The 72,089-nt window shown below is 40.3% G+C and overlaps 1 long non-coding RNA gene across 4 annotated transcripts; it reads right to left on the bottom strand.

Moving 5' to 3' along the window:
* Positions 1–32,681: 32,681 nt before the first annotated feature.
* LOC307189959 lies at positions 32,682–49,970 on the bottom strand. Of its 4 annotated transcripts, none has more exons than XR_013829329.1 (10): positions 49,603–49,970; positions 47,369–47,467; positions 46,085–46,259; positions 44,711–44,815; positions 42,525–42,688; positions 40,194–40,308; positions 39,437–39,596; positions 38,146–38,209; positions 37,749–37,857; positions 32,682–34,588 (listed from the first exon to the last, which is right to left on the bottom strand). It is a non-coding gene; the product is annotated as an uncharacterized lncRNA (long non-coding RNA). The 4 variants fall into 4 exon arrangements; XR_013829331.1 differs by lacking the exon at positions 44,711–44,815 and having other exon boundaries at positions 32,682–33,528; positions 34,449–34,588; XR_013829330.1 differs by lacking the exon at positions 44,711–44,815.
* Positions 49,971–72,089: the final 22,119 nt, after the last annotated feature.

Raw genomic sequence — 72,089 nt, 5'->3', positions numbered from 1 at the left:
AGGAATTTTCCTAAATCATTGAAACTGTAAATTTGGGACCTAGGTCTAAATCAGTTGCTCATTTATCTTGGCTAACTTCTTAAAATTCTGTTTAGGAACACGGGGAGGGGGAAGGATAAGCTGGGACGAAGTGAGAGAGTGGCATGGACATATATACACTACCAAATGTAAAATAGATAGCTAGTGGGAAGCAGCCACATAGTGCAGGGAGATTTGTGACCACCTAGAGGGGTGGGATAGGGAGGGTGGGAAGGAGACGCAAGAGGGAGGGGATATGAGGATATATATATATATATATACATAGAGCTGATTCACTTTGTTATACAGAAGAAACTAACACAACATTGTAAAGCAATTATACTCCAATAAAGATGTTAAAAAATATATATGAAAACTCTACTATAAAATAGATACAGTGATAATAAATCTGAGAGGTGGAATTATGGCTGTTTTTAAATCTATTTTTGGTTTATTTGATTACATGATTTGTCTATAAAGAATATGAATCCCTTGTGTAATAAAAGTTATTCAAAACCCAAAAAAAACAACAGAACAATTCTGTTTAGGAAGAGAGGATAGAATGAAGGTTTGAGCATAGAAATCATGTAGAAATCACTGAAGATACAGGGCCTGTAGTGCAGTTTCATTTGTAGTGGGTTTGGCTTACATTCTTATATTTAGTTTTATTTCTATACAACTATCAAAGGAGAAAGAAGTTGGATAATATTTGCATTTGCAACTAATCAAAGCAGAATTGCTTTTAGCTTTCACAAAAAGATCGTTCTGTGATCTCAGATTAACATTTTTATTCTTAAATGGAGCATAAATAACATTTATTGGCTAAGATTATTTGCAATAAACAAGACTGTTTACTGTTTACCACCTAGCAGATGACTATTTGTAAGTCTCACTGAGTATGCTAAAGGCTTATACTGAGCTCTCATTTTACAAGAGTGAATTTAAATTAACTTCAGTAACCAGAATTAATGAAACCGGGTAAATCATGCAAAGATATTCCACAGGGTATTCTGTTTTAATTACAGATAGAAAATGTGAGTCATTAGAGGTTTTAAAAAATGTTACATTCTGGGTTTCCCTGGTGGCGCAGTGGTTGCAAGTCCGCCTGCCGATGCAGGGGACACGGGTTCGTGCCCCGGTCCGGGAGAATCCCACGTGCCGTGGAGCGGCTGGGCCTGTGAGCCATGGACGCTGAGTTTGCGTGTCCGGACCTGTGCTCCGCAGCGAGAGAAGCCACAATAGTGAGAGGCCTGCGTACTGCAAAAAAAAAAAAAATGTTGCATTCTATTACTTTCTCATATTTTAAATCTAGGAATATAGATGAAAACTAAAAAATGTTAGCCGCTTTAGTTCAGTTTTAAATGTATATCAGCTCTGAATTTATATTGAGTGAATAGTAAAGAGTCTGAATGAAGATCATAATCTGGAGGCATTCAAGTACAAGTAATAAATTTTATTAGAAGTTAAGTATCTGTTAATTATCAGGCAGCTATATAACTTACTATAAAGCCACTACAATTCAAACATTGTAGCATTACTACATGAATGAACACATACACAAATTAAACAGAAAAGAATATCCACAAATAGTTCTAAGTATGTCTGGGAAGTTTGTGATAAAGTTAAGTTATCATCTTTAAAATTGATGTCTAGAAAACCGCACACCCATTTAAAACTAAAGTCTGTACCTCACACTACATACCAAAATAAATTACACCAGTTGCACATGTAAGAAGCTTGAAAGTTGCCACTTTATCCTAACAAGATGCATCTTTTACAAATATTTTCTTCCACTCTGTGGCTTGTCTTTTCATTATCTTGACAGTGATTTTCACAGAGCAGAAATTTCCTATTTTAATGAAGTCGAGCTTATCAATTCTTTCTTTCATGGATTGTGTCTTTGGTGTTATATTTTAAAAGTTATTGCCATACCCAAGGTCATCTAGGTTTTCTCCTATGTTATCTTCTGGGAGTTTTACAGTTTTGTGTTTTACATTTAGGTCTGTGGTTCATTCTGAGTTAATTTTTATGAAGGATATAAAGTCTGTGTTTGTTTGTTTGTTTTATGATGGACATCCAGTTGTTTCAGCACTATTTGATGAAAAGACTATATTTGCTCCATGTATTGCCTTTGTTCTTTTGCCAAAGATCAGTTGACTATATTTATGTGGGCCTATTTTGGGGCTCTTTATTCTGTTCCATTGATCTATTTGTTCTTTCACCAATACCACCCTGTCTTGATTACTGCACCTTCATAATAAGTCTTCAAGCTGGGTAGTGTCATTCCTTCAACTTTGTCCTTCTTCAATGAGATGACAGCTATTCTGGGTCTCTTGTCTCTTCATATGGACTTTAGAATCAGTTTGCCAATATCCATAAAATAACTTGCTGGGATTTTGATTGAGATTGCACTGAATTTCTACAGATTAAGTCAGAAAGAACTGACATTTTGATAATACCGAGTCTTCCTATTCATGAACATGCAATATCTCTCCATTTATTTAGTTATTCTTTGACTTCATTCATCATGGTTTTGTAGTTTTCCTCCTATAGAGGTTGTACTTATTTTATTAGATTTACACTGAAGTATTACCTTTTTGACAGTGCTTTTGTAAATAGTCTGGGTTTTTTTTAACCTATTACACTTGTTCATTATTGGTATATAGGAAAGCAATTGCCTTTTGTATATTAACCTTGGATCCTTCAACCTTGCTATAATCACTTATTAGTTACAGGAGTTTTGGGTCAACTCCTTAAGATTTTCTACATAGATGATCATGTCACCTGTGAACAAAGACAGCTTTATGTCTTCCTTCTCAATCTGTACACCTTTTATTTCCTTTTCTTGCCTTAATGCATTAGCAAGGACTTGCAGCACAATATTGAAAAGTTATAATAAAGGAGGACATCCTTGCCTTGTACTTAATCTTAATGGGAAAGCATTGAGTTTCTCTCCAGTAAGTTTGATGTTAGCTATTGTTTTTTTTGTAGATTGTATTTATCAAGTTAAGAAAGTGTCTCTCTATTCCTAGTTTACTGAGAGTTTTTCTCATGAGTGCACGCTGGATTTTGTCAAATGCTTCTTCCGCATGAATTTATATGTTTTTTTTTCCTTTTTTGTCTTGGATGGATTATATTAATTAATTTTCAAATGTTGAACCAGCCTTACATACCTGACACAAATCCCGTTTGGTCATGATATATAATTGTTTTTATACTTTTTTGGCTTCAATTTGCTAACATTTTGTGGAGAATCTCTGACACAATTTTTATCACATTTCTACTATAAAAGGTTTGGGATTCTAAAGAATTTAAGCTATTAATTAGTCTTATCAAATTGTGCTTTTTATTCAAAGATACACCATAGCAGAACCCTGAGGGAATGGATGGTGAATGGTAAGGCCTGAATTTACACTTCTTTTATTCTTTATACCCTGAACCCGTCTCTCAACAAGTGTTTATGGTTGATGTTTATTTTTTTGGAAACTAGACATAGCTCACTCCATTCATTCATTCAACAGATTCTACAGCAGAAGGGAGGCTTCTAAGGAGGTAGGGTGTATTAGTGGGGCTGCAGGTTATTACAGGGAATCCAAGCAAGGCATCATAATGGAGACGGTGATATTTGAGAAAAGACCTAAAAAAGTGAGTGGATGAGTACTGTAGATAGTAAACAGAACAGCAATTCAGGTAAAGGGAACAGCCAGTGAAAATGTCTGCCTACTATACTTGTTGAACATCAAGGACTAAAGAGTATAAGGTGTTTGGAAAAGAGTGAGCAAGGAGTAGAGGTGGAAGAGATGAGATCAAATATATAATGTAGAGGGTAATCATGTAGCAACTTTCCAGCATTTTAAGAACTTCAGCTTCAACTATGATGAAGGGGAAGACACTGAAGTCACATAATTCTTCTGACTTAGATTCTCAAAGGGTTCTCCGACCACTGTGTTAAGGATACAGTTCAGAGGGATAATAATTAAGATGATAGACAACGAAATCTTAATCCTGAGTGGTAATAGTGGAAAAATCGAGAAACTGTCAAATTCTGGTTCTATCTCAAAGATAGGGCTGACACATTTTGCTTCTGTATTGGATGTGAAAAGAGAGAGAAAGAAAAAAGTCAAAGATGAATCACATTTTGTAAGTGAGCACCAGGAAGAATGGAGCTGCCCTTTTCTGTTTTGGAAAGTCTACAGGAAAAGCATGAGTGACTATGTGTGTATTTGATTGCAAGGTATGTTAAGTTTGGGATGTCTATTAAATGACAAAACAGAGATATTCTGTTAGTAATGAGTCTTGTTAGATGGACCCAGTCCATAAATGACAACCATCAACCTACCTACTCTGCTCAATTTGAAGACCCATAAAGGACTTTGGGACATTAGTGTGAAGAGAGCTTCCTTTTGCGTTTGTGTGTATGTGTGTTATTTGCTTTGACACTGTGGTTAGGCTGAAGTAGCACTATTCTGGGCTTTCATCTTTGGCAACTTTTTTCTCACCAAGAAGCTTTTTTATTGGGTTGACGCCAAATGAGTATTTGCCTGATTCTTTTTTTTTTTTTTCTGTGGTACGCGGGCCTCTCACTGTTGTGACCTCTCCCGTTGCGGAGCACAGGCTCCGGATGCGCAGGCCCAGCGGCCATGGCTCACGGGCCATGGCTCATGGGCCCAGCCGCTCCGCGGCACGTGGGATCCTCCCGGACCAGGGCACGAACCCGTGTTCCCTGCATCGGCAGGCAGACTCTCAACCACTGTGCCACCAGGGAAGCCCTGCCTGATTCTTCGTGTCCTGATTCTTTAACTATTTTCCTAGTTTGGACAGCCACAAATTTGGTTAGTATTTGTTAATTTCACCCTTCAACTTGGACACACTTGAAGCGAAGTGAACTCCCACCGCACTGATGGTCGACTCCATCTGAGCATGCTTAGAAGAGCACAGAAGGTTGTCCACGGGGAGGGTACTATCAGACGCTGATTGACAGTATCTGTGTTGCAGACCAACTTAAGGGCAAACACATACGATTCTTAATGCTTTCCTGCTCCTGATAATAGGCAATGGCAGGCTCTGGATCACAATGTTTGAACCCAGCAGGAATAGTTTTGCACTATATGTGGCATGACTATGATAAGGGGTATATATCTTATCTAGCATGTATCTTCTTTTTATGCTACACAAATACAAGGCTGTCACTTTCTGAGATAATAAACTTTCTCTGGCTGTGACAGATGCCAAGTTAGAAACATTTCTGAATTAGGTGATTTGGGTTCCTTGACCAGGTTAAAAAACAAAACAAAACTGTTTTTCTTCTTGGTTTCACATTTAAACAATATGAGTTAGTCTAAACTATGTGACCAAACAATAGAACTACTAAAATAACAGGCCCTTATCATTATTATTTTGATATAATAAATAATAGAGGGATATTGTTTTACTAATAATTACCAGCATTTAGTAACAACAAGCCAAACATTAGCCTTTAGGAAATTTGTGAACTCCTTCATTTCTTAAAATAACTCTGTCAGATTGGTACCAGTATTTATCACCATTGATGAAGAAACTCAGTTTCAGACGAAGACACTGAGGCACAGAGAGGTTAAATGTAACTTGTCTATAATTGCCCTAGCTGCTATGCTAGTCTGCTTCATCAACCACTATCACCACTATCACATTTCTTTAATTGGACTTTAGATTCAGATAAACAATTTTTCCTGGTTGCAAGGAAATCATTTAACAAGGCCAGATTGCAATGCTTGAAATGCAAGTCTGAGCCCAAATCTGAGAACCCTAAACCATGTGATCACTAAAAATACTGAGTATCAATTCTGAGCCTTATGAGTTTGCATTTAAAATAACAGGTCCTATTAGGAATAAGTGTACAAATGGCATTCTAGGAGGGAATGTATCCAACAGGTGTTTTAAATTCCTTTAGTGGCAATGAAAAAGTATGAAGGCATTTCCTGCAACACTAAATGAGCTGATTTGCTTTTGGTGGGTAAACACTGAACTTTGTTTACAAAACTTAATCTGAAAGTATTTTCTAAGTATCCTGCTATTACTCTACCCAAAGTTAGCCTTGTTATCTCCTTTAACAAACAAGAACGGTAAGACACAGTCTTAGTTAGTATATTATGGATAAATCATTTGCAGTCTTGGGGAAACTTGTACCTTAACGAGTGTCTTCAATTTGCGGAAGACAGGATTTCACAATTGCCATTCTCTATGCATATTATTGCCATATAAACTAATTTCAGCAAAAGAAAGCTATAGTTAGGTAGATACTTTCATAAAGTGATGCAGTCACTCAGGAATACTTTATAACCTAAACCGACTGGACAGTCAGTAACCAATGAATTATCCTAATGCTGATTCATCTGAGAGGTCCTTTATTCCAATGACTTTCGCTGCTATCCTTCACTTTTCCTTTTGGGATTAAGAACTATGCATAAAGTCTTACTTACTCTAAGGTTCACCTTATACCTCTCCTGTCATGCAACTCGTCACTTTCCCCATGATATGGCACCAAATGCCAAAATGAAATCTGAGTGCTCTGCGGTCATGGCACAGGTATTTCTAAAGAGATGAACACCTGTTCAAAAATCATTAATCCGGGCTTCCCTGGTGGCTCAGTGGTTGAGAGTCCGCCTGCCGATGCAGGGGACACGGGTTCGTGCCCCGGTCCGGGAAGATCCCACATGCCGCGGAGTGGGTGGGCCCGTGAGCCACGGCCGCTGGGCCTGTGCGTCCGGAGCCTGTGCTCCGCAACGGGAGAGGCCGCAACAGTGAGAGGCCCGCGTACCGCAAAAAAAAAAAAAAAAAAAATCATTAATCCAAGAATAAATATATGGGGAAATGAACTGGGGACATGACTGGAATCAACTAAAACTGTGAGAGGCCAGCAGGGCAGATATGTGTCTCTATATGTGCCTTAAAGAATAATGTTCTCTATGAGAAAAAATGCTTTATTGCCCCAAACTTTAATCCAATTAATATCTGGGAATATATTTCAAGACCACTTGTATATATGTGTATGTACATAATATTAGCATTGTATATTATTTGTGTTATGTTCTCCCTTCTATTCATGGGAATATGTTGCCTTTAAAGTTTAACCTTTGTTGATTTTGTACATGGGTGAAGGTTCACACAGTAAGATAAGTTCAAGGATTTCTTTCTCCAATACCTTTGATATGAGTTCCTATTACTAATTTCTTTTTGATAGATTTTTCAGATGACAGTCCAAGATAGTTCTGCCAATGGAAATCACAGGACTACGAAATATGGAAAAGACTTTGGAACATTTACAGTGTGTGTTCATGGTCTGCATCAGAATTCTACAGAAGGCTTTTGGCTGAATTGGCAGTGAAATGAGAATGGAAAGTTAGTGTATCAGTTACTTTTCAGTGTGGTATTTTTTCTTTTCTACTACTCTACTATGAATTAGAAATTTCGTAAAAATCAGGAGAAGAGAAATGGTTAAGAAAAAAATAATCTGTCATGTTAAAGACATTCGGCATTAACCTAGACTCACAGAGAACATGAGAGCTGGGTAGTGAGAGCTAACCTTGTTCCAATTCCCTCACTGTACTGATGAAAAGCTTTGAGGCTCAAAGAAGGAAGTGACCCTGCCAGAAGCATACCATGAATCAGTGATGAAAGGGAGACTCCTTGGCTTCTGTAGAGCCATGCCTCTGTGCACAAGGTATTAAAGAAGCATTAATTAAATGTCCCTTTACCTAACAACGTGGAGCTTAATCATAGGGTTTGGGCTTCTTGTCTCTTCTTTTGCTTTCTCTCTCTTTTTTTTTTTTTTGCGGTACGCGGGCCTCCCACCGCTGCGGCCTCTCCCATTGCGGAGCACAGGCTCCAGACGTGCAGGCCCAGCGGCCATGGCTCACGGCCCAGCCGCTCCGCGGCACGTGGGATCCTCCCGGACCGGGGCACAAACCCGCGTCCCCTGCATTGGCAGGTGGACCCCCAATGACCGCGACACCAGGGAAGCCCTTGCTTTCTCTTTTACATCCTTGGGGGCCTTAGTTTTTAGTGGCTCTCTTGAACTGGATTTACAAGACATTTATTTTCACTAGCCCTTATTTTTTGGATTGTCGGCTGAATTTTTAAGAAGTTGGGGAAGGATACTGAACTGCCAAAAGTTAACAGATTATTGCAAAGATATAAAAATAATTATAATGCCAATTTCCCTGGGTATTCCCTGTGTACTTTAGGGGTAAAAATAGTATTTGTAAAGTGATTTCAAAATGTGCAAATATTACCTGTGGTACATAACCTACTGGTTAAGAGCACTAACTCTAAAATTAATTTGCCTGTATCTTTTTTCCCCAGCTCCACCACTTATTAGTGGTGGGACTTCAGGAGTGTTACTTCTTTGTGTTTCACTTCCTCTTTGAAAAACAAGGGGTTAATAACCTCACCCATTTTACAGAGCTGTGGCCTGGAGTTAATACATGTAGAGTGGTTAGGAATCCATGCCACTCTTCAGTCTTTTAAAATCAATCTTACTCTTGTTGTTACTACTATTATTATTTTGTTAGCTGTCCTTGAAAATGTTTGCCAGCAGTACTCACTTGCTTTTCTTTTTCTTGTATATTCTCTACATCCCACTTAAGCGTTCTACCAACCCCTAAGAGGCTTGTTCTACCAAACCCTAAGAGGCTCTTTTCAGATATTTTACACGTCTTTACTTGTTTGTCACAGCAAAAGTAAAAGGAGTGTGGCTCCCCTTGTTCGAGCAAACGAGAACTTTGGTTTTCTCCCATTCATACACACTTGTGAACAGATGTGAAAAAACGACTCCATGAGGCTTTCAGTCTGTAGCCAAACATCCAGGCTCTGTGTAACTCGACACTATTATGCACACATGTTGGTCACTTAAGACCCAAAAGAATCTCAACTAAGCCCATCATTATTTCAGGAATATGACGAATGCTTTTTGTGAAGTAGTTAAACATAACAGAAATACAAGAAAAGGCAGAGGTGTTTGGTATCACAACTTTTTGAGAAATGCTCAGAGCTCTAAGATGTAGCTTACAATTCCTCCATGAGCTAAAGCTTTCAAAGTTAACATAAATTTCACCATGAATACATTTTTTCAGCAATGGCAATAACGTGGTGACTATACTGCTCAATTCCTCACAGTGTTAGCATGAAATACATTAAAAGGGTAAGTTAAAATATCTGTCTGATTGCTTCTGACATAACCCCGAGATCTCTTTTATTTCTGTATTCCATCAATTATAATGTGGAACATTAAGACAAATTATTTCTAAACACTAACAAGGAATGTAGCAACAAGTGGCAGACAGTCAAGGGGAATTTTGCCATAGCATGGTGCTTATTTTGTTACAAGAAGGAATGCAAACCCAAAGGATGTAATTTAGAGGAAACTTTGTCCTGTCTATTCTCTAGGAACTAAAACAAGGAGACTGAGAGAAGATGATTCTGGGTAAATCAAACCATTTTCTCCTAATTACAGCTGAATAATAGGGAGCAAACTCCCATGGAAGGTTGTGATCTGCTGGAAGAAAGCTAGGAGGGTGCCCTGGTTAGGGTCTTTCATATACAGTTATTCAAGCTCAGACTTGATCTTCTGTCAGGGATGCTACAGTAAGCAGAGTTTTGCCGTAGCTGTGAGGCTCAGCAACATCACTTCCAACTCTAAAACCTACAATTTTAATTTAATCACCAACACCAGCCATCATTAAGAGCGACCTCAAATAACTCCAAATCTGTTCATCTACTCATATATTCTTTACACAATCAACAGACCTTGAGTGATTACTACATGCCAGACACAGTTCTAAGACACAGAATAAGGGATAAGAAAGGTAACAACCTCTGTCACTGTGGGGCTTCAGTTCTTCTGGAAGAAGTTCATCTAAATACAAAGAGACACCAAAGATAATATTTGTTTTTATTATTTTTCTGTGAAAGAAGTAAGGTAATCTGATAAATTGGGACTAAGTTAGGCTAGCAGGACAATCAAGGAAAAAATATCTTTAAGAGATGAATGCCAAAGAATAGAAAGGAATCACTTATGGAAAAATTTTCTGGAAATAATATTTCCAAAACATGGGAACAGCAAATACAACGGCCCTGAGGCAAGATGAAGCTTAACTACAATCAAGGAACAAAAAGAAACTAAAAGGTTAGGTCAGGAAATTAACACAGAAATTTGCACCAGTTGGTGCCTAACTTTAAGTGTACGTGGATATATTCTTGAGGTGAGTTAGACATATATATCATCCAAAAAACAAAAAAAAGTTGACTCCAAAATTACCCTGGAAATTCTGAGTGAGACTCTTTACAAAGGCACAACCATATTAAAGATCACAGCCATCATTCTCCAAACTCCTCTCTGGCCATCACTTGCAGGCATTTAATGGGGGTGTTTAATATCCTCTCTAAAATATTGGGCAGGAAGAACAAACATCCTAGCATGTCTGCACCGTCTACCTAGTGTCTCACAACTGAAAATTGGCTGGAGCTCACCCTGCTGATGGCTTTGCTGGGTTTTTTTACCTTTTATTGAATCCCATCTCTTTTAAGAACTGGGATATATTTTTTGAGGGAAATAAAATTCAACGGACAGATATCATACTGTACTTGACTTTTCTGTTCTTTGCTACATTTATTTGTTGAGACAAACGTCTGTTCTTAGCCTTTTAATAACGTCTCTCTTAAAATATAACTGACACACAGTAAACTGCACATACTTAAAGAACACAACTTAAGTTCTGAAATATGCATATACCCATAGAACTGCCAACACAATCAAGAAAAGGAACATATCCATTACTTGCAAGTGTTTTTATGCCTCATTCATAAAGCCCCTTCTTTTCCCCTCACATTCAACCCCTCCACATACCCAGGTGACCACTGATATGCTTTCTATAGTTATAGATGTGTTTGCATCTTTCTAGAAATTTATATAAATGGATTCACACAGTGAGGACTCTTTTGTCTGGCTTCTTTCACTCAACGTAATTATTTTGAGAGTAATTCATATTTCTGTGGGTATCAATAGTTTATTACTTCGTTTTGCTTAGTAGTGTTTCACTGTATGAGTATACCACAGTATGTTTATTCATTCGCCTGTTGATGGGTGCTCGAGGTTGTTACAATTCTGTCTATTAAAAATAAACATGCTATGATGATCCATGTACAAGTCTTTGTATGAACATATGCTTTCATTCTTCTTGCATAAATATCTAGGTGCAGAAAGGCTGGATCATACGGTCGGTGTATGTTCAACTTATAAAGAAACAGCCAAACTGTTTTCTGAAGTGACTGTACCATTTTCCTTCCCACTAGCAGTGTAAAAGACTTCCAGTTCCTACACTGCCTCACCAATACTTGGTGTGGTTGGACTTTTCTAATTTTAGCCATTCAATAGTTGTGTAGTGGTATCTCCTGCGGCTTTAATTATCATTTACCTAATAATGGATTACCTTGAGGAACTTCATGTGCTTATTTGCATCCATACACCTCCTTGGCAGGATCTCTTTTAAAATATTTTTACCCATGTTGTTAATTTTTTAAAATTTTCTAATTACTGAGTTTTGAGAGTTCTATATGTGTTATAGACACAAGTCTTTTCAGGTATATAACTTGTAAATATTTTCTTCCAACCTGTGGCTTTTCTTTTATTAATAATGGCTTCCAATGATGAAACCCAATTTATCACTTTTTTTCTTTTATGGATCTTGTTTTTGATGTCATCTCTAGGAAATCTTTGCTTAAGCCAAGGTCAAAAAATTTTGTCCAAGTTTTAGAGATTTATGTTTTGATCTATATTTAGTTAATTCTTTATATGGTGTGAAGTAGGGATCAAAGTTCATACTTTTGCATATGGCTATCTAGGCACAATATCCGTGTACTACATGCTTCCAGCACCATTTGTCAAGAAGACTATCCTTTCTCCTCTAAATTGGCTTTGCACCTCTGTTGAAAAGTCAGTTGTCCTTGTATGTGTCGATATGTTTCTGGGATCCCCATTCTATTTGATTGACCTATTATATGTGACTCTTGGTTTTAATACATTCTTTCACTGATTTCTTTTCACTTGCTCTTGTAAGTAGTCCCAGTAATATAGCCTTACCATTTTACTGGACATACCTAGGTATACCTGAAATGCATTTGATAAATCGATGGAACTTGCACTCAAACTAGGGTTACTTTCCAAAAACACTTAAAATGTTGAGGTGTAAAAACTATGTATTCTACAGCCTTCCTGCCTCAACCAAGTGTATGTTAACACATCCCCACAAGCTATTTTGCATGTGTATGAGGCTGTAGATTCTGGGGAGTATGAGAGTGGTATGTGCAGTATATCCTAAAAGATCAGCATAGGAGGCAAAGGAAATAGATAGGGATAGTCAAAAGCCAAATGTTACTCATGCATTTTTAATATTTAGATTGAGATAAACAAGCAAATTATTATAAAATAAAATACAAAATTTAGAGAATATTTCAAAATGCTTTTTTTGCCAGATGCAACAAGATACTAGGAATAAATAGAGGAATTTTCTGGAACCAGCTTGTCTTTTCTTTTTGATCACCATAGAGTGATGGAGTTGTATTTTATTCAGTGTTTGTACATGTGGCTGTGAATAAGATGGAACTTGTCTCAAAAAGAGAAATGAGCAAAGAATGTATGTTGTCAACTTGTCTAAAACATTTTTCATGTTCTGACTCATTTTTCTTTGTATTGGCATTTCAAGGGATTTTGTTTTTTTTTTTTTTTTTTTTTTGCGTTATGTGGGCCTCTCACTGTCGTGGCCTCTCTCGTTGCGGAGCACAGGCTCCGGACATGCTGGCTCAGCGGCCATGGCTTATGGGCCTAGCCGCTCTGCGGCATGTGGGATCTTCCTGGACCAGGGCACGAACCCGTGTCCCCTGCATCGGCAGGTGGACTCTCAACCACTGCGCCACCAGGGAAGCCCGGGATTTTGTTTTTTAATTTGACTATTAAAAAACCTTGATAACTTCAGTGAAATCCCATGAAAATAATATAAACAACTATAATGGAAAGTGAAAAGATGATAATAGCAATCAGCACTGTGATATTTCTTGTCAGTGTTCTTTATTATTTAGAAGAGTAACAAATCCCATATTAATTTGACTTTTTAAAAAATTAATTAATTTATTTATGGCTGCGTTGGGTCTTCGTTGCTGTGTGCAGGCTTCTCACTGCCGTGGCCTCCTGCCGCGGAACACGGGCTCCAGGCACGCGGGCTTCAGTAGCTGTGGCCCGAAAGCCCTAGAGCTCAGGCTCAGCAGCTGTGGCGCACGGGCCCAGCAACTCCGCGGCATGTGGGATCCCCCCGGACCAGGGCACGAATCCGTGTCCCCTGCACTAGCAGGCGGATTCCCAACCACTGCGCCACCAGGGAAGCCCCGCAATGGTTTTGGGAGACTGCATAGTTGCTCTGTGAAAGGCACCACTGCTGAGATTCAGAGAAGAGCATCTTGGGTGTCAGTCCTGCCCTTGCATGCCCAGAGGGAGGGGTGTGCGCCTCGTTCTCCTGCTAGAATTTCCCTTGCTGCAGGGTTTGCTGTTTGTTGTCAAAATGATGTCCTAGTGACTTGTCTTCTGCGTGGTTATATAATCCCAGCGCACTTCTTTATGATCTGTAGACTTTTATGGGGTTGTGGCCAGGCCAGGTTTTAAATGTCTGGAAATGTCCTATGGAACAACATTGCAGTGGCAGTGAAGCTTGACGGGAGAATTGTATTACTGTTACCCTAGTTTTGGCTTAAGGGTGATGAGAAGATGAAATTTTTGATGGGTCAGTTTTAGTTGTGTATGTGTATGTTATTTATTTTTAAAAATTCTAACGTCTATTATTCACAGCTTAGATATGTTGACTTTCTGCTTATTCATCAGTCCCTTTACTGATGTATTTTCCTCCGAAAAACTACATTTTCTTCCAGACTGTTTTTGTCTGATGGTGAAAAGTAAATTTTTCATTTGCAGTATAAAGTTGATCTGAGAAAAAATGTTTACCTTGGATCTTCACTTGGCTTCTGTGAAAGAAACTTCATAAAATAATATGGGCAATTCCCATTACTAATCCTAACCATGTACAACAGAGGTCTGTACAGTAGACCATAGCATAAATAAGTTGCTGTAATTTTACTTAGTCATTGCCTGTTTTAGACTAAGGAGCAGTGAGAGACATTTATAAATAATGATACCTCAGATCACTTTTGTTAAACGTCCTCTAATATTTGGATATTTGGTATCTGGCTTGTGTTATCTTTTGTACAATCTTGTCTTCTTTCTTTGCACTTTAGTGTAACAACTCTGTGGTTTCCTATCTTCTTCTTGAGACACTCAGGTCCACCTGAATTTCCTGTGACTGTGACAGTAGAGAGTGCTTCCTCCTCAGAAATCAAAGAGGTCGATGATTCCTCAGAAAGTGTTCAGGAAGAGCCAGAGAAAATCAGTTTGAAACAAGAAGCATTGCCGGCACAAAGGTATCACTTTAAAGCTATAGAGAAGATTATTTTTCAAATGGAAGCCTGATTGAAAACCTGCACAGCTTGTGTGAGGGTTCTGTTTTCTCCTTCCATCTGCATTGTATCCCGTCGAATGGTTCCTTAAGCTTAGACCAAGGTGAATGGTGGACATTTGAACTCTAAGAAATAAAAATCAAAACATGTCGGTAATAATATATTTTCCTTTCCTTAGAACCTTAGTATATTAGATTTAGGGAGAACCTTAGTGATCATAAGGTAAAGAAATTGAGTTCTGAATGAATATAGTCAGCTGATTCAGTGCTCTTGTTTTACAGATGAGAAAATTGACAGTTCTAGTTGAACTCTCTTTTTATAAGAGGAAAATAGGGCCTCATTTTAAATAAAAGTTGAAAAAAGTTTTGATATTGATATTCTCCTTTCCGAAAATAAAAAATATCAAGAAGCTACATTACATTACCAAATAAACCTGACCTCTAATGTCATTCCATACTTTTGTTTGTATGGACAGAAAAGAAAAATTGATTTTCATAAGAAATTTTTGCACCTCAAAAATAATATATTTATTTTATTTCAACTTTAAAGCAGAGCTGAACATTTCTAGTAAATAAGGGAACACCATTTGGGGGGACCTTGTCTTTGTGCTACAAAGTCCATGTTTAATATTTTAAAATTATTCAATATGATTTTCTTTTCGTATGAAGCATGAAACGTGACAGGTTTCAGAACTAATTACCCCATTATTGTAGGATTATGGAAATTACTATTTGATTTTCAAAAGAGAAATTTTTTTTTTTAATTAAAATTAATGATAATATAGAGAAATTTTAAGAAAAGAACTTAGAAAATTATGAAATGTTAGAGTAGGAGAAATCTATAGTTCGAGTTACCCCCTTTCGTTTTGTAAATGAGCATCTCCAATTTGTAGTACGTAAGTGGTTTATTGGTAAGTAGCAGAGTACGACAAGACCCCAGAGCATCTAACCCCCATTCCTTGTCACTTTAGATGTGTTGTATTCATTTCCTTCACAAGGAGACCAGGAGATTGTATTTCTAAAACCAGTGATAGACACTGGGGAAGACCAAGAAGTTTAAACACTGGGACCACAGAATAGCAGATTCAGAATGCACTGAGAACCCTTGCAGCTATTCTCTGTTTTGACAATACACTACAATGATGGTATCAAAGTGTTTAAGTATATAAGCCCACAACAATCAAGAGATTTCAACATAGTTTTGAAAGACGGAGACAAGTGGAAGAGAGTGAAACTGAAGCAGTAGAACAGAGGAAAAGCATCACCTAGAATATGCACAGGGACCACCTGCAACTGAGGAGGATTCTGACTCCACCTGCAGAAATATTTCCATGCTCAGATGTGCATGTAGGAGAGAGGGTGGAGTTAGTTAAAAGTGTGACTGAAATAGGGGAGCTCATTGAAGGGTTGTGTTTAGAGGAGTGGACTCCCAGCCGCGCCCTCACGCTCCTGAAATGAGATGATTTCATTTTGAAAACAATGAAACTGGGGAGAACTAGGGCAGTTAATGTGAGTTTTTACACCCTAGAAAAGAGTGTTGGCGGGGGGATCCTATTACAGTTACTCCCCGCTTCTTCCTGCATAAGAAACCAATCAATTGTTGACTTCAGGGAGCTTTCTGCGCTCATTCTTAAATAGAAAATAACTGTCATTTGCCTGATACTTGAGTAAAAGCTTACAACATGAGAGAGGGGGAAAAAGAGTGAAAACATATCCTAGTAGGACTAGAGACAATTTAGGGTACAAAATAATTTAAGAAAAAAACCCTAATTAGTATCCTGAGAGAGGTTTAAAAAGAGCTAGCAACTATAAAATAAGACTAGGGTGTTAATTAAAAAGAGAATGGTCAGAAAGCAAGAGAGGTCTCCTGGAAATGAAAATATGGTTGCTGAAATAAATTCAGTAGGAATTTAAAAATTTCTCAGTATATAAAAAAGAAAGACACAATGGAAAATGTGATAGAAATATGTTAGAGAGGCTGCATCTGGGAGATCCAACATGTTACTATTAGAAACTCCAGACGCAGACAAAAAATGGAGGGAAGCTGTCAAAGGGCAAGAAAATTCCCCACAGCTGAAAGTAGACATCAGGCCTCAGATTTAAAATAGTTACTCAAGTTTTGAGCAAGATGAACAAAAACAGACTCATACCTAGGCACCCTTCATTGTGAAGTTTTAAAATACTGAAAAAATAAAATAAAATAGAATAAAATACTGAGAGGATACATCTATTCCAGAGAGAAAAATACTGTTCACCTAAAAAAAAAAAAGTTAAAATCTGACTTTATCATAGTTGGCATCAGCACCATGGATGCTGGAAGGCATTAGAAAGATACCTCCAACGTTTTTCCAGCACATAATTTTCACCCTAGGGTTTTGTATCCAGCGAAACTATCAGTCATAAGCGGAGGCTGAATAAGATATTTTGTACAGAAAGAAATTTGAAAAATTTACCTCCTGTGCTACATCTTAAGCTATTTATAGAAATAATCGAGCAAAATGAGGCAATAAACCAAGAAGGAAGGTAATAGGGGATTCAGTGCAGAGAGCAGCTAGTCTATATTGGAGAGGCTTCTATTGACTGTGTGATTGAGAGCTTAAAAACACCTTGAGGCATATTGTACTTACTATGTATTAGGCACTGTTGGAAGGGAGGAGGGAGAGGAAGAGAAGGAAATTGAACTCCAGAGGACAAAAGGCTATACTGACATAAACATGAAGCAAACTAAACTATGGTTGATTTTTAACCTACCAATGGTGAGCAAGAGAAAAATCCACTTAAACTTAACACTACAGATGTCCCCCTTTCAGTGACACACAGGGGTAATGACCACCTATCTAATTTGTTGTCCAAACCAGAAATCTTCTAACAATACTGGTCTCCTAATAAAGATAAGCACGAAGGTAACATACACTGGGTGTCTCCCATGTGCCTGTGCATGCATCTATATCTCACTGAACCCCCATAACAGCCCCAAAGAGAGGGACTCTGAGTGTCCCCATGCTGCTGGTGGAGAAATAGACACAGGAAGATTCAATAGTCTATCTACCCAAGATCACACAGAGGGTGGAAGAGCCCGTTTTTAAACCATCTGCCTCCAATTCCAGGTGCCAGGAGCCAGACTCAGCCTACAGGTCTCTTCTGTTGGCCTGGAGGTGAAACCATGTGTAATGATTAGTCAAATCCTGTCTTCACTCATCAAGGTAGCTTGAACACTTGCACATCCTCCAAGTAACATGTAGCATAAGCAATAAGATGTTTGCCCCGGTATTGTCCAGGAACTTGGAATCAGCTGTGTCTAGTTAGGCTGAGCTGGTTAAGACTGGAGAGAACCACCTTCTGCCATCAGAGGGCCGAAAACTCCAGCCTGAGAATGTGCTGAGCCCTGTAGCCTAGTTACGCCAGCTCAGAATAATGATGAGCACACCTTTTTCCAATCACCTTTCCTCATGCTCCCCATGCCTCATACTGCGCTGCTTCTTTATTCTTTATCCCATAGGTACCCCAACCCCCTTTGGGGAGGCGGATTTGAGACCTATTCTCACGTCACTTCCTCGCTTGGCTGCCTTGTGAATAAACCTCCTCTTTGGAGGTTTTGGCTTGCTGCGCCTCAGACAAAATGGTTGGGAGCAGTGGTACAGGTCCCTTGCCTGTGAGGGAAGCTGGTTACTAGTAGTCATGTTGCGGATGTTTTCTCCCACTGGAGAGCCAACGTCCTGCTCTTCCAGAAAGAAGGGGGAAAGGCAGGAGCTGGACCCTTGCTCTCAGCGTCACCGTCACCTAGGAGCTTGTTACAAGCACAGAATCCAGGCCCCACCCAGAACTACTGAATACCAGCCTGCATTTAACAAGATCCACAGGAGAGGCATACCCATATTAAAGTTGGAGAGGCACCAAGCTGGAGTCCAAGTAGCTCATCCCTAGGGTCATCCTCTTCTCCGTAGCTAATTAAAATGAAGCAAAGATTCATCCCGAGCCTACTCTGTCTCAGTCACTTGGACATCACATGAGCTCATTTAATCCTCCCCAGAACCTGCAAATGGGACTGAGGGTCAGAGTGGTCAAGCACCCAAGGTTCCATAAAAGAACATGACCAAGGCTCACTGAAGCCCAGACCTCCAAAGAAGAAGGCCCCTGAGCACAGCATGGCACCACAGCAGCCCAAACCGTGGGCCTGGAGGGTTCCCACGCAGAGTTTACACCATTTGACAGATGCCCACAGCAGCCACAAGGCAATATGAGAAGTAAGTTCTTAGTGTGGAATCTCTGAGTTTTGAGATTTAAAGAAAAAAATCTTTTCTTGGGCTGGCTAAAACAGTTCTACCAAGGAGTAGAGAGAGGGCATCTCAAGGCCCCTTCTGGACTTAGAATTTAATGCCTATTTTTGAGAACCTCTCCATGCATTTGCTCAGTCCTACATCAAGATGAAGTTCTCTGTGCCCTAGAAGCTTAGGTTCTAAAAAGGCCACAGATGCTTCATTTGCAAATATTTTCTCCCATTCTGAGGATTGTCTTTTGGCCTTGTTTATGGTTTCCTTTGCTGTGCAAAAGCTTTGAAGTTTCATTAGGTCCCATTTGTTTATTCTTATTTCCATTTCTCTAGGAGGTGGGTCAAAAAGGATCTTGCTGTGATTTATATCATAGAGTGTTCTGCTTATGTTTTCCTCTAAGAGTTTGATAGTGTCTGGCCTTACATTTAGGTCTTTAATCCATTTTGAGTTTATTTTTGTGTATGGTGTTAGGGAGTGTTCTAATTTCATACTTTTACATGTAACTGTCCAGTTTTCCCAGACCCAGCAATCCCACTACTTGGCATATATCCTGAGAAAACCATAATTCAAAAAGAATCATGTACCAAAATGTTCATTGCAGCTCTATTTACAATAGCCAGGACATGGAAGCAACCTAAGTGTCCATCATCGGATGAATGGATAAAAAAGATGTGGCACATATATACAATGGAATATTACTCAGCCATAAAAAGAAACGAAATTGAGATATTTGTAGTGAGGTGAATGCACCTAGAATCTGTCATACAGAGTGAAGTAAGTCAGAAAGAGAAAGACAAATACCGTATGCTAACATGTATATATGGAATTTAAGAAAAAAAAGTGTCATGAAGAACCTATGGGCAAGACAGGAATAAAGACACAGACCTAATAGAGAATGGACTTGAGGATATGGGGAAGGGGAAGGGTAAGCTGTGACAAAGCGAGAGAGAGGCATGGACATATATACACTACTAAATGTAAGGTAGATAGCTAGTAGGAAGCAGCTGCATAGCACAGGGAGATCAGCTCCGTGCTTTGTGACCACCTAGAGGGGTGTGATAGGGAGGGTGGGAGGGAGGGAGACGCAAGAGGGAAAAGATATGGGAACATATGTATATGTATAACTGATTCACTTTGTTATAAAGCAGAAACTAACACACCATTGTAAAGCAATTATACTCTAATAAAGATGTAACAAAAAAGATCATATAAAGATTTTCTTCCATGATAAGACTTTTATATTGTATTTTTCTTAAAATGGAGTGTGGTACATTTACCCTCATCAGATGATTGTTTACTCACCTTGCTTTATTAAGAATACTGCTAGAGGCTTCTATGCCCCTAGTAATAAAAATGCATTTTCAGGCCCATTCAAACCAATGAAGATCCACGTTTTCAGAGCACAAGATAATGAAAATTCACTCCATCAGCGTCTTTTACTCTTTTAATCTGTTAACACACCCTAAGTGTCTCAGATGAAAGGTACTGTAGCGGGAATTGCCATCGCTAACAGCATTCCATACAGGTAACTCTTGATTGTTCTAATTTCTCAAAAATTTGGACACTTTTACTGCCTCTATAACATCTCTAGGGTGTGTGAAAGAATAAAAGAGGCCTGTACAATTTATTTTTCAAAATATACACAGAAATATTTTGCACATACAAACAGGGAAACCTTACAAATAATGTATGGGGAGCAATGTAATGTCGATAACAGAACTACTCATTTCAAAAGACAACACTGTCACCAAGTGTCCCCTCACCAAAACTGACAGGGAATTTTTAGGGGCCGCCAAACCAGAGGTGGAGATTTATAGGAACCTGGGATGTTTGAAAAATGGTTTTGGACGACCTCCTTGAGGAAGGCACCAAGCGTCATCCCAAATTGCAAAAATTGGCTCCAGGTTGACTCCTTGTGTCCTCACTCTTTGCAATGTGACATTCCAACTTATCCTATCAAGAGGGAGAGTTGATTTCCCCACCCTTGAAGTTAGGTGACTTGCCATGGCCAATAGATGGCAGCAGAAACGATGGTGTGCCAGTTCAGAGCTAGGTCCCACGATGCTTCTACTCTCCCTCTTGGAGCCCTGCTACCTCCATGAGCACAAGCCCCAGTTACTAGCTGGGGCATAAGAGGCAAGTGGCCCAGTCAGGCCCCTGGCCCGGCTACAGCCAGCCCCCAGCTGACCCCACAGGTGTAGCAGCAATTCCAGCCATGATAAGCAGGGTTTTGAGGAAGAATTAAGAGCATAAGCGTATGCTATAATTTATAAACCACTCTGTCAACCTATGACATTATTTTTCAAAAGCATTTTTGTTATTTTGAATCCCTGGGTGGACATATTGAAAACAGCACTCCAGTGATTGTTGGAGAGCAAAGGATGCAACCTGAAATTGAGAGTAAAATATATTAGTTTATCCAGATTCACATATTTGTATAAATTACTAGAAAGTCATCTGAAGAAAAACAGACATGAACGAAAAAAACAGTCCAAAGAACACGGGTGAAAAAACATGTCAATTTAACACTAACTAGTACATCAAAGATGTAATAGAAAGTATATGTTTGGTTTTCTGTATAATGTTGTATAATTTTCATCACAAAAGCATTATTTGATTTGTACATACTTGGAAGAAAGCAAATGATTAAGATTATCTGCTGGTGTGAAAACTGGCCCCTATACACAGAGGGCAACGAGAGACTGAAGAAAGAGGCAGCCCACTCTAGACTAGTTAGTGGCAGTTTTAACAAGCAAGGGAACCTGCTTACAAGGTTTGCCTTGGTCAGCTGAAAGACGAATAGATCTCAGCACCCACCCCCCAGAATCTTGAGTTTACACAGAGACCTTAACAGGGTTCAGTCACATATACTGTCCACATGGTCTCAATAACACATTACTCTCTCAAGGCTGCGTTCTTGAAAATGGTTTCCACTGTGGGAATGGTGGGCAGAATGCACATTCCAAGGTCAGGGGAGGGGGTGAGGAGTCTGATTGCCCGGATCCAGCTCTCAGGTCAACTGGTGGTCACGCCCTCTCAATGGCCTCCTCTGACATTTCAGCAAGGAAGGATGCCAGAAAAGATAGCCTAGGGCAGAAACCACTCAACTTGTTATCATGAATGCCAGAGCAACCCAAGCAAGTGGATATACAAGCCTACACAGGGACTGGAAGCAGGAAGCATTTGGGGACTACACCTGGGCTGGTACTGACCTCCCTCCCCAAAGGGACAAGGAGAGCAGAAACCTGGATGGAATCAAGAGAGAACAAAGAAAGGCAAGGCTGGATATGGAGCAACGTGTGGATCCAGGAGCATGTGTCTCAGAACTGCCGGGGCTCTGCAGACCAGCTGCATCCCCATTCTCCTTGATCCTCACTGGTATAATTAACTCAGGGTGGGCTCATTCCGGCTGCCAAGTCACTTCCACCTGTCCATGGAGTCGACAGTTACTTGCTCACCGTGAACCAACCTCCCTGGACCTAACAGCTACTGCAGGAGGCGGTAGTGGAGAGCAAGGTGACGACAACGACCAGATGCGAAGGAGGAAGAGATGCTCAGCGGACCGACTGGGTGGATTGATGGTGTGGGGTTAAGTCTGCAGAGCTAAAGGGGCCAGATATAGAAAAGGAAAGGGGAATTATGAGGATATAGTCAAGCCCCATCGTATGGATATTTCATCCATATGTTGTATACAAATTCCATTAAATTTGCTCTGAATGAAAAAGAGAACAAAATTATCATTTAAACCATGTCAGTGACTTTATTTACCATCTCATTTGATGAGCTCATAGCCCAGGGTTAGAGGGAAATGGGAGCTGTGAGTCTGTCATCTCTCAGGCCTCAGAGGCCCCTCACAGCCAAACCACCTCACCTTTTGCACTTTTCAAGCAACATTATTCCTAAGTGCGAGTCACCCTCTTCATCGGATTCTCCAAGAAACAGCAATCTCTCCCAATGAGAGAGGAAAAATGGGCTAATTCGGCTTTTTTTTTTTTTTTTTGTGGTACGCGGGCCTCTCACTGTTGTGGCCCCTCCTGCTACGGAGCACAGGCTCCGGACGCGCAGGCTTAGCAGCCATGGCTCACAGGCCCAGCCGCTCCGCGGCATGTGGGATCTTCCCGGACCGGGGCACGAACCCGTGTCCCCTGCATCGGCAGGCGGACTCTCAACCACTGCACCACCAGGGAAGCCCCTACTTCGGCTTTTTGAGAAACAATATGTAGTTCTCCAAAATGGTACCTGCCTGGGGGATTTTTCAAGAAATTTAACCATCAGTAGTGATTTGTTTGTCTTCACATAATGTATGACCCAGATGTGCTGAGAAATAAGAAAATGATGAACGAATCAAGGGCAGCTGATCCAAGGAGGCAAGGGGCAACTTCCACAGCCTACGTGTAAAGCTAGAGAAAGGGAACGTCCAGCTGGTGGGAGCTGAAGACAGCGGCCAGTCCTCCTTGGGCTCGGGATGCCATCCTCTCTTCCTACATCTTCACACTCTCCTTCTCTGTTGGCTCCTCCCAGCCAGAGTTAAAGAGCCACAAGGAAATGCCCTCCTCCATTCTATTCTCCTGTCCTTCTATCCACCCCTCCCTTCTTTCCCTTTGCCATCAATTTCTTGACTTGCCCCCCCATTGCTCCCCTCCCATCTACACTGCGATCTGGTTTCTGCCCCACTACTCTCATGAAACTGATCTCCTTGAAGCCCCCGATGATTTCTCCATTGACAAGTCCAGGGGACTACTTCTCAATCCTTATCTATGTGACCGCCAAGCCGAGTTATATCTTATAACTTGTTATAAGATATAACTTATATAAGATATGTTATATCTTATATCTTGTAAGTTACATCTTATAAACAAATGCCTCTGTCTTGAAAATCTCCTCCCTTGGTTTCTGCGCCACCCAACCCTCCTGACAGTTTTCTGTCTCTCAGCACCCTCCCAGTCTCTTGCTGAGCTGATCTTCCTTGGGGTATTTCTCAGGGCTCTGTATTAGGCTCTCTGCTCTTCATCCTCTAGGCCATCTCCCTGAAGGACCTCATCCTCTCCCCTAGTTTCCATTACCAGCTAAGTCTGTCTCCATCTAAGACCACTCTCTGCACCTTTCAATCTATATACGACTTCCTGTTAAACGTCTCTATTTAAATGTCTCATAAGGCACCTCAAATCCAACACGTCCGTATTACTGAATGTCCACTCAGAAAAACAGCCCGTGACAGGCAGTTCAATACGACAAATTTCATATGGTGATGAAAAAGCTAAAAGGCCAAATGGGATGGTGAGACATCCCAGAGAGTCACAGCAGAGGAAACCACACCCACCCCACTGCTGGGCTGGGGGGCAAAGAAGGAAGTGGTGTTGCCACAGCTGCCAGGCAGGAGCTGGAAGCACAGAGGGAGTGGCTTCCTGGTGGGGCAGAGACTCAGAGCAAAGTGGCCACCAGTCCTGCTGCAGCTGCCCGAACAGAGAGCAGAGGGCGAGGGAAAAATACGTTGGCTTCTCCCATCCCCCTGCCCTCCAACCTCCGGCCAATGCTTTCCATTGGCTGAACCTACCTGGAAAAGAGTTGGCGAGGAAGTCTGGGCGATGGGGTTTGCAGGATCAGCCCTGTGACACGGAGCAGAGCAGTGGAAAGGCAGGGAGCCAGTCTGAGGCAAACAGGCAAATGGCACTGCAGTACCCACTTCTCCCTACCTCTCCTGTCCCACTGAGTGGAACCATCTTCATACACGACCTTTCTCTTCCCTCATCTCCCACATCTACCCATCCATCCTCTAAGTAGCTCATCCATTCCTCTCTCTTCCTCACAGCCACCGCCATCACCCACTATCGTTACTGCAGCAAGCACCGCTCTGCCTTCTCCTGTCTCCAGACTCCCTCTTCTAATCAGTCACTACACTCCAGCCAGAAGGTTTTTCTCAAATGCGTATCTTACGTCACTCTGCCGCTTCAAGTCCTACAATGGCTGGCCTGTTGTACTTAGGATCCAGTCCACATTCCATGGCAGGACTTCATCGCGTCTCCAGTCTCCGCTCCCCTGACAAACTCCTCCACCCTCCACATTCCCACATCCTGAGCCTCAGGCCTCTGAATTTCCTGGGGCGGCTCTCAAGTCAAGGCCTTCACACATGCTATTCTCTGTCTTCACAGAGCCCTCCCCTATCCTCCACCTCTTCTGACTTAACCCCTCTCGTGTTGGCCTCAAAGGCAGTGCTTCTAGGAAGACTTCCCTGGTCCTCCTCACGTGTGTTCCCTTGCACCCACCACTTTCCCCGGTGGTAGGGTTATCAGATTTAACAAATAAACCATGCCAAGTTTAACCAGGTGTCCTGTATTTTATCTGCAACTCTACCTGATAGGCCCTTGTCCCAGAGTATGACAATTGCATGTTGACATTTTAATTTCCCTACTAGGCTCCAAATTGCTTAAGGATAATGATTTTGTCAATATGATTCCCCATTTTGCTAAATAAATAGGTAAGGTTGGATGAATGGATCAGTGACTTGCGGATGGGAGTTTTTACTTGAAATCATATAGAACTAGACTTCAGCCCTAAACAGGAGAGATGCTTAAGAAGCTAAAAGGAGGCTAATGACAATTACTCACCCAAGTGGAGCCTCCTAGGTTAGGTCTGGGCCAGGCTCTCAGGGTGTAAGAGAAGAATTTGGAAGTGGGAACTGTACACTAAAGGGAAATGACAAGAAGGTACAACTGGAAATGATTATTTAAAGCTTTGAGCCTGCACAAAGCTAACAGACTAACTTCAGTTGGTTTGGGGACTGCTCTGACTCAGTTCTGAGTCCTTCACACAGCTGGAAAGTTTATGCTCCTGCTGCTGGGGTTAAAACAGTGGAAAAGGCCAGAAGGGTGATGCCAAGGATCATCGTACTCTTTTTACCTTGCGATGGTTTCCTAACAGAAAGCTTAAATCTTGCTATTTTCAGACCCAGTACCCAAGGGCAAGTATGTAACAAATATGAAAAAAGTGAGAAAGGTGGAAGAAAGGCAAATTAGAGCATACCATCTAAAGAGGCAGCCTCTACTGGCTGCAGACAAACCTCCACGCTGAAATGCAGGCCCAAATTTTCTCCCCCTTCAAGGAAAGACAGGAATCAAGATGTTAGTGCTTCATCTCATGATTTTTTTTTAACGTGCCCATTAAGTTAATAAGTATTAAGTGGTTCAAACAAAACACAACTGTAAGTTTATTACTCTGTGCGGGCTTCCAACACTCCACTGTGGAATCAACATGTGTCTCCAGGCTGAGATTCCCCTCAACTTGCAAACCTTAGGCAGATGCTGATTCAAATCCCAGAAGCCTCTAGTTGAAAATCAATGTCTGAGATGCTCTGCGGAATCTAGGGAAGTATTTGCTAATTTGCTCTGCGGCGAAATCTTCTATCAATTATCAATCAGGCATGAATGTAGATAATTTTCCCATGCTATCAATATAGTCATCTATATGTTTAGTCAACGTTTATTGAATATCGCATAGGGAAGGTTTGGTGGTCAGTAAATAGTGGAAAGAAGGCCCAGAAGAACGGGGTACACTCAGGCTTGAAATCCAGCACCAGCAGGTACAAGCCATACCAGTTATTTATATACTTATCTACTACTTCCATCCTAGTTGGTTAACAGTCTTTGCCCCAGCCCTAGCCCTGTGGGCCTCAGACCCCAGCAGTGGGCCACTCATCTGTGGCCACCTACGGTGAGCTGGTGCTTTCCTGTAGTCATCCTCCTTTGGCCACTTGTAATTTTGCCCTCTCTAGGGTACCATACTAGTTGTTCAATATTTTGAGCATCACACACCAACTCTCCTAAGAGAAAGTAAAGGGATAAATGTCCCCCCAAATGCTCACTTGCCTTTTGTCTTTCCCTAACCTCTTTTCTTGATTAACTCCTGCTCGACCATTCGGATCTCAACTCAAATGTCACTTCCCACTTCTCTGTCTGGACTGTGTCCCCTTGACAGTCTCACAGCTCTGTTCTTTACTTCATATCTTGTATCCATTTGCTTATTTGTTTGTCTGCCTCCCTGATTAAGCTGTAAGCTCCATAAGGGCAACAGAAAGCAGAACTTATCTGGCAAACTGCACAGGCTTCCATAGGGTTTAGGTGGGATTGGCCACCTACCCAGCTCCAAGCATGTATTGTATTCCAGCAATACAGGTAGCAGGTAGCAGGTTTGAGCTGCATTCCAGCCAGGTAGCAGGTCCCTTCCTCTGGGTCCTACTCATTGGCACAGGAATGAGAACCTGACCTAAGGCAGCCCAAGCAGAGTGAGGCTGGACACTCTGGTGGGGAAAGCAGAGCTACGGACCTGTTCTGAAGACGCAATGTCACCAATGTGGTTATCATGAAGCATGACATGAAGGAGGACAAAGGCACAGAGTCCTAGGAAGGTGGCTCCAAAGAATACACACCATGGGCCTCTGGAGTAAACCAGACCTGGGCTGGCCCTTGTCTTTGCACTTTTCAGTTACATCAACCAATATATATATATATATATATATATATATATATATATATATATATATTTGCTTTAGCCAGTTTGGACCAAGTTTTCTATCTATTGTGACCAACAAAATCCTAACTGATATGTCTTGCCCCTGTATCCACAAGAAACATGCTCATGGAAGACACCATATCTTGAACAATATGCCATTGGGAGAACTGGGGATGGCTTAATGGGGGAGGCGACTGGGTAACATCAGCTGGAGCCTTAATTTGAATGTAGTTCTTTAAAAAATGTTAGACTGACCTAGATTTAAATGCATCAGAAATTCAGGAGCATTTTCCCTGGTGTGTTTTACAGCAGAATAGGTGCTACCTGAGGTTATTCACCTGCTCACCTGTCATTTCCTAAGAACTCCTAAAGATTTCTGCTTCAACCCCTGGACTTTCAACCTAAAGAAACTATGGTTTTAAACTGGGGGAAGGGAACAGGAAAGAATGATTCAGCCTCTGGCTGCTTTTTACTGTGCTGGATAAGATCATTATTTTTTTCCCCCAGAATGACCTGTAACTTCCTACATTTCTTACGTTTCAACTTCAAGTTTCATTTCTCGGGATGCCTATGGCTTTTCACCTGGCTAGATGGAAGCCAAGATTTTACTTTTCTCTTGGGGGCTATTCTGCTAGGCTAGAATCATTAGAAGCAACTTTAACTTTAGGTTGTTATATATATATCACATCTTTCAAAGCATAATCAGGCTCTGTAGTTCATGATCTGGTTATTAGATTAAAGGTCTGTGTGGCCAAAGGGCTGTACTTCTAAAACTATTGAGAAATAAACAAAGTTGACTAGACAGGGAAGGAAAAGTCTACAAGTTGGTCGCTATATACGGATCAGGGGATTCTTATCCTCCTTCCCTGGTTCACCATAAAGCATGCTTGCCCATACTGTTCACATTCTCAAAATATGTTTGTTACTCTCAGGGCTCCTGGAATATATATCCTCTAACGGTTGCCTTTTAACTTCTTAATGAACTGTTCTGCACACCTCTGCTGCTTATATTTTAGGATTTTTTTTTTCCTTTGGGAGAGAGAAGAATGGCTTGTAAAAATACTAGTGGAAAATAAGCATTAAGAATCACTTCACCTTCTCCATCAAATAAATCCACCTGAATTACCGTTTCTATGAACCAGATATGTAATTCAAATGTTTGATGAAGAACAGAATACTTTGAGTCTCAAAATATCTCTCCATAAATTACTTATTAACTACAAAGGGACAAATAACTTGACAGTGGAGAAACTTCGTGGGCACCACCTTAACCAAGATACTAATGAGACAGATGACCATTAGGTGGCTCCTGTAAGGATGCACAGAAAGACACACCGTCACCTCTGTGGAACCCCATCAAAAGCACATAACATGAAACAACCATGAGGAAACAGAGGACAAACCCAGACCGAGGATCATTCTACACAACAACCAGCCTATACTCTTCACAAACTCTCAATAATATGAAGAACAAAGAGGCTGAAGAGTTATTTCATATTTAGACCAAAGTGACACGAGAACTAAGTGCAACGCATGATTGTAGACAGGTTCCTGGGCTGAAAAAATTAGCCATTAAGGATGTTACTGGAATAAGTGGCAAAATTTGAATATGGACAGTAGATCAGTCAACAGTATCATTGTTAAATTTGTCTTAGACCACTGTGCTGTGGTTTGGTAAGAAAATGTTGTTTCACTTAGGAAGTAATCACTATTTACAGGGAAAAGGGCACAAGGTCTCCTTACCCTTAAGGGGTTCAGGAGAAAAAAACATGTGTATATGGAGAGACAGTGAATGCCAAAGCAAATAAAGCTAAATATTAATAATTGGTGAATCTAGGTAAAGCATATACAAGAGTTCTTTGTACTAATCTTACAGCTTTTAAGTTTGAAATTATATCTATAACTATATATCTACATCTATATAGATATATAAAATCAACACACACCATTCAAAATAAGTGCATTAGCCTAAAATCCAGCCTATTCTTCAGGTATTGTTAGGCAATCTGAAGAGAGACAAAGGCTAGGATACCAACAGGGATTGGGTCAGTATATTCATTCATTAGGACCCTGAGTACATTTCTACTAACTTAAATTATGCTTTCATTTGAATAAACATTTTGGACTGCCTTAAACTTAGTGCCAATTACTTATACATTTAAACACTCAAAGTATGAATTCCATACTTTTCCCCAAGTGAGGCCCAAGGCGGTCAATATTCTCGTATGCTAACAAGTAAGCAAGGCCAATTTCTGTAATGTAACTATAGGACTTTTTTCTAATATGCCCAGTTCCCTATTTTCTTAGAAAATCCAATTTGCTCTGGGATTTCAAATACCACAGTTTCTTGTTTTTGTCACAACAAATGAACTATTTTATTCTTAAGCTTCTTAAAAAGAAATTCAAGAAATCTTTGCTCACTGCTAGCTTTCCCAGCTCTCTCCCAATATCTCCTTGATCAAGCTTTTCCACCCACTCTGGAATAATCCAGGGGTAATTAGAACTTACCTTCTTTAGCCCAAAAGGAGCCAATTTATCACAACCTATCATGGATTCTGATTCTAAATTACCAAGAGCCCAATTACTAACAGAGGCAGGGAATCTTCTTTGTAATTAAAGCGACTGACTTCTTTGCAGACTCAGTAGCATTTCACTTTTTAATTATGTTCAGTCTGATCAAATGTGAGAAAATTCTTCCTCATTTTATTTTCCTTCCAAAGAACACGATACAACAAACGTTAATCCCAGAGTGATACAAGGCCAGACCTGCAAGGGCCTTCGGCAGGGCTGGACATCTATCAGTGGGTCTTGTCCATTTTATGGGGTCTTAGTGGCTCCTTAAGCTCTAAAGGGAAAAAAGGGACTAATTATTTGTTACATCACATAGTTCACCTAAGGGCTTGCCAAACCTTCCAGCATCTGCTAAGTTGTGACAAGACAGCATTAGATATTTAGATAAACAAAGACTACCGCGGAACAGAACAATTTTGTTTCTTGTGCAGGCAAAGAACAGAGCTGCAGTGTTGGGGATGAAGCAGTGTGTGGAGGTAAACATAAGCAACGTGGGAACAAATCTGTTTTTTCTCACTTAGGTGGTATTAACATGATTATGTGTTGTCAAATTTTGAAAGAGAAAAATAGTCAAAATCAGCTTGAGAGAAGGACACTCTGGAGGATATAAAGGAACATGAGGTCACCAAGCTTTACACAGATTTCCCAAGGGCTGAAAGACAACTGTCTGTCCACCTTGCTTTTAACCTTAAAGACTGGCCAGTCGTGGCTGCCGCAGCCTGTTGACCCGGGGCCTGCATCCTTATCTCCCCTTCCCCTCTCTCCACGTGGTCAGCAGACTGGCGTCCGTTCACTCACTTGAGACGTTCAAAGGTCAAGGTTTTCGCTCAATGAGTATCTTCCAGCAATCTGTGCTCCAGACAACAGTGACTACCCTTTGTCCTGGTATGAACACAGTTGCTCACCGTTTTCCAAACACTTTCACACATAAGCAAAGAGTCTGGGAGCCCTCCAAGATTTTAAAGTTTAGTAAAAAATGAAATTACATAGTAAGCTTTTGAAAAGTTAAAACATCCACATATGTGAGATTGTACCTCTGCCTTTACTGCAGGCTGTTTGTGAAATTCAGGAAGCCCTGCCTTTCCATTCATTAAACAGATAGTCGTTGAGCTCCTCCTAAGGGCAAGGCAGGATGCAAGGTGATGGAGGTGGAGAAACAGGGCTTGTTCCTTGCTCTGATGGGGAAGGCACGTAAGCAGACACCCTCAGCACAGGAAAACACAGAATGGAGGTGCTGTGATGGGATAAACGGGTCACGCTTGTAAGAACAAAGGAAAAGCGCATCCTTCCAATGAAGGAGACACAAACAAGGTCAGGAGGTTGGCAGGTGTCTTGAAGAAACGTCAGTCTTGCTGAGTGGGGGCAGGAACTCCAGGCTTACCAGACATAGCATGGGAATATATGCATGCCACATTCCAAGAACCAGAAACACAAGAAAGAAGAAGCCAGACCAGACACCACAAAGCTGTGACCATTGGGCTAAGAAGCCTGGGCTTTTTTATGAACCAAGGAGGAGCATGAAGGGGAAGTGATCGTCCAGCTGGCTGTGCTGGTAGGGGAAGGTGGGGGCAGATGAGGCTGCTGAAATGATCCACTGAGGGCTGACAGAGCTGGCTGTGGCAACGGGAATGGAAATAAGTGGAGATTCAAGAGATTTGGGGCCGGTACAAACCACAGGGACTTGTAACCATCCTATGAATGGATGAGGAAGGAGGCAAAATAGACTCTGAGCACTATTATATGTGAACACTTGGATGGCGTCTATGGACTGGCCGGCTTTTGCTGTTTAAACATTTACCGTGAGGGCTTCCCTGGTGGCGCAGTGGTTGAGAGTCCGCCTGCCGATGCAGGGGACACGGGTTCGTGCCCCGGTCCGGGAAGATCCCACATGCTGCAGAGCGGCTGGGCCCGTGAGCCATGGCCGCTAAGCCTGCGCGTCCGGAGCCTGTGCTCCGCAACGGGAGAGGCCACAACAGTGAGAGGCCCGCGTACCGCAAAAAAAAAAAAACCCAAAAAACAAAAAAAAATTTACTGTGTTTAAACAGTCACATCCTGCATTGAGCCCTCGTTTTAAGCTCTTCAAACATCCCTGAGATAAGTGGGGGAGTTATTTCAATCCTCCTTTTTACAGATGAGAGAACCAAGACTGGCAAGGCTTAGCCCTAAGCAGGAAACCCAACTAACTCAACTAATTGGTGCAGAGCTGGGACGAAAGATCAGTATAGTCCTCATTGCACAATCCAACGAAACACGAAGATAGCTCAAAACTGTCCTAGCGGCATGTTTCCAGCCTAAGTGGGACAAAGTTCATACAACTTTATATCGTGAGCTGTGTTGTAAGGTGGTTTGTTGATAACGGCCATTCCAAAAGCCAACAGAAAGCTACCAGTATGCTGAATCATTAAAAACATGGATGTGGGCTTCCCTGGTGGCGCAGGGGTTGAGAGTCCGCCTGCCGATGCAGGGGACACGGGTTCGTGCCCCGGTCCGGGAAGATCCCACATGCCACGGAGCGGCTGGGCCCATGAGCCATGGCCGCTGAGCCTGCGCGTCCGGAGCCTGTGCTCCACAAGGGGAGAGGCCACAGCAGTGAGAGGCCCGTGTACCGCAAAAAAAAAAAAAAAAAAAAAACATGGATGTACAGGACTCAAGTCTTACACCTTTTTGAACAAAATACCCTTCACAGATGCTATTTTTAGACTCAAGTTTTCCCAAAATAAAGTTTTTAAAAGAACAATCTGTCTAAAAAGCATGAAAAGAAATTCACTGACAAAGGTTTAGATGTTTTAGGACTTTAATGTCCTTCACACGGTCAACATAAAACACTGACAGTGGATGAGCAATAGAGGAAAAGACTCTTCAGCAAAGATCTTCCCGAACTCACAGCATCACTGGTCAAACACCATAAAGAGAACAGTCACGTGAACAAACGGTAAGGGAAGTTAACACAGATTTTTAGTTTAACAGCATAACTGAAAAACAAAACCAACCAACCAATCAATCAACCGTTCTTCTACCCACTGAAAGGAAAGTAGTGGTGAATCAGGGAGCTTCCAAATCTTGTGAAGCAGCTTAAAAAGGGAAAAGGGAGGGGGAAGGGGAGGCACACAATAGTTGAGAACGTAACACTCTAATGCACAAGGTCAGGGATCCTAACAAATTCTCAAAGTCTCAACATATACCAACAAGAACCGTATTATTAGAAATATAAAGGCACAGAGATATAAATGCATACAGATATAAAGTATTTGGTGTTAAAAACAGACCTTGCTAGATAAACATATAATATGTCACTTTTATCGCTTTATGAGAATAACCGTATAAAGAAAGAATTCAGAAGACCCCACTGCTGTCATCTTGCAAAGGATCAAAATTCAGCACCTAGAGGACCCCACCCACCCTCCATGCTGTGTGTCTGTGTGTCTCTAAAAATAATAACCTGCAATTTGCATATAATTAAACCCATAGGCAGCTTTGAATATGAGATCTAGGCAGAAAAAGTAGCAGCAAAGACTACAGTAGCTGGAATTTGGTAGAAAAGCAAGAGAAGACTTTTTAAAAGCTTCCAGTTCAAGTCAGAATTAAGGTTAAGTTTCAACAGCTTGGGATAGCTGTGGATGTTTTGCTGTTCTCTGAAAAAAGAAGAAAATCTATCATAAGCATGTTCATTCGAGAAAAATACTGTGTTTCTTTAGTTTTTTTAGCCATGCCCAAGTGACTTTCAATTTTGTACATTGTTCAAGGGCAGAGTGTATATTGGTTAGGATGTGCTCATAGCTGGTGCATCTCCAAAAAATGCTTCATGAAGGCTGCCAGCTTCTGGACATCTTCGATGGTGACAGCATTATACAGAGAGGCCCAAATGACTCCCACGGACCCAGAAGAACCACCAATGCAGCCGTTAAGAACAGAAGCATCTGGTTGAGCATCAAGGTGACCCTCCTCCCCGTCACCAGTTCCTGCGAGAGTCACGGCACCTGAGGCCATCGTGTCCACCCTCCCACCTGAAAGCCCCCGCAGGTGGCCAGGAGCATCACACATCTCAGTCATTAGAAAATTCCTTTCCAACGCAGTGAAGGACCGTCACGCTCACATGGAACCTAGGTTAGCTCAACCCTTCGATGAGCCTGCTGTGCAGGGGGCAGGGAGCAGGCAGCTATTCTCATGCGTGAGAACGTACATCTTTCATGGAGCTGACAGAATTAACTACTCTCTCTGACGTTCGGGGGAGCAACAGTGTCTGTTCTTACACTGAACAGGCTGTGCCAGCTGCACCAGAGCTGGGATGGCACCCTTTGTGCTGTCAGAGCAGATTTTCAAAGGAAATTTTGACCAAAGCTCCTAGAAGGTGTGGCCCCACCATGCTCTCAGCCGTGGAATCGTGCTAAGGGGTCTGTAAGCAGCAGCAGGAGAACTCCCATAACAAATGGTCTTTCCCAACTAGTTACAATAACTGCTACTCCAGGATGGGCAGGCTCCTAGATGTGTTTCCTTCAGTGTCTGAAAACTAAACCAATTCTCTGACAAGCTTCTGGATGGGACAAGTACTCACCACCTATGCCCTTTCTGGGAGATGATATTGAGTTCAAGAGCTTTGTCGAGAAATCTTTTTTCTAAAGCATTATCTCCTTTGGTGTTGCCAATGCGGAATGGAATATTCATCCTGCTTCTATTGGGGGCTCCACTGGACATCTGAAAAACATGTCTTTTGTTCCAGCTATTTTTCTGCAATGTGCAACTGCCATTAACAAAGCAACACAAAAGTTTTAAAAACCATTTTCTAGACGCAAACAAGAGATTAAAAAAAAGATCTGTGCCAGGACATTTATAATTTACTTAGGGAGACTACTCTTGCATATAGAACAGTGAGTTAACATTCTCTTATATGACTCATACTTAATTTCCAAAAGTCTCAGTTTCCTCATCTGAATATTGGGAATAATAATAATATCTCCATTTCATACTAGTCATGACAGTTCAGTGGTACAACATATATGAAACTTCCAACCCATGGCAGCCACACAGCAATGTGAATGAGGCCTTTTCTCTACAAGGCTGCAGAGAAAAAAAATAAGTTGGTCCAAATAGTGGCTGTAAGATTTAAAAATAATGAGCAGCAGCTTTCAAAGCACTTAAAACACTGTACTGTCCCAAGCTGTGTGACCTTGAACAGGTTACTAAATCTCTCTGTTGTGCCTCTCTGATATGAGGACTAAATGGCCACAAATTCTCTGCAGCCCTCCCAGCAAGAGGTGGGTTGTAGTGCTCCACACCTTTTGAATCTGGGCTGGCCTTGTGGACTTGCTTTGACCAAGAGACTGCAACAAGAGTGACGCTGTGCAACTTCCAAGCTGAGGCCTCAAGGGGTATGCAGCTTCTATACCTGCCCTCTTAAAACATCACTGCCATGTAAGCAAGCCCGAGCTAGCCTGCTGGAAATAACAGGCCCAGCCCACAGCCAGCACCAGCTGCCAGACAGATGAGGGGGGCCATTTAGACTCTAGGTGGATCACCAGATGACTTTGGTTGAATAAGTGATCTCAGATGAGACCAGCAGAAAAAACCACCCCACTGAGCCCAGCCTGACCTGCTGACTGAAAAGAATCCTGAGCAAAAGAAATGGCTGTGGTTTTAAGTCACTGTCTTGAAGTGTTCTATGATGCAAAAGTAGATAACTGATAAAATTCAGAACAGCATCTGGAACACATTCAATGCTATGTAAATATCTACTGAAGTCAATAAATTTGTCTTTTTATTCTCAGCACCTTGCACAGGGCTCATACAGACTCTCAAAAATGAATGGGTCAAGTTTCATCTAGGATACGTTAGTATTGGACTTCAGTTTCTGATTTGGAAAGTAAGCCAAAATTATCTTCCACTGACAACCAAAGGAGACAAACAGAAGAAGAGCTGACATGCTATTCTGGATTACAAGGAAAATATGTAATAACTCTCTCCATTTTCTCAAGCACATCTTGTTTTATTCTTCCACTTCTACAGGGTGGGATTCATTAAAAGTAAACAACAAAGAAAAGCAGTGTGAGGAAGTCCCCATTAAAAGCTATGCTCGTCCCTCAGGGCACACACATAATTCCTGGTAAAGTTGATAGGAGTCAAGTGCACATTGACAGACAGACGAGACACAAGCAGGGAAACCAAGTATCTGGTAATAGGCTTTGAGCCTGAATTCTGGGACCCCCTTTGCACAGGTAGTAGGTATCCTGGTTGACATTTACATTAAAAATTTAGTGTCTACCCTCTTTGATATTCTGCTGCCTCAGGTTCCCCAGGCGGCAGTCCAATTATAGAGCTGGAGCAGCAAAACGGACACGTGATTTAAGGGGAAAAATATTAAAAAGGGGAAGAATTAGAAACCTGGATTTACAAAGAATCTGTATTTACAGTCGTCCCCCCCACATTTATCCATACTACTGTGAACTTAGGTGGTACCATGACAGCAACAATGTCGTAACAAGTAGAAACTGAAGATTAAATTTGCATGGTGCCCGAGAGTGTCCCTGGTGTGGGGCTGAGGGAAGGAAGAAAAAGATGAAGGGGAATTGGCTGCTCCCAACCTAGCAAGACGGCTGTGGAGGGAATTCAAATTCCACAGGACAAGCGCTGTGGAAGCACAGAACTGAGCAAGTAACTCTGACGGAGAGAAGGTTGAAGGTTTCAGAGGAAGGGAGGTGGGAGGGGTCAGGACAGGGGAGACGAAGGAAGGGCATCTGGCAGAGAACTGTCTCTGCCAAGGCATGGGGGACCCCAGCAAGTTCTCTGCAGTATCTGGGGTGCTGGGTGCCTGGCTGGGGGCAGGACTGCAGACTGCGGAGGGTCTGTGTATGCTGTGATGCAACTATCTAATTTCTGTTTAAATGAATTATCAATGCTTCAATCAGTCAATTAGACAAAAAGTCAGGTCAGACTTTAAAATTGTCTAATTTAAAATGCAATTCTCAAGTAAACATGGACCAGTTGCTGGACTTTTCCACCAATCTGTCTTTCCCCCTGCCAGTGGCTTTATATGTTGATAGTTCATATGTTAACATTACATTTTATTAATGTTAACATATATGTTTAAAATGTTTCATCTATCCTTCTGCACTAACTTTTTCAGGCGAACACTGAACTGACTTCTAGATATTTACTAATTTTTGTGACTACTGCGTATGGGATCTTTCCTTCTTTTTTATTGTTATTTCTGGAGAATGGGAAAGTAACTGACTTTTACATATCTAGACATAACCGATCACAATTCTGAACATGATCATTTCTAGTTTTTCCACTGATTCCTGCATTTTGAAAAAACAGTCATTATCATCTGTGATTTTTATTGTCTCCTTACTAAAGGCTCTGGAACCAGTCCCCCGACTCTCCCCATGTTCTTATCCTGCCTGATCCCACTTCCCTGCTGCACATGACCCTAACCTGTCTGCGCTGCTGTAAAACACTGTCTGTTCACAGGGTTGTGAAGATAATAAAATGTATTAATATCTGTAAAGCGCCAAGGGCTCTGCATATTTTATTTTATTTTGGGGTTGTCACTAGACACATCACATACTTCCCTCTCTTTCCTAAGGCCTGGATCCCCATGAAAGTGAGAAAAGGTGACCTCAGATATGGATTTGATCACTTCAACAGCTTTATCATATTAAAATTAATATCATTAATATCTAATGCATATTAAACACTATGTGTCAGGAACATCCTAGATGTGTTCCATAAGAACCACAAATAATATTAACAGCTACCATTAAGGAAATAATTAACTGTTAAGGCTATTTTAATTTTAGCACATCGGAAAACATAAGGGGTATAAGTTCTAGTAGCATTAAAAAAAAGAAAAAGTTACCAATTCTAATAGTAGCTTTTTTTCGACCACTTCCCAAAATTATAGTTCTCTTTTTCTGTCTAGCAGCTTTAGATGGTTCCTTCACCGATGGAGAAGTTATCCACCGGTACTGAGAGAGAAATAATAAATATGCCATTTAAGTCACAGGTAATCTATGAGGGTTTGATCTTCATTGGAAATTAAGATACTTTAAGTTAATAAAGGTTTTCAATCTGCATTTCTGGGAACCTAAATTAAAGCATCACACAACATTTTCAAAAACAGAAAAGCCATTTCATGTGACTAAAAACTTAGTTTTAAGATGGCAGAAAGTACCTTGATAATATTCTTTTAAGAAAGAAAAAAAACAAGCCATTAAAGAGAAATTCTTCCGAAAGAACTAAAACATGTTATATACCTCTGACTTGGCACTCCTTCCATCTGGAGGACTTTTTTGATAACTGCTTTTATCACAGAATGATCTAGATAAAATAAATTGAAGTTAGAGTAATTATTTCCCAATGAGTGGCTATTTCCATTTAAAACCAAAAGCCAACTAATTACTGCTTTTCCCATAAAATTAAATATGAAATCTATATTATGTAATTATACACTTATTTCCCCCTTTGTGTATTCTAATTTCTTCCTCAGAAACCTAAGATGCCACCTTGCAGACTGCCCCAGTGGCTACTATTTTGGCAGCAGCAAAGGTCAACTTTAAACATTTTGCATCTAAAGAGGCTTTGGACACCTTTGGATAGAAAGTATAGTCTGAGCACTGTCCAGACACTTAGATACCTAAAGGGCATCCAAGATAACAAACCAAAGTCCTGATATTCCCTCAAAAGCTGCTCCCCATCAGCCCCCTTCTTCTAAGTGATACCACCCAGTTGCACACATAATCATCAACGATTTGTCTCCTTGTTACTATTTCCTTCATACCCCACATCTAATCTATCTGCAAGTCTTGTTAGCTACACCCTCAAAACACAACCTGAATTAAACTGCTTTTCACTTGGTCCAAACTTCCAACCTAAGCTAGTCCATAAACATCTCTTTATTTGGACCACTGTGAGAGTCTCCTAACTGGTCTCCCTGCTTCTCTTCTTTATCCCCCCAAGTCTATTCTCTATACCAGGTCACCTTATTGAGATACTATTTGGATCATGCCTTTTTCCACTTCAAAACCTTCTACTCGTTTAGAATAATCCACATCTTTACTCCAGCCTTCAAGACTTTACAAAAGCAGACCCCTGGCTAGCTCCTTGACCTCATGTCATACCACACTCTTCTTCACTCAGTACTCTGGCCATGTTGGCCTCCTTGCTTTCCCTTAAATACTCCACCCACCTACATGACTGCATATGCATTGCCGCCTTGTCCTGGAATGTGCTTACTCCAGTTCTTCCATGGCTTGCTCCTCTCTTCATTCAGGTCTCCATTCAAATGCCACTTCTCCAGTGAAGCTGTGCCCTAACAAACTTATCCAATGGAGTCCTACCTGCCACCCCCCACTCTCCTTACATTAAGGTATTTTTCCACTTCCTACTGTCTAAAATTATATTACTTATCTCTTTACTCATTTCTATCTGAACTACTTCATTAGAATGTAAGCTCCATGAGGGCAAGACTTTTGTCTGTCTGGTTCACTGCTTTATCCCTAGTGCCTAAACCCGTATCTGGCACACAGAAGGTATTAAAAAAATTACTTGTGGGCTTCCCTGGTGGTGCAGTGGTTGGGAGTCCGCCTGCCGATGCAGGGGACGTGGGTTCGTGCCCCGGTCCGGGAAGATCCCACATGCCGCGGAGCGGCTGGGCCCGTGAGCCATGGCCGCTGAGCCTGTGCGTCTGGATGACTGTGCTCTGCAACTGGAGAGGCCACAACAGTGAAAGGCCCGCGTACCGCAAAAAAAAAAAAAAAAAAAAAAAAAAAAAAATTACTTGTGAAACTGACAAATGAATAAAGTATTCCTTGCAAAAATTCAGAGGTTGCACAAGAAGGAAATAATGCTCTTGGTGGAAGCAGGCTTAGTATCTAGGTTCACCTCTATTCAGAGTAGAGATAAGAACAATTTACAAGTATAACTCACTTTAATTAGTACATTATCTGCTAAAAACATAAGGGAGTGCAACATTAGAAAAGTACAGTTGATGCTTGACAACATGGGTTTGACCCTCGCGGGTCCACTGACACATGGATATTTTTTAGTAAATATGTACTATAGTCCTACACGATCCACCGTTGGTTGAATCCACAGATGTGGAACCACTGACGATAAACTTATACCCAGATTTTCAACTGCGTAGGGGTCTGCACCCCTAACCCCCAAGTTGTTCAAGGGACAATTGGGACAATTGTATACGATGAGGAAAGTTAAACACATTAAGTTTTAAAAATTGTCAATATGTGAACAAATTCTTTTTGTTTTGCTATGTGTTTATCAATTAAAAAAAGTGACCGCATACCAACAAGTGGATTTTTTCTTATATCCAGAATGAGCAGAGCTCTATTTGGTTTCAAGGGTCTTTAGTAAAGCCTTCGCTCCTTCATTGGTGAGGCCACACTGCTGCAGATCAAGTGCTGTTGATAAAAGACAAAAGGTCACTTGCTAACTCTATACAGATTTAACATAGAGACAACTCTCATTTTCTCACGTGTGGAAGAGTCCTGCACAAGACAAGTCATGGCAGGTTTGTAATTTTGGGTATGGAAAAAAACAGAAACATATATGCACACACATAATGCATAATCCAATTTAAAAACCTCTTCTTGGATGTGCAATGATAACCCTGCCTTTAGTACCAATAAATCATCCAACATATTTTACAATTACAGAACTGAAGAATTACTGTATATAACCTATGAGCAAAAAACATCACAAAATGAATCTCAGTTCATAATTAGCAACGGCGGCAGTGGCAGTGTAAACCTTACAAGCAAAAACTGGTGGAGCTCAGAAATGCACTGCATTCTTTTGATCGTGATCTTGAGCTCCAAATCACACATGAAACTAGTTAAAAGGGGAAAACAAAAATAGAAGAAATGTAATAACTGTTAGTTTTAGAACAAAAAAGACAAGTCTAAGAGGATACAAATAATAATAAATTCGAAGAATGTGTGAATAGAGAATACATACTAAAAACCTATCATGAAAGTATGATGGTCAAGAACTCTCTCCGTAAAAGGTCAGACAAAAATCAGAACAAATGATCATGAATTCTAGTCGTTCTGGGGCTGAGCAACACTCATTTAAACAAAAGGGATCATCACAAATGTTAAAAAATGTTAAAAAATATTACATGAAAGGAAACTACCATGAGTTTTTTTTTTTAAGTGTTGTGTGGACCATTACATTAAAATAACTGGAGTCTTTCAACACCCCACGACACACGGAAATAGAAAGTCAGACATATGGATCTGACAGGATATGATACAACCCTTACAAACTCTCACTACAGAAGAATGGACACAGGGTATAATTAACCAACTAGCCAAATTAATACAAACAGCCAGTAAACCTCACCAGTAAATCAAGGGAATACAAAATAAAACAACATGTGGTTATTCTCCTATCAGATTAAGCCAAGACTCTGTAATAAAAGCCTTTAAAAAGTCTATACCCGGGCTTCCCTGGTGGCGCAGTGGTTGAGAATCCGCCTGCCGATGCAGGGGACGCGGGTTCGTGCCCCGATCCGGGAAGATCCCACATACCGTGGAGCGGCTGGGCCCGTGGGCCATGGCCGCTGAGCCTGCGCGTCCGGAGCCTGTGCTTCGCAACGGGAGAGGCCACAGCGGTGAGAGGCCCACATACCAAAAAAAAAAAAAAGTCTATACCCTTTTGATCCAACAACTCTCTTTCTAAGAATTTAACCAAAAGAAATAGAGATATAGGTAAGGATATATATCAGAGTACTATTTGTAACTGAAAAACTGGACATAGCTTATATACAAGAATGGATAAGCTATGTGTACGGTGGCATATTCATATAATGGAACACTGAACAGTCACAAAAAATGATGCAGTAGATGCAAATTTACTGACTTGCTAAGATGCTCATACTAAATTAACTGAAAAAAGTTACAAAATTTGGAGTAATCCTACTTGCATAAAAAAGGGAGAGGTACTCATTTTTGTAGTTTTACAGTTTTTAAAAGTGCTACAAGCCAGTGTTTGTGAGAGGCAGGCTTCACATCCACTGTTGGGGTGGACTACAAATTGGCATAGCATTTCTGGGTGGTAATTTGGCAATGTGTATGAAAAGTCTTAAAAATATGTCACACTTAGTCATTCCACTTCTAGTACCTTATTCTACAGAAGTAATCCCGATGGACACAGAGATGTATATACAATGTATTCACATTGTTTCTGACAGGGAAAAATAAACTGTCTAAATCTAATTGCAAAGAATTGATTAAACTATGGGACATCAATACGATGGAATACTACATGATACATCATTAAGTGAAAAAAGCAGGAATATGAAATAGCAAGTATACTACAATTCTATTTTTGTAATCCCTAAGTGTACAAATATATTTATAGAAAAAAAAAGACTGAAAGTATATACACCAAAATGAACAGTGATTATGTCTGGGTATTAAGATTATAGGTAATTGTTCTCTTGTTACTCTGTATTTTCTGTAAAGAATATATGCAACTCTTAGAGAAAGTTTAAAAGCAACATAAAAGCTATCAGGAAAATGAGGCTTAAAAAAATTCCTATCACAACAGTATCATGCCAAAAGCTAAGCATATATCATATTAAAAATTCAATATTTTCAATTTTAGAATTTACCTCTAAGCCATAAATCCTCACTAAGAGATTCTGCCAAAGCACTGGCACCCAGGTCACCAATGAGTGTGTTGCAGTTCAGAGTGATGCGCCTCAAACCAGCCATAGAGTCAAGGTCTCCTGGAAAGAAGACTCTCAGCCCAGGTTTCTTCGTGCCTTCTGATAGTCTGATATTTCAAAGATTTAATGGGATGAAATTAAGATGCTTGAATAAGGAAACAGGGTGTGCCTACTGAGTATGGCTTATTATGTCAGAGATTTACACACACACATATCAAGCATATATGCCAGGAGCATCAACCTGAGAAATTAAACAGTCAGTTCTGGTTTTTCGAGTCCAGTGACCCAGATTCTAGTCGGTCAGTGATTAGATTCTAGCCACTGGATGTCCTGTTTTTGAACACTTATGTAAAGTTGGACAACTCAATTACAGTCTATGAATTATTTTCATTATGTTCTAAGTCAGGGAATTGGTTCTAAATTCTATCTTTGCTGATTTCACCATTCTGTCCTCCAATGGCCTCCAAACACCTGACTGCGCAAACCATAAGAAAACTTTTTAATATGCATCTTATTTATTAACAAATCATATACACAAAGTTCCATACATATAATTTATGTACATTATAAACTACACAGATTTTTAAAAAATAATACAAAGGTAAAAACGTTCTAATATTTTCTTTTCCTAACTCCTAAGGCATTATTTTATTTTACTTATTTTTTAAAAAAATTATTTATTTATTTATTTGTTTGTTTGTTTGTTTGGCTGTGCCGGGTCTTTAGTTGCTGCATGCCAGACCTTTTAGTTGTGGCATGTGGGCTCTTAGTTACGGCATGCATGTGGCATCTAGTTCCTTGAGCAGGGATCGAACCCAAGCCCCCTGCATTGGGAGTGCATAGTCTTAACTGCTGGACCGCCAGGGAAGTCCCAAGCATTATTTTAAAAACTATATTTACAAAATGGATACACATGATACCTAGGGTATGCACACAAGCTTTAGAGGCCTGGACTATGCAGAGCCAGTTTGATGTGCCTTGGGAAGATAATGGTTTGACATCTAAGCACAAGTACTGTCTTAAAGACATTCAATTCTTTATATTCATAAAGTAAATTTTGGTAACAGGGAACACTGACTGTAAATGAAAAAAGTCTTATTACATTCTTGAAAAAATAAAAGACTCAAAGTGCCTTTGACACTCTAAAAGGAAAATCATTAGTGTCATTTTTCTATTAACAATAACTTATAAAAGCTCCAAGCAGAATCAACAGCAATCACTTACACAGTGCTTAGTATGTGCCAAGCACTATTTATACAAATGAGTTCATTTAAACCTCATAATGAGGCATAGAGGTTAAGTGATTTGCCCATGGTCACTAGCTATGAAATGGGAGAAAGGGAATTTGAACCTAGGCCATTTGGCTTCGGCACCCAAGTTCTTGACTGTTTTCTACCTCAGGGGTCAATAGACTTGCCCTGTATAGGTTCAAAGAATTTTTCAATTTTTAAAATCTAAATTTAAACATTTCCAGATTTGTGGGCTTTACAGTTTCTGTTGCAACTACTCTACCCCACCGGCGTAGGGTGAAAGTAGCCATAACTACCATGTAAACAATGGGTGTGACTATGTTCCAAAAAAACTTTCTTTACAAAACCAGGTGACGGGCTAGATCTGGCCCACCAGCCATAGTTTACCTATCTCTGATCTGCACCAGCGAACTATTAAAAAGGCTTCATGTCAAATTATTAAATAACGTTAGGCTGAAATATAGTAATTATAACCACTGTAAAGTTGTTAAGGCATTATTTTAAAAACTATATTTACAAGTTGCTGATGTACTGATTTTTATTAGTTTAAAAACTATAGCAGCTAATAAACACTTGATTCATTTAAGTCTTGAAGACTATAATGGCATAGTTTCTTCACAGTATTACAATAAATGTTTTCAGTAACTAAAAATACATAAAAGTATTATTATGTATTATATATTAAATCTCTTATTTCTAAAATTAAGTGGACTGTCTTTACTAAATGGTAGAATCCAAAACTGAAAACTGGTCATATTCTTTTAGCAAAATGAAAGCTGCACTCACATGTATCAAAAGACAAAAATTAACTGCCATCTATATCAATATATTAATGTGCTTCAATCACATGTTTTCATGAAAGTTTAAACATAAAATCACCTTTAAGATCTAGGCCATGTGATCTGCTCCTTGCCATGTCAGATTACACCCCGTGAAGTTTACTTAACTTAAGTGTGATAGAATTCTTTATACCTTGACAAATAACTAAAGGGAAAAAAAAAAAACCACACACACAATAAGATGAAGAGCCTATACATCTGTCAATCTTAACTTATTTGCTTTTCTTCAATTGGAGGTTTATAGCCACATTCTTAAAATCATTAATTACAATCTTCCCAAACAGGTAATTGACGAACAGATGCATTCTAAAACTTGTCAGTAACAAAGTGTTATTCCAGTTTACAGCAACAGATTAATTCTATTTAGATACTAAAACTGAATACACTGAATACTGCAAACTTTATTCCCAACCACTCAGCAAAGTACTACATACCTTTTCAGATATAGGAAAAAAAAGAAAAAAAGAAAAAGCATAAGATTCTTCCTATTTTCATTTCTAAAGATACACCCCAATCTTGATTATCAATCAGCGATTTAAACGTCAACTATAAACCCAGTATTTTATTAGGTGCTATGCAGTATACTAGAGCAATATAAGAGAGAGGACCTCAAACCCTCTGTTCCCTCAAATTGAAAGGCAGGCTTCCTGACCCCTCCAGACTGCTACTGGACACAGGGAACACACACTAATGTTTCAGGACCCCAACCAACAGTCACCTGCTTTGTGATTACTTCCATGACACACCCCTACTAACACCACTGAGTATGCTGCTCCTATGGGACGTTACATATATTTCCTATTTTAACACATACCACAGTGCATCATAATTATGATTGCAGATAGATGTTCTAACAATTTAAAGAGAATGATGACTTTTTTGCTCTTTACATCTTGCTATTTCCCTTCCCATAATACTTCTTGAAGAGAAACCATAAAAATATAGACGAACACAAAAAAACAGAAAATATACAAAATGTGCGGTTTGTGGCTTAACACAAACTTAAGTAAAATTAGTTGTGACAGTATCCAGCATGACAAACTTTCATGGTACAAGTGAGAATGGACCAAGGTTTGAGCAGGTATAGGAGACAATCCAGGCATGAACAACACCAAGAAAAGGTAGACAGGAAGTAACATGGTGTGTAGGAATGAACAACACCAAGAAAAGGTAGACAGGAAGTAACATGGTGTGTAGGAAATCATGAAACCAGCCTGATGGGAAGAGACTTAAACAAGATTGAACCTCACTTTCTAAACCTCCAACTCCAATTGGACAATTCGCAGGACACAGGTGCACCAAAGTGGCCAATCTATTCAATCCCTTTAATGTGGAGGAAGAGTTTAAAATTTTACTGGTTTAGTTTGCCCCAAAAGCAACTATCAAATGTTGGCAGGACACAGTGAAGGCTTACCTTTGTTAACATAGTTAAGTCTCTCTCTCTCTCAGAACTAGCCCACTTAGCTCCAGGTTCCTTAGCGCACCCGACACACTTACACAACATTTAAGAGCTTTACACAACTGGAAGGTCACATCTTTATTTCTTATCGCAGGAACACGACTTCTGTAAACTTTATTTCTGCCAGAACCTAAAGCAAAATTATTGTAAAATTAGTGATTTAAACCATACATTTTATCATCATTAAAAAGCATCTAAAAAAAAAAAAGCATCTGCTCTGCTAAGGATTAGAAACGACTCCTGCCCTTAACGCCTTCATTAAGGAGGGACATGTATAAACTAAAAATTTCAATCACATGAGATAAAGAACCATAACCTTTATGCACAGAGGTTCCTATGGAGGTAAAAAGTTATATTAAGTGACGGCTTCATGATAACCCTGAAGTACAATCTAGAAAGATGAGACTACGCAGAGTTGGAGGAGGAAGTGCCTTAACTGCAGAGGGAGCACCTGTGCAAAGACACTCAAGCCTAACAACTGCTGCACACTGTAAATACTGCAGGTGGGGATGACTAAAGGCCAGGGGTCCCAGTGTGAGAAGAGACATAAATGAAAATAGAGATGTTGGCCGAAGCAAGCCTGGGAGAGAGCATGGCTTGTATCCCACAGGTGATGAGGCCTGGGGCTACCACTGGCTGAGTAAGGGTGCCTCCGCTGATTAGAAAAAGGTGCCCCGCTGCTGAAGGACCAATTAGATAAAGGGAGTGATCACAAAAAGCTCCCCTTCCTCAGGGCCAAAGAGCCCCATGAGGCTGGGCCAAGCACAGTTCAGACTCATGCCTCCGTGCAGAGCACACGCTGGGCGGCTAGTATACACTAACTCTGTGTGGACAAGCCATTAGCAGCATTATTTTAGGCGTATCTTTTCATGTTAGCAGATCACTCAACCCGAGTAGGCAGATGAACTTAGAGGAACTGAGCCCAGGAGCTGTGAAACCACCCAGGAGCTTCTGCCATAGTTTCTGCCAGGCAAAATGTAATATGGATGAAGAAGCAAATTTAGGAGGAGGTCAAAATCACAAGCTAGACCCACTGGATGCAAGACATAAAGAAGGTTCAGTGAAGGAACTCTGAAGAGAATGGGCTCTGCAATAAATTTTTCTTACATTCAATGTAAAACATTAGGCAAAATTAAGTACAGTGGCCTTTAAGGTCCCTTCCAGCTCTAATTTCTTTTGATTTCTAACTTATTACTCTGGTTAAGTAAAGTCCCTTCAGAGATACAGAACAGTTCTTACACCTGAATGGGATGCAAAGAATAATCTGACTTCTCTTCACCAGGGGATGAGTTGAACTGTCCTTGCAGAAGAGATAACAGATGATGTGAACGCCAGATCCTAGAAAAGGGCCAGGCACACGATAAGTATTCAGCTTTTTGAAAACAAATGAACAATCGTTTCCTCTCCTAGATCTTCACAACCTTCCTCTGCTGGCTACTTTCTCTCACATTATAAACATCCTCAAATATACCCACTTAAAAAACTCTCAGACCTATGATTCTTTGGACCTTCTTGTGGATAACCTAAGTCTCTACCATGCCTTCAAACACCTGTCCCCACCAAAAGCCCAGGTCTGTACCTTGGGTCCAGACCTGTCTATCAGGCCCCTCTAAAGCACTGAAGATTAAGTAAGATCCTCTCGCCACCTCCATTCCCTTTCTACTGTGCTCTGTATCTCACAAAAAGATGCAGCTGTAAACTGTCACCCACGCTTGCTGCCCTCCCTTTTCTAACTGGTCACCAGGCCTCACCCATTCTCTCTCAGATGTGCAAAATCCAGTCCCACCTTTTATAACTTAAGTGTGACACTTAGATTACAATTCACCCTGCACCCAATCAACTGCCTTGCACATGGAGGTCCGAGTGAGCCTCTAAACCAGAATCCCATTTCACTGTTCTTTGGTGTTTCCCACAGCCTTCAGGATAAACATCCAAAGTTCTGACATGACAAAGAAGGCCCCTTTCTGTTTGTCCCCACTAGGTTTCCAGTATCAACTTTCATTTCTTTCCCAAAAACCTGAGTTCCAGTTCTGTACCTCAGTTTTGCCATATTTTCTTACAAGTTCTCAAACTCTGACACACACTGCTCCCTCCTGCCACCCCAGGAGCTTCTACATATCCTTAGAAAGGATGGCACCTCCTCCAGGAAGCCTACCCTGAACTTTCCCTTCCAAGATTCTGTGCTCTGCAAAGGGGAAAGGTGGGGGGGGAGGGATAAATTAGGAGTTTGGGATTAACATATACACACGACTATATATAAAATAGATAATCAACAAGGACCTACTGCATAACACAGGGAACTCTACTGCGTATCCTGTAACAACCTGTATGGGAAAAGAATCTGAAAAAGAATGGATATAGGGGCTTCCCTGGTGGCGCAGTGGTTGAGAGTCTGCCTGCCGATGCAAGGGACGCGGGTTCGTGCCCCGGTCCGGGAGGATCCCACATGCTGCGGAGCAGCTGGGCCCGTGAGCCATGGCCGCTGGGCCTGTGCGTCCGGAGCCTGTGCTCCGCAACGGGAGAGGCCACAACAGTGAGAGGCCCGTGTACAGCAAAAAAAAAAAAAAAAAAAAGAATGGATATATGTATAAGTGAATCACTTTTCTGTACACCTGAAACTAACACAATATTGTAAATCAACTATACTCCAAAATAAAATAAAAATTAAATTAAAAAAAAAAAGATTCTGTGTTCTGTAGCACCAGAACCCACTTCTTCCAGAGTACTGACTACTGTGCTTGTGTTTACTTGCCGCCCAGTAGAAGGGGAGATTACCTAGGGCAGAAGCATCGTCTCCAGCAGCCCTTGGTTCTGACAACTCATTCAAGTGCCAGGATACTTTACACACATAACCTGCTTAATTAATTCTAAGAACCCACAGAAAGAGTGGTTTTTAATGTCATTTTACAAGTGTGGGGATTGTAGTGCAAAAGTAACCTGCCCAGGCCACAGAGAGCATAAACCCTGTAATTTAAACCCTAAGCTGCCTTCACACCGGTGCTCTTTCCACTATATGAAACGACTATTGAAAAAAAGATTTTTTTTCCCGAGCCCTGTTTTAACGGAAAGGAAATGAAGCTGGGATATATCAATTTCCTAATCGCTTTGGTCTGTACCAGACAAAGTCATTCAACAGACCAGGTAACATCTGTGGAACAATTAACGATGCTCCAAACTGTGCTAAGTGTTCTACATTGTAGAGTCTACAAGCATTAACAGTGAGTCCATGCAACCGCCACAGAGAGCGGGTCCTGTTAAGCCCATGATACAGATGACAACACTGAGACCTAGAAGCTTTAGGGCACTCGGCCGGGGTCACGGAGCTGGTAGGAGTCCTAGGCCGCACGCCCCGTCTAGTGCACGCAAACCCGGGCACTGGTTGCCGGTTCTAGTGCCCACCCTCCACCTTGCACCATCTAAAACCCCGCTTCACAGCGCCCACACGAGAGACCACGGAAGCGGGAACTACAAACCTGTCTCGCCAAGCCGTGGCTGGAAGAAGCTGTGGATACAGATCAGGGGCAGACGGTGCTCAGGAGCGGCGCCCAGTCAACCCCGCGGAGGCTGTCTGCGTTAAAGTCCAGCAGGCTCTCCCGCAGGGAGGCGCGCACGGCGGGCAGAGGCACCGAATCCTGCAACGCGCACAGGTCCTCACAACGCCAGAAGAAGTTGGCCGCTCTGTCGCGGCGCAGCTTCACCGAGTGATCATGGCCCGAACGCGGCCTGGCTGCGGATACGATGCCCACATCTGCCTGGGGGCCACGGCTCGCCTCCCAGCCCCTTGGGCGCCCACCGCCCGGCGGCTGCGGCCCAGCAGCATGCGCAGGAACGGCGTCGCAGCCAGAAGACGCAGTTCCACCGGCTCCAGCTAGGCCCGCCCCTTGATGCCGCGCTCCAGCTCCGCCTCCAGCCCTCAACTGCCTCCACGCCGCCGGGCTGAAATTGAAGCCGGCGTGCGGCCCCGTGGGGGCGGGGCTCGAGGACGTCAGCGAACTCGCCGTGCGTCACCACGCAGCCCCGCCTCCCAAGGGGACGCGGCCTGAGGAGCAGGGGCGGGAGCTCCGAGACTAGGGCGGTGCGACAGGTAGGAGGTGTGGAGAATTTGGGGTTTCCAAAAAGCGTTTGCTGACTCATCCAAACAAAAGTGAGACATGGTTGTATCAGCGCATTTTAAAAGTAGTTAAACTCCCGATAAGTGTCTGTGCTCGCCCCGCCCAGGAGAGAGCGTGCACTCTGTGAGGGACACGTGAAAAGTTGAATGAACGTCTGCCTGTGGTCCGTTACCTGGTGCACGGCTGTGTGAATTTCTGCGGAGAGCTCTTAATTTCTGTAGTTTCTACTGACTTGACACGGTGGTTGGCAAACGGTGACATGTTCCATGCATTCAGGACATGATCGTGGTTACTAATAATCACTTTGTTTTGTACTGACACCTCCACAGAGAATTTACTACTGAATATCCACTTTACAGAAGAGAAACTGAGGCATAGGAAGTGAAGTGACTGAGTAAGAGGAAGGACTCAGACGACTGGTGTTAGTAAATTAACCCTGCAAGGAGGCCGTTAGCCTGTGGTAGCTCCAGTGATGCAGCCACCTACGTAAACCAACCAAAATCTAAGCCTGTCAACGCCTCAGGGTGAGGAACACCGCTGAGGACAACCAGTCACAAACCACCAACTAGGCTTTAAAGCTATAGCAAGTCAGTAATTTCCTTGCTTTGCTTCTGCCCTTTTAAAATAAAAATCTCTGCAGCTCCTGTGGCTGGAGTGCTCCTCACCACTTCCGCTTTGGTGGTGCCTGAATTGAATCTATTTTTGCTCAAATAAACACTTAAAATTTTAAATATGCCTCAGTTTGTCTTTTAACATTGGCCGTAGAAGTTGGACTTGTATCCAGTTTCTAGAACAGTGGTCGTCCTCTGGTCAGGCCTTAGGCGTTACGTGTACAACGTTCCTCTTCTACCGCCACCTTCTGGATGCCTCCACCCACTACCAGCTCCCCCGCATCAGATCCCCTAGATGTGGTCAGCAATGGCTTTTACATGCAGCGTGGTCACATTATAATATCGCAGACACTCCTCCGTCCTCCAGTCAGCGTGTGAAGTGAACCATTACCATTCCTGTTGAAGAGCCTGGTGTGACAACTTTCCCAAACACAGCTACTCCCCAGCTGACCCTGGGTAACCACTCTTCTGAACTTGGTCTCCATCACTGCCATGGATGTCTTTATATTTAGGCAACATTTTTAAGTATTCTTAAACAGCATATAGTATTGTACTACGTTTTCTCTTGTTACTTGCTTTATTTAGTGTTATCTTTGCTCGGTTCATCCATGCTGACACGTAAAGATCTGTGTAGTTCATGTACTTTCCTTGCTATGTAGGATTCCCATGTAGGGAAATACAATAATTTATATGTGTATTTTCCTGTTGATGGACATTTAAATTGTTTCCAATTATCAGTATGATTTCTGTTTGAAAAAAATTTTATATAATTTTTAAAGGTTACTTTACATTTATTGCAAAATTTTGGCTATATTCCCTGTGTTCTACAATACATCCTTGAGCCTATCATATACCCAGTAGTTTACATCTCTCACTTCCCCACCCCTGTATTGCCCCCTCCTCCCCCTCCACACTGGCAACCATTAGTTTGTTGTCTATATCTGTGAGTCTCCTTTTTTATTATATTCAGTAGTTTGTTGTATTTTTTAGATTCCATATATAGGTGATATCCTACAGTATTTGTTTTTCTTTGACTTATTTCACTTAGCATAATGCCTTCCAAGTCCGTCTATGTCGCTGCAAGTGGCAAAATTTCATTCTTTTTTATGGCTGCGTAGTATGCCATTGGTTATATGTACCACATTTTCTTTATCTGTTCATCTCTTGATGAAACTTAGGTTGCTTCCATATCTTGACAATTGTAAATACTGCTGCTGCGAACATTGGGGTGCACGTATCTTTTCAAATGAGTGTTTTTGTTTTTTTCGGATATATACCCAGGAGTGGACTTGCGGGGTCATGTGGTAGTTCTATTTTTAGTTTTTTGAGAACCCTCCATACTGTTTTCCACAGTGGCTACACCAACTTACATTCCTACCAACACTGTACCAGGGTTCCCTTTTCTCTACATCCTTGCCCACATTTGTTGTTTGTGCTCTTCTTGATGATAGCCATTCTGACAGGAGTGAGGTGATACCTCAGTGTAGTTTTGATTTACATTTCCCTGATGATTAGCAGTGTTGAGCATCTTTTCATGTGCCCATTGGCCATCTGCATTTCCTCTTTGGAAAAATGTCGATTCAGTTCTTCTGCCCGTTTTTTAATCGGGTTGTTAGTTTTTTTGATGTTGAGTTTTATGAGCTGTTTATATATGTTGGATATTAATCCCTTATTGATCCTATCCATTGCAAATATTTTCTCCCATTCAGTAGGTTGTCTTTTCATTTTGTTTATAATTTCCTTTGCTTGCAAAAGCTTTTAACTTTAATTAGGTCCCATTTGTTTATTTTTGCTTTCATTTCCTTTACTTGAGGAGATGGATCCAAAAAAATATTGCTGTGATTTATATCAAAGAGTGTTCTGCCTATGTTATCTTCTAGGAGTTTTATCGTACCCAGTCCTACGTTTAGCTCTTTAATCCATTTTGAGTTTATTTTTGTATATGGTGTTAGAGAATGTTCTAATTTCATTCTTGTACGTGTAGCTGTCCAGTTTTCCCAGCACCACTTATTGAAGAAACTGTCTTTTCTTCATTGCATAATTTTGCCCTCTTTGTCGTATATTGGCATAAGTGTGTGGGTTTATTTCTGGGTTTTCTATCCTGTTCCATTGATCTATATGTCTGTTTTTGTGCCAGGACCATACTGTTTTGATAACTGTAACTTTGTAGTATAGTCTGAAATCAGAGCATGGTTCCTCCAGCTCTGTTCTTCTTTCTCAAGATTGTTTTGGCTATTCGGGGTCTTTGGTGCTTCCATACAAATTCAAAAAATTTTTTGTTCTAGTTCTGTGAAAAATGCCATTGGCATTTTTTTTTTTTTTTTTTTTGCGGTACGCGGGCCTCTCACCGCTGTGGCCTCTCCCATTGCAGAGCACAGGCTCCGGACGCGCAGGCCCAGCAGCCATGGCTCATGGGCCCAGCCGCTCCGCGGCATGTGGGATCTTCCTGGACCGGGACACAAACCCGTGTCCCCTGAATCGGCAGGCGGACTCTCAACCACTGCGCCACGAGGGAAGCCCCGCCATTGGCATTTTGATAAGGATTGCATTGAATCTATAGATTGCCTTGGGAAGTACGATCATGTTAACAATATTGATTCTTCCAATCCAAGAACATGGAATATCTTTCCATCTGTTTGTGTTACCTTCAATTTCTTTTATTAGTGTCTTATAGTTTTTGGAGTTCAGGTCTTTTGCCTCCTTAGGTAGGTTTATTCCTAGGTGTTTTATTGTTTTTGATGCAATGGTAAGTGGGATTGTTTCCTTAATTTCTCTTTCTGATAGTTCATTGTTAGTGTATAGAAATTCAACAGATTTCTAAGTATTAATTTTGTATTCTGCAACTTTACCAAATTCATTGATGAGCTCTAGTAGTTTTCTGGTGGCTCTTTGGGATTTTCTTTGTGTAGTATCATGTCATCTGCAAATAGGGACAGTTTTACTTCTTCCTTTCCAATTTGGATTCCTTTTATTTCTTTTTCTTCTCTGATTGCTGCAGCTAGGACCTCCAAAACTATGTTGAATGTAAGTGGTGAGAGTGGTAATCCTTCTGAGTATGATTTCTGTGTTGCTATATCCATTTGTTTTAGTCTCCAGCATCACTTAATGTAGTTGTCTCCTGTCTTCTTAAAGCTCCCTCTTCTGTGTTTTCCATCAAGTAAGTTACTGTTTTTATCCCTCTCTACTTCCTTCTTCTCAGTCTCACTCTTGGGTGTCTCTTGCTTACCCAGTTTCAATGTAGGTGTTCTTTAGTTTCCCATCCTCAGCGTCCACCCCTTCGGACATTTCACAGTTTCTCTGGGTGATCTTATTTCCTGTTCAGGCTTAACTTCCCGCCTCCAGGGTGATGTCTTCTAAAAAAGATAGCTGTCTCCATACATCAAACTGCCTCCTGGAAAGCTGCATATTTCTCATTGTCCTCAGCGTCAGATCTGTGTTCCTCAGCTTGGCATATGAGCTCCTTCACGATTGGACTACCTCTTTTGTCTGCCTTCTGGCTGCATTCCTTCCTGAATGTCTTCTCTAGACATGTGGACCAGCTTGTAGTTTTTGATGTTCCATCATTCCTGCCTGGGCCTTTACAGATGCTGCTTCTTTACTTAAGACCCTCCTCTTCTGCTTGCTCTTCAGTAAGCTGACATCTGCTTCTTTCCCAGTCTCAGGTTGGGGGCCAGCTTCCCTAGGAGCCCTTCTTTCCCTAACCCTCATCTCTCCTCCCCTGCTTCTTTTTTTTTTTTTTGCGGTACGCGGGCCTCTCACTGTTGTGGCCTCTCCTGTTGCGGAGCACAGGCTCCGGATGCGCAGGCTCAGCGGCCATGGCTCACGGGCCCAGCCGCTCCGCGGCATGTGGGATCTTCCCGGACCGGGGCACGAACCCGTGTCCCCTGCATTGGCAGGCGGACTCTCAACCACTGCGCCACCAGGGAAGCCCCTCTGCTGCTTCTTTAGTGCCTCACTACTCTGCTCCCTGACATCCCTGTATCATAATACTTAGTGTCCCCAATGATAAGCATCCTTTTAGATAGTTTTCCTTCCATAGACTCTAAGCCTTTTGAAGGCAGGCACCGTGTCTCATTCATCCTTATATTCCCTATGCCTAGCACAGTGTTGGTACAGAGGAAGTGCTGATTAATGACTCCTGGAACTTTCTCGTCTATTCTCCATATAAGTCATTACTAGCACCTTGTGGCTACTGCCCACAGATGAAGCTCAGGGAAGCTTTATCATATTAATTAATCATGTAACAGATTAACTTAAAATGTGCTTTCCTCGAGCTTCCCTATTTTCTGTCTGGCACTCAAGGCTTGCCTGATCATCTCTTCCCTCCTTACATTGAATTATGTCTTAATAGTGGCTTTGGTTCTCCTTTCATTATCTGGTGTGTTCTAGCTTCCCTGAACATGGTGAGCAAAAGCTGCCTCCCCACAGCACCTCTGGGACCCTCTGACAAGCCAGGTGCATGCCCGGCCCAAGACAAGATGCCTGGGCTTTGCTGCAGGTACCTGGCCTGGGAGGGACATGGCTATTGGGCAGTACAAGACACGGGCTCTCCTCCTTCCAGGCTCTGGTGAGTGTAAGTTTGACTAGAATACAGTTTATCATTTTACCTCTGATTCCCTGTACTTGACTGCTGGTCCATCATGACAACATTATACCTAGACTGCCAAGCCATTTTACCTTCCCATGGAACCTCAGTGGAGATGTTTTTTGCTCACCTCTAACATTCGTCTTCTCTGGACCTGCTTTCAGAGCAATGCGTTTTGTTAGATGCAGTCACAGAGCTATGTCAACAACATAGCCTGTCTTATTTTAACTGACATGTGGTGACCATTTCTTTTTTCTACTCCCTTACTTATGGCTGTTAAGAATGACTCTTTCTCCACTCTTTTCATGTCCCACTAGACTCTGTTCTGTGTCCTTGCTCTCTCACCTGAAGAGGATACCTCTTCTTTCACCAGGAAAGTAAGGGTTCAGACACACACTTCTTCGTCATCTTTCTGCTGACTCTGGCTGCCTTCCAATCCATGTTCCATGACGCAGGCACCACCACCTCCTCTTCAAATCCTTCTGTGACTGTCCATTGCTCTTAGGATAAAGACACACCTCTTTACAGTGGTCTAAAATGTGGAGTCACAGCCTGGCTGCCGGTGGAGAACTGTTGCCATTCTGTAAGATAAGGTGGTTGCTTCACAATGTAAATCATATGTCCACTAGATATACTGTTTGGTTTAACAGGCAAGACTTTCTTGATGAACGAAGCAGGGTGTTGACTTGCATTCTAGAGCAAGCTTCTTATCTTGTTGTGCACTGGCACTCTGGGTGCGCTAGTCTGCAGGGCAGGGCATCCCCTCGGCATGATGGAGCATGATCTCTGCAGCCTTGTCTTACACGTCCTTCCTCAATCATCCAGCCCACAGTGGCCTCCTTTCAGGCCTGCATACTTACAACGGCACATTGCCCATGCTGGCCCTCTGCGTGAAATGTCCTTCTGTTTAGTTTGCAACTGATTAATGCCTCCTCATCCTTCTCATCTCTTCTCCTGTGTCACTTTGTCAAAAAAGTATCCCCTTACCTACTCAACTCATCACATCCCCCTACCATAGCTCACATAACACCAGGTACCTCTCGCTTATAGCCTTCATTACATTTCACATTCAGTTTTAGATAGGTGTTTACCATATGGTCCGTAAGAAAGAGATCATGTCTGTTTTGCTTACTCTTGCATCCCCAGCGGCTAGCAAAGTTACTGATAACCTTTGTTAAATGGAGAAATGAATGTATCCAGTCAATGACCAAGTCCTGACAGTTTTTCTTTATAGTGTCTCTTTACTCCTCCCTTCAATCTGTGTTGCCATTACTCCGATTCTACCATTTATTATTTTACACCTGGGTTACGATGATTGCTTCGGAGAATAGCATGTCTTCCTATGTTCCTCCCTACAACCTCTATTACACCTCCCAAGGTTCTTGGATTATGCCATTGCCCTCTTCCAAACCGTCCATGACACCCATTGTCATCACAATACAGCCAGACTCTTAAGATTGACCTTCAAGTCCCTCCATAATTTGGCTTTATTTTCACTTTCTAGACTTTTTAGGAAATAACTGGGTCTAATTGTCTCTGCATCTTTGCTCCCTTTCATATCTACCTATGACGTTAGTTTTTTTTCCCTAGTCAATCTATCTTCCCAGTTTTCTCTGGGAAAACTTCACTGAGAATCCAAGCAAGATATGGATCCCTTCTCTCCCCTTAACTTGTAAACAGTTTAACAAGACGTATGTGGAACTGCCATAAGGCATCTACATCTTATCTCCCTCTGTGGTATCTAACCTCCCTGAGAACAGGGGTACATCTCTGTGTTCTGTGCAGTTCTTAGCACAGTGTTATACACATAGTAAATGTTTGGTAAATGAATGAATAAGTGAATGAGTCACCATGAGAAGGGTATTTATTCTCTCATTCTTTCTCTTTCCACTTTCAAGTTTCTTTAGTTAGTTTCCTTAGACAAAAGGTTTCGTCGTAGCTACACAGTGTCCAAGCTCAAAGAGTGTTGCAAATAGCTGCTAAGAGCATCCTTCCACCACTTTAGAATAGCTTGCTCTCCCTCTCAAGTGGAGAGAGCAGGATTCAATATTTATTAAGTGCCTTTGTCCACTTGACATTTAGAGGAACTAGGGGCATCAGTGCTCTATACTCAGTGAAATGCCTATTTTGTTTTTAATTTTCCTTTGTGAATAACAGCTATCCACAAAGATGTTTCGTTCGAATTTTCCACCCTTTAGATTCATAAAAAGCATTTTAACTACGTAGAAGCAGAAAATGAATAGAAAGAACTTTGCATTACATTTAATAAAAGTTTAGAGAGATCTTTGTGGTATATTAGTGACGTTATTTGGGGAAACTTTAGCCATGTACATTGTGTTGGAGAGGCACCAACAGTTCAATAATTCTCAAAATTTGAGTACACAGTTGCCTTACATGTAGGCATGGTGGCAGCCATGTACATAACAAAGCTTTGGAGGATGTTGTATTAGTCAGCTCTTGCTGTGATAATGCTTTGGAACAAATTGCCCCAAAACTCAGTTACATAAACAAGAATTTGTTTTTCTTAGACCTATGGGCTAGCTGCAGTGGCTCTCTTTTAGACCTCTGGATGGCTGCTTTTGCTCTGTGTTTTGGGTCAGTTTGAGGTCTGTCCCACACATCTTCCTCTGGAGCCCAACTGTGAGGCCACAACTCCCAGGCCCTGTCTTCTCACAAAATTCAGTGAAACATAAGAGGTGAGCCCAACCGCACAAGCCCATTTAAGCCCTTTGCTGCTCATTTAAGGCCATCATGTCTGCTCAGACTTCATTGGTCAAAACATGTCACAGATCTAAGTTGTATTTAGAATATGTGTATTTGTTTAAAGTTGGGTGCTCTCACAGAAGAATATTGCATTTTGGACAGTGTTACCTTAGCATTTTCATTGGCATTTGCAAACGTGATAAACGTTGTGTGCACTTTTTCACCTTTGAGCACTTTTTGAAATTGTGGGACAATTTCTATGGGAAAAGAGGAAGGTACACTTTAGAAGTCAACTGTAGTTATGGCATTGTTGGGAGAAGAGTTAATGATGATAAGGTCAATACAAATGAAAGATTTAGGATTCACATATTCATCATTAGCATCAGCATTCTACAGAACATTCCTGGAGAATTGTGATGCTAGCTTTAGGTGATTTCTATCATAAATCATTAGAATTTGACAAAGCCACCTCAGTATAACATACATCATACAGTACATCACATTTTAGTTTTTCCTACCAGTCCACAACTTATTATCAATACTGTACCATAACACAGAAACAGAAACAGAAACTGAATGAATTCATTGTTAGCAGATGGGCATCACAAGAAATACTAGTGGAAGTTCTTCAAACGATAGCAAGCAGTAACTCAAGCCATAAAAACAAAACAATGCTGACTAGAGCAGTTGTGTAGGGAATTATAAAAGATAATGTAATTTCAAATTTCTTCTCCTTTCTCCTCTTAACTAATTTAAAAAGTAAGTGCATAAACAATATGACTATATTTGGATTGCCCTGTATATAACATAAAGAAATATCATATATTTGATGATATGGCACAAAGAAGGCAGTGAGAACAAAGCTGTATTAGAATAAAAATGACACTGCATGATAACCTGAATCCGCAGAAAGACAGAAAGAGAGCCATAAATGGTAAATAAATAGATTAACCCAACAAACTCTATGAATAGTTATTTGCTCTACTTTCTTCTCTAAGCTCCTTTAAAAGATAAGCTTGTGTGAAGTAATAATTATAATAATATTTTGTTAAGTATGTAACATATATAAATGTAATAAAAACAAAAAAGAGGGAAAGTAATACAGCTCTATAAAAGTACAGTTTCTGTTTCTCACTGGAATAAAGCTAGTATAAAGCTGAAGAGATTGTGAGAAGATGTATTACATAATCCCTAGAGCAGCCATTACTCAGAAAATGTGGTTAAAAATCATTAAAGGAATTAAATGTTACAGTAGAAAATATCCACTTAATATAAAAGGAAAATGGAGGAACAACAAGAGTAACAAAAAAAAATGAGACATGTAGAAAACCAAAGGTAAAATGTTAGACATAAATAAATTCTACCATATCAATAATAAAAACTAAATGTAATAAACAATACAATCAAAAGGCATATATTGTCAAACTGGGTTTAAAAAAATGTTTTCTACAGGAGACACTCCTTGGATTCAAAGGTCTAATGTGAACAAAGTAAAAGGATGAAAAAACATACATCATGCAAATAGCAACCATAAGAATGCTGAAGTGGCTCTACAAATACCAGAAAAAATAGACTTTAAAACAAACAAAAAATTACTAGATATGAAAAGGGACATTTTATGATAAAAAAGGGAAGACACAAAAATTATATGTGCCCTGAATAAGATAAAACCAAAATACATGAAGAAGAAAATACCAAATACATGAAGAATTGAAGGAAGAAATAGATAATTCCACATTAGGTAGAGGCTTCAGTGCTCCACGGTCAATTATGGATAGAACAATTAGGCAGAAGATCAATAAGGATTTAGAAGAATTGGACAACGCTATGAATTATCAAGACCTATTAAATGTCTACAGAGCACTCAACCGAACAGTAAAATACTCATCCTTCTCAACTACATGTGAAACGTTTTCCAGCATAGATGACATGCTAGGCTATAAGACAAGAGATTGAAACCCACATACATTGCTGGTGGGAATATCAAATGGTGTGGCCATTTTACAAAACAGCTTGACAGTCCCTCCAAGTGTTACACATAGTTACCCTATGACCCAGCAGTTTCACTACTAAATATATACCTAAGAGAAATAAAAACTTCTGTCTGCACAAAGGCTTGTACGTGAATGCTTACAGAAGCATATTTCTAAAAACAAAAGGTGGAAAAAATTCAAATGTCAATCTGACAAATGAATAAACGAAATGTGGAATACCGTACAATAGAATAGCATTCAGCTATAAAAAGGAATGAAATATTGATCCATGTTACAACATGGATGAACCATGAAAGCATTATGTAAAGTAAAAGCAGCCACTCACAAAAGATCACATATTATATGGTCCCATTTATATGAAATGCCCAGAATAGCAAATCTGTAGAGACAGAAAGGAGATGAGTGGTTGCCTAGGGCTGAGAGGGTTGAGGAGAATGAAAAAACCTTGTTAATGTTTAGTGGATTTTTTTGTGGGGGGACAAAAATCTACAATTGGATTGTTGTGATGGTTACACACGTCTTTTAGTGGTTACACTAAGAACCACTGAATTGTATACATTAAAGTGTTGAAATTATGGTATGTAAATTACATCCCAATAAAGCTGTTAAAATTATGATAATTTTATATTTATAAATTTGAAAATTTATCCAAAATTACACATTCTTAAAACATGCAACCTAACAAGACTAACCCAAGAAGAAAAAATATCTAAAAAATCTATATCTACTCAGAAAATTGTTTGTATACTTAAGTACTTTTACATAAAATGATTTCCAGGGATAAATGGCTCTCCAATTAAGTTCTTCCAAATATTTAGGGAAGAAATAGCGGTAATCTTACATAAAAATCTTCCGGGAAACAGAAAAGAATATATTGCTCCAAATTTTTATAAGCCCAACATAAGCTTCAGATGAAAACTAAAAAGAATATTACAAGAATAGAATCACAGGCCAGTTTCTCCTTTGAACATGCATGCAAAATGTGTAAACAAAAGCACAAACTGTATCCATGGTATGCAAAAGAGTAATATATCACAATCAAAGTGGCTGTATTCTAGTAATGCAAGGTTGGCTTAATGCTCAAACATGAAAGTGATCCCAGGAATGAATTAGAATGGGAAAAAAAGTCATTTAAAAAAGAAGTCTTGGGAATTCCCTGGTGGTTCAGTGGTTAGGACTCGGTGCTTTCACTGCTTGGGGCCTGGGGTTCAATCCCCGGTCAGGAACTAAGAAGCTGCAAGCCATGAGGCAGGGCCCAAAAAGAAAGAAAGAAAGAAAGAAAATAAGAAGTCTTAACCAGGAGAAGCACAAGACTGAATAAACATAACAGATAATGCCTTATGAAACGTCCATGAAGATTATGGAATATTCTAAAATTTTAAGACAAAAAGAAATTGTTAAAGATTCAAGAGGATGTGACAAATATTGTACATAGGCAAAAAATAAAATACACAAATGATGAGAGCCCAAAAATCCAGATGCCCAAGTCCCGTCTCTGAAGATTGTCTTTCAATGGGTTCTGCATTTCCTCTATGTTTAAAAACCTACAGGTGATTCTGATACGATTCACAGACACAATGTAAAGCTTCTGCTTTACAGGAAATAATACCAGATTATTTTGTTATTTTATAGTTATAATAACAGGCTGTACGATTGACGGATGTCTGATGTCAAAATGCACTCCCCATTAGGGATAAAAGGGAAACTAGTACTCTCTTCCGTTACTTGGTGGCAGCATGCATATATTGCAAGGGCAATTATTTTAGGAATCCAAGTTAGTGGAACATTTTAGAACTGGAAGACTACGTAGAGATCATCTAGTCAAGCTTCCAACTATTATAGTTGTGAAAACTAATTGTGAAATGATTGTGAAATCAATCATTGTGAAATGATTGATCTCCAAAGAGCGTTAGTGAAAGAGTATGAAATAAAAAATATCTCTGAACTTTTAATTTAGTGCTATTTTTATTAATCTCAAGTATTAGCTCAAAGTTCAGTGTGACAGTTTGGGGATTGAATTCTTGCTCGAATTTACTGGTTCTGTGCCTTTTAGTAAGTTACTACAACACTTTTAACTTCGCTTTTCAGATATGTAAAATAGTGAGCCTTGACTGATACAGTGTGTGAGATAGCCTAGCACTGTTCTACACACATACAAGTACTTAAAATGTTTTGGCTCTCATCCCTCTTAAACAAGCTCTATCCTTTTAACAATAAAAGTGTTTTTCAGCTAGCAAAGCACCCCAGAGCTGACCACATTCTGGCAAGAAATATAGGATTCTTTTTCTTACTGGGGGGTTCCTGATACCTGATATTTGAACTGCACTGAAACATGAACTTCTCTTGTTTATACTGTATTAATGGATTTAATAGATGAATTTTAAAAAGTAATATGCAGGAATTAAGCTGCATTACTCTAAAGAAATATAATTCGATAGTGGTGGCTAGAATGATAAGCAGTGTTTGGACAGGGAGTCCATATTGGATATGAACAACCTGTACTCCCATTTGTCTATTAAGAATAAATAGAATCCTTTCAAAATCTGTTTTAAAGGGCAGTTATTTTCTTCTGACTCATTTACATTACCTACAAGAAAAAGACGACCTCCTGAATCCTGGTTTAAAAGGCTTTTAATATAAAGCAGATAATTTTTTGCAACATTTCCCAAACTTTCCATTATCAAATTGGCTGAGGCTTCTCAACGACTATCATTTCACAACAATATCTCCATTTTCACTTTCTGTAAAGAATTGGCCTAATAGATGTGCCGTTAAAACAGAGCTTCATTCTCAACATATTTTTAAGTTTGTATTCAAACAGTATGAAGAAAACAGGATCAGGGAATTCAGCCATAAAAGTGAATGGATTACTGATACATGCTACATCGTGGATGCAAGTAAGTGAAAGAAGTCAGACACGAAAGGCCTCATATTGTATGGTTCCATTTGTATGAAATCTCCAGCAGTGGCAAATCCATAGAAACAGAAAATATTATATATTAGTGGTTGCCAGGGGTTTGGAAGAGAGGGAAATAGGGAATGACTGCTTAAAATGGGTGTAGGTTTCCTTTTGGGGTGATGAAAATGTTTTGCAACCAGGCAGTGGTGATAGTTGCACAACATTGTGACAGTACTAAATTTTACTGAATGGTACAGTGAGTTGTAAAATGATCAAAATTGTGAATTTTGTGTTATGTTCATTTTACTACAATAAAAAGGAGAAAGAGTTAGGGAAAAACTTTGAGTTTGGGAAAGTAAGGTGAACTAGGCAAGAAAAAGACAGCTCTATTATTCATTTTTCTCACAGCTCTCCCAGTGCATTAATCCTCAGCAGAAAGTAGCCTGAACTTGTAGATGATAGTCATTCAACACAGTCCAGAGAAAAGTAAATAAAATAAAACCCAACTATTCTTTAGCACATCTATGACAGGTTACCTTCCTGCTCAGCCACATGGACATTCATGAGGACGTTTCCATTTAGGTCTCCTCTACTTCAGTACTTTACTCACAGCTCATTCACACATGTAGGCAACAGCATTCCTTAATTCTATGGACACTGCAATGCTGGTTGTGATCAGTCTCATGAAAAGAAAAGGAAAGGAGGAAAAAGCCTCCACATTGGCTTGGTGGTCTTGAGATGAAATGGATGCAGAAGACAGCTTGATTGTCAAGCTGGAAACTTTTATTTTCCTTTTCCTTTTCTTTTTATCTGTCCTATCACGTCTTCTGCCCACTTCCCACCCGCTTCTTTCAAACAGAAAAGACACTAATTAGCTGCTTTTTTTTTTTTTTTGGTAAAACAACTGTTGTCTTAGATTTCTTTTTTTTTTTTTTTTTTTTTTTTTGGTGGTACACAGGCCTCTCACTGTTGTGGCCTCTCCCGTTGTGCAGCACAGGCGCCGGACGCGCAGGCTCAGTGGTCATGGCTCATGGGCCTAGTTGCTCCGCGGCATGTGGGATCTTCCCGGACCGGGGCACGAACCCATGTCCCCTGCATCGGCAGGTGGACTCTCAACCACTGTGCCACCAGGGAAGCCCTAGATTTCTTGTTGTTCGGTGAATGTTATTGTTTTTACTGCCAAATAAGCTTCGGTGTTTGATGTAGGGGGTCTCTTGGGAACTTAACTTTTTCAAGTTTAAGTGGAAAAGCTTTTTTGTTTGAATTGGCTTTTACTGGGTGCTTCAAGATTTGCCCTTGGTTCTTTGACGGGGGATGTTTTATTCTCCCATACAATTCCATGAATACTTTTACACTGGCACTTAGTTTAATAACATTTTCTATTTATAAATGTCTTTGAAACACATACTGTCAATTATTTGAGGGTAATGACCGTGGCCATTGTTGGCACATCTTAAATGTGCATCATGTTAATTTTTGAGTGTCATCTGGTCTACCATCAGTGCTTCCCTCTTTCTTTCACCCAGTTTTCTCCCTCATTTCCTTCTCCAAATTTGTCTCATTTTTCTACTTTCTCTTTTGCTTCTCTATTCTTGCTTTCTCTTTCCCATTGCATCTGTCATTCTTCTTCTTCTGACTTCATTATTATGGCCAACCGAAACCTTTTCTAGTATGTTCTCTATCTTCCTTGCCACTTTATTGCCATCCACAAACTCTTACAGAATATTCTTGGTTGACTCCCTTACTTCCTAGCATACCCATGTACTTCATGATCATTTTAGAACATTGAAAAGGGTTGGAATTTTTAAAAATAGGTAATTATAATTAGTCTTCTTTCACCTCTGGCATAAGACTCTTCTTCCTCAATTTGACCATTCTTAAATCTAGAAGTACTCCAGCTCATTGGTCCTCCTTCCCCCCATGTCTAGGCAAAAGAACTTGTGAAACCTTAGCCCTGTTTAATACTTGAATTTATCAAAACATAAGAGAGCTAATTCTGCCTAAGGGCACCAGAGAAGAATAAAGATGCCACAGATAAACATTTAGTCCAGTTTTATAATGGACTCTAAGTGCCTAGTTGAGTGCTAACCATTAACTCACTTGAACAACAGGGAGCTCATGACACAAACTAACATGTTAATTGTATAGACACTTCACTTCACCATTCCTCAATGTAGCTGATAAACTGCATCCAGTTAGCTTAAATAACATGAATGATGGGTTTCCTTGTGTATATAAATTGGGAGTTTCTAAAGTTTTCTTTTTGCCCTTGTACAACTACTTACTACCACCTCGCTTGGTCACTGCAATAGAAAATGATGACTAAGAAACACATTGTCTCAATATCAGTGGACATAATGTCCTAGTATTCTACAAAAATCTCAAAATTCTTAATCTAAAAGATAGATCTGCCAATATCTTATTTCCTTATTCTTTGTTAATATAAATATCCAATCTATGAAGGTCTCAGTTTCCTTACTTAGAATATGAGATGGATAGATTTGCTAATATCTAGGGACCTTTCCAATTTTAATATTCCCTGTGTATAAGGGCTGAGCCACACATGATGGCTCCCTTAATCATTAACCTCCCTCATGATGAAAGTAATCAGCAAGTTCTACTTGTAAGAGATCAAACATTCATATACATATATATTGTAGCACATTGACTTTTACAGAACTCAAAGTAACACAGCACAGTTACATTCATAGATTTAAGGTCACTGTGGTATACTTTACAATTTTTCTTTTCCCTAGGAAGGAAATGTAGATCGCTAGGAAGGGATTTCTTTCTCTGCCTTTTAGTAATGTAAGCCTTTTATTATCTCTTGGATCCTAAAAGATGGGTAGGGTTTTGGCAGGTGGAGCTTAGGAGGACCTTCCAGGTAGCAGGGACAACATGAGAAAGGGCAGAAGGAAGAATGGATTTTGAGAAAGACTTGTTATCTTACATGATGAGAGCAGTGTTTCACAATCTCTGTCCTGAGGAACACTGGTTTTAGATGATGTTAATGTAGTTACAAGACAAAAGCATTTGGGAAGAGCTGTACTCTATATCCCGACATGAAATTGAAGTTTCACTTTGTTACATTATATACTCTGAAAAGTTTTGGAGGAAGGAATTGATTTAATTTTTTTAATTCAGTCTTAGTCACACTTACTTGACAAACCTATATTCAGCTGATGGGACTGTATTTTGTGAAAGGCCAATCGGAGAAATGCTGAGATGGAGCTTAGGATATTTCTGTGTTGGGACAGGCATGTGATTATTTTTCTTATAATTCTTTACCATTTGTCCTAACAATTGTTACTTCGCAGGATTCAGTTTTTGTTTTTCTTTTTTACATCTTTACTGGAGTATAATTGCTTTATAGTGTTGTGTTAGTTTCTGCTGTATAACAAAGTGAATCAGCTATATGTATACATATATCCCCAGGTTTCAGTTTTAAGCCTTCTGTTTTTACTTGAGTCATTGGGCCTCTTAGAAAGCTCAACAATTCTGGGGTCTTCATCTCTTATGTAGTTTCCAGGAGCTCCTGGCACTTACCACTATTTCCTCTTGATTCTTTTCCTCTGACTTCAAACTTCTTACGATTATGAGCTGATTGTTTTCTCAGCCTCTATTGTCAAAACCAGGTACCTCGCTCATCTTCATTGTCTCAGTTACAAGGTGCAATATTTCCCATGTTTATATGTGTCAAAATATAAGTCAGGAATTGATACATAGCATATGCTTAATAAAATTTTTATTTCCATTTTTTCTTTGTTCAAAGGTATCCAAACACTGGCAAACTTCTTAAACTGAAAGGCGAGTCATCTAATTTATTCAGCTCATTCAACCAACAATATTGAATATTTGTCTTTTTTCCTACACATATTTCTTGTATTCCAATCGTGACATTCTAGAGCACAGTGAGCACATTTATAACTTATTACTGCATTACTACCTTGGCTATTCCTTGACCAAAATTTACTTCATAAAACTGACAGCCTAATTAAAGTACTGGAGGGTTTTTTTAATGTATGCATACAAACAATAAACACCAATTGCATTGCTAATAACTGAATTTTTACATCTCTATGCACCTATGTATCCAACACCAGGTCAAGATATTATAAAATATTTCTAACACCCTACAATGTTCTCTGTTACTTCTTTCTGTTCCATACTCCCCCAGGGCAACACCGAAACTGACCTCTATCACCATATATGACATACATGGAAACACACAGTGTGTATTCTTTGGTATCTGGCATTTGGGCACATATCATTATATCAGTAGTTTATTCTTTTATTCTATCATTATATCAGTAGTTTATCCTGATTTTTTAAACCTAGACATTCATATAGTGTCAAAGAACCACTGATTTCTTAATATTATTATGCTGACCTCCATCTTCAGGGGCTTTCCACATTCTTCCATGTGTCTTTCCACCTACTTTCTCTTCTGTCAAATTATGTTTCATTTAACCCACCTCAGCCAGCCTTTCCCCCATATTCCCCAACACGTAGCACTCTTGTGTTCAGCCAGTTTTGTTCCCTATTCCATAAGCCCTCTGCGCCATTCCTGACACTGTGCCTGTTCCCTGCCCGGAAGGCCTGTTCCCTACCCTCTGCTCTCCTTCCTATATACTTGTTCAAGACTCAATTTAAATGCTACATGTTCTAAGAAGTCTTCTCAGAAGAAGCCAGTGCTTTTTGGAATCCTTCTTTAATGAAATCCCATAGCAAGTGTAATCTGTCCTCCCTGATCTGGTAATTAATTATCCATTGTTCCTATCATATAGTGTTTGTTTTTCTTATGTGCTGTTACTGTTTATTTAAGCTCATTATAGTGACTTTAACCAGGAACTCAGTCATTTTCCTCTTCATTTTAGTGCAAGTTTCTGTGATATGGAGTTAAACTCCTTTTCCCTCACTTCCCATTCACCCTCAGCACTTGTTAAACATAAAGTATAAGTGAAACTTATTGGTTAACAGGTTTTTGTGGTCCTTGATTCTGGTCCCTAGAGCTAAGCTGCACTTCTGTCATGCTAATTTGACTGATTCCTTATTGTCACATAACTCAGGAATTAACTAAATCATTACAAATTTAGATACATATAAGATATTATTAAAAAAAACAGTGGATATCATAAGTTTAGGCCTGGAGGAGAGTGTTGTATGAGTCCTAGTTCGGTGGGGCTCACACTTAATGATCGAGCCTTCCAATATTCCATTGTAAGTAAGAAAGAGGTATGCAAATATATGGTTAATACTTAACAGTGTTGATAAAAAAGAGAAGAGAGAAAGGGACGACAGGTACTTTGAGGGCTTTTTGGAATTCATGAACAATTATGATTGGATGGGGAAAAAGAAAAACCGAGGGCTAACCTTCCACAAATGAGCTCAGGAAAGAGAGAAGGGCTCATCTGGTATGCAGGAAGAGAGGTTTGACCTACAGAAACTTAGAAAACCTTAATAATCTGAGCAGTGTTGGCAAGAGGCAAACTAAAGGGCTAACAAAAGTTTGCAAAAGTCTCACACAAAGAACTTTGGCATGGTGTTCATCATCTAGCTAATCCTCATATGCAGACATTTATGAGAGTAAAGTCAGGTCTTTGCCAGAGTGGGTTCCTTATTTGGGCAACTGGGTCAAATGAAGAAAGGCAAATGTAGGCTGCCAAAGTAAATAAGGAGAGGAAAAACAAAAAGGATGAGACATACCATTTATCAGTGATTTGTTGCCAATATTCTTAGCCTCCACCTTATCTCCATCTTACTGGTAACACAAGAACTAGACTGAACAATCAGGTAAAAGGTCTCTACAGAAACTGAGGTAATATAGAAAATAAAAGAATAAAACATAAAATTGTAAATTTTCTTCCTAGGGGTAATTGAGATGATAGTTCAGTAATAACATAAGATCAGTTGAAGTCTAAAGAAATTTTAGAAAACCTGGATAAAGTAAGAAAACACCTGTTCACTGGCATCAGAATGTTAGAGAGACACCAAGACATGTGGGCCAAGTTCTGGACAGAAGGGAAACACAAACGCAAGCTAGACATTTGGTGCAGCTTTTCTCCTTGGGGCATTTGCTGATTCAAGTCTTACAGCCTAGGAGCTGAAAAGCCAAGGAGATCAAAAGACTAACCACAGAAGCCAAACGGCAAGAGCTCAAGCTAAAGGCAACAACTAATGAAATGACAAGCTAAGTGTATCTTTAGTCTCAAAGGGCTGCAGGAACCATTACATTTAAAGCCTAACAAATACAAGGGTAGCTGGGAATAGGGAGAATCCAAACGTTCACATGGTAATCCCAAAGGGCAACACCCGTAGAGGAAGGACAAGACAGAAATAGACCAACCTTCACACAGACTGAAAAACAGCTTTGAAAGAGCTCAAACTGAGAATGGACTAAGGTTACCAGTCCCTATAGTAACTGTCTGCCATGGGCAAAAGTAAATCTTTTAAAGAGAAAGATAACAACATCCAGAATGTGGAGGTATCTTTATAGTTTCCTAAAATAAGTTGAACCCAATTTTAATATAAAAAATAATTTGACATACCAGAAAAAAGACGAAATGATCAAAAACTCAAAAAAAAAAAAAAAGAAAGAAAAAAGACAATATAAATAGACACAGGAGGACAAGAGTTAGCAGGCCTTGGTTAAAAAAACAACAAGGGCTTCCCTGGTGGCACAGTGGTTGAGAGTCTGCCTGCCGATGCAGGGGACACGAGTTCGTGCCCCGATCCAGGAAGATATCCCACATGCCGCGGAGCGGCTAGGCCCGTGAGCCATGGCCGCTGAGCCTGCGCGTCTGGAGCCTGTGCTCCGCAATGGGAGAGGCCACAAGTGAGAGGCCCGAGTATCGCAAAAAAACAAAAAACAAAACAAAACTAAAAAACAACAAAACAACTATGATTAAACAAAGAAAATATACACATGGCAAACAAGCGTATGAAAAGATGCTACACATTCCATGTCATCAGTGAATTTTAAATTAGAACAATAATGAGATACCACTACACACCTATTCAAATGGCTAAACTCCAAAAACTGAAATATCGAAGTTGGTGATGATGCAGAACAATTGGAATTCTCATTTGTAGCTAGCGGGATACTTGGCACTTTCTTACAAAACTAAACGTACTTTTACCATACAGTGATCTAGTAATCATGCTCTTTGGTATTTACCCATAGGAACTGAAAAGTTATGTCCGCATAAAAACCTGCACATGGATGTTTATAACAGTTTCTTGCATAATTGCCAAAACTTGAAATCAACCAAGATGTTTTTCAGTAGGTGAATGGATAAACAAACTATGGTATATCTGTACAAAGGAAGAGCATTCAGCAATAAAAAGAAAAGGCTATGAAGCCATGAAAAGACATGGAAGAAGCTTAAATGCATATTGCTAAGTGAAAAAAAGCCAATCTGCAAAGGCTACGTGCATATTATATGACTGCAGCTATTTGAAATTTAGGAAAAGGCAAAGTGTGGAGACAATCAAAAGATCAGTGGTTGCCAGAGGTTGTGGGGAGGGAGAAAAGGATGGGGAAGCCCAGAATTTTAATGGCAGAGAAATTCCTGTGTGTGGTTCTGTAATGGTAGATACAGGTTATTGAACATTTGTCAAAAATCACATAATGTACGAAACAAAGAGTGAAGTCTAAAGTAAAGCATGGACATTAGTTAGTAATAATGTATCAATATTGGTTCATTAACTATAACAAATATATTAAGCTAATTTAAGATGTTAGTAATAGGGGAAACTGGGTAGAGAGGTAAGGAGGTATGAGAACTCTCTCCTTTCTTCTTAATTTTTCTGTAAACCAGAAACTGCTCCAAAATAGTCTGTAAATTTAAAAAACAAATCTAGACCTGCATACAAAACTTGCACGTAAATCCAACCACAGCAGCATTATTCTTAAGAGCCCCAAAGTGGAACTAACCCAAATGGCCATTTACTGTGAATGGATAAATGAAACACAGTAATATCCACACCATGGAATATTATTCAGCCATAAAAAGAAATCAAGTACTGATACATGCTACAACATGGATGAACCTTGAAAACATGCTAAGTAATTGTATGATTCCATTTGTATGCAATGTCCAGATTAGGCAAATCTGTAGAGACAAAGTATATTAGTGGCTGCCTAGGGTTTGGAGAAGTGGGGGAGTGAGTGACTTATAATAGATTCTTTTTCTTTGGGGGGGTGGATGAAAGTTTTACAATTGATTGTGGTGGTAGATGCATAACACATTAAATTGTACACTTTAAATAATATGGAAAGTAAATTATATCTCAATGAAACTATTATTTAAAATTATGATTAATGTATTCAAAAAGGACAACATATGCAATTTAAGCAAAAATTATCTGTGAAATGCAACCAAAGGAAAATTCTAGAATTAAAAAAGCTGAAATTAAGCACTCAGAAGATAAGTTTAACAGTACCTTAGTCAAACAAAATAAAGTATTACAAATGTCAATTAAAAAATACACTAAAATTTTGAGGGAAAAGCATGGAAAATAGAGAAATAAGTACATAAGACATATGGAGTATATGTAAAACACTGTGTCTAGCCAGGCCCAAGTCACACAGCCTTGGGAGGAGACACACCGCCTACCTGAATCACAAGGACTTCTCCAAAGGAAAAATGAGGTTCTGATGCCAGAAGTGGAAGGAATGAATTGCAAAGAAAACGAACAACAGTACACTATAATCTAGATATACATCCGTAAATACATAGGTTCCCTGGGGTTGTGATCTTGTACAAACAATAAAAAAAAGATGAGACTCATAGTAGAGGCTGCTAGCTTCTGCTGAGGAAAATGTCCAGGGAAGAAGAGTTGATTTATTTAGTTATTTTTTTAGAGTCCACATATAAGTGACATCATGCACTATTTGTCTTTGTCTTATTTCACTTAGCATACTGTCCTCCAGTTTTATCCATGTTGTCTTAAATGATAGGATTTTCTTCTTTTTTAAGGTTGAAGAATATTCCATTGCATATATATACCATATTTTCCTTATCCAATAATCTACTATGGACACTTAGATTGTT

This window comes from Stenella coeruleoalba (genome assembly GCF_951394435.1).
Source record: "Stenella coeruleoalba genome assembly, chromosome: 8".
Taxonomy (NCBI): Eukaryota; Metazoa; Chordata; class Mammalia; order Artiodactyla; family Delphinidae; genus Stenella; species Stenella coeruleoalba.
Note: the sequence above shows the minus strand (reverse complement) of the source record. Positions and strands in the feature narration are given on the sequence as shown.